The 72,089-nt window shown below is 39.2% G+C and overlaps 1 long non-coding RNA gene across 1 annotated transcript; it reads right to left on the reverse strand.

Annotated features, from left to right (window-relative positions):
- Positions 1–18,788: 18,788 nt before the first annotated feature.
- On the reverse strand, positions 18,789–55,696 carry LOC132435549 (uncharacterized). Its single transcript, XR_009521580.1, has 3 exons — positions 55,565–55,696; positions 24,362–24,459; positions 18,789–19,425 (listed from the first exon to the last, which is right to left on the reverse strand). It is a non-coding gene; the product is annotated as an uncharacterized lncRNA (long non-coding RNA).
- Between the last annotated feature and the right edge of the window lie 16,393 nt (positions 55,697–72,089).

Raw genomic sequence — 72,089 nt, forward strand, 5'->3', positions numbered from 1 at the left:
CAGCAATCCCAGTACTGTGCATATACCCTGAGAAAAACATAATTCAAAAAGAGTCATGTACCACAATGTTCATTGCAGCTCTATTTACAATAGCCAGGACATGGAAGCAACCTAAGTGTCCATCAACAGATGAATGGATAAAAAAGATGTGGCACATATATACAATGGAATATCATTCAGCCATAAAAAGGAACGAAACTGAGTTATTTGTGGTGAGGTGGAAGGACCTAGAGACTGTCATACAGAGTGAAGTAAGTCAGAAAGAGATAAACAAATACCATGTGCTAACACATACATGGAATCTTAAAAAAAAAAAGAAATGGTCAGAAGAACCTAGGGGCAAGATGGGAATAAAGAAGCAGACCTACTAGAGAATGGACTTAAGGACACGGGGAGGGGGAAGGGTAAGCTGGGACGAAGTGAGAGAGTGGCATGGACTTATATACACTACCACATGTAAAACAGATAGCTAGTGGGAAGCAGCCGCATAGCAGAGGGAGATCAGCTCTGTGTTTTTTGACCACCTAGAGGGGTGGGACAGGGAGGGTGGGAGGGAGGGAGATGCAAGAGGGAAGAGATATGGGGACATATGTATATGTATAACTGATTCACTTTGTTATAAAGCAGAAACTAACACACCATTGTAAAGCAGTTGTACTCCAATAAAGATGCTAAAGAAAAATTAAGAGATACTTCTTTGCAAAAGCTAAAAACTTAGAATACAGTTCTGTTTTGGCTGCAGGGAGCGTGTGGTTTTTGGTAAAGTGGAGGAAGATGGTTAGTGGTTCTCTGTATTCTCTCTCTCCCATTCCCACTTTGTAAAGTCTTTGGAATTTACAAAGACTCACTGCTTTGGATTGGAGTTTCCCAAGTTCTCATTTGAATCTTGCTTAAATAAGATAATCGGTGACTGTGAGAAGGTCCTAAAAGGACCTTGAATTCTCACACTGTTTTACGTTTTAAATATTAAGTATTCTAAATATTTTGATGTGGATTAATGTTCAGTTCTGTTTTATGTTTCCTCCTTTTTCCTCAAGTTTCTCTCTACCTCTTTCTAGAAGAATCACAGCAATCATTGGTGGGGGTGGGCTGTGTGGAGTTTGTCCCCTGGAGGTAAAGGGGGCGCCATCACCAGCCTGTGAAAACTATTCCTGTAACTGCAGGTACCCTGCGGACCACTGGCCGGACTCCCACTTCCCAAAGCCCAGGTGAATACGTTCCCTTTACCTCCACAGCCCTAGAGAGGGAGGAGAAAACCCAACACAACTTGTTTTCCGCACACCATTTTATTTCACATTGTCAATTTTGTATTACTACTAAGCCATGAAAGTGTCTTTGATCACGTGCTTTTTAAAAAGCCTTGCTACATCTGCAAAATATTTTTTCATACAACAATAATGACCTATTTGGTTAACAGCAATTAGATATAGTTTAATGGAGCTTCTCTTTTGTGTGATAATTATACATAGATTTTTAAAAGCATCTGTTCTTTTGGAGGAATAGGAAGAAATTTACTCTTGCCTTGAACAAAATGGGCAGTGCAAATATTTGTTGTGAAATAAGTAAATGTGATTCAAGTGACTTGAGTTTTGGGATTACTGAGAATTTCATATTTTTAAAATAAATCTTGAACTTCATAAAGGCCCGTGTGGGATATTTTAGGTGGTAAATATATATTTGTATTTTGACCTTGTGATCAATTCCCAAACTATTTTAGTATTTTATTTTTCCCGAGGCAGCCACCTGGGAGTAACCCTTTTTATATCTTTCAGACACTGCGGCGTCTATAAATAGCTTTGTAGCGTTACATTAGGTAAGAGACAGTCCAATATTCCATTGCATGAGCAATGTGGAATTTTGGATTTTGAATTAAAAGTAGTTTAAATGGCATTTTGGTTTCAGTAGTGAAATTAAAAACAAGAAACAAATCATGGATGAGGGACAAACAGATGTTTCTCTGATAGTTGGATTCCTTAGAAAATTGACTATAAATTCAGGAAGGTAATTATTAACACTGGATTATATAATCAGGATGATTTAGCTGGTTGTCTACAAAGTCATTAAAATGTGTCAGAAGAATCAAATGTATGTTGTCTACGAAGCAGGACCTGCGGCTGGTCTTCGCTGAGATCTCTTCTGCATTTCTTTTTGTGTAACTTAATTAGCAAAGTTAAAATGAGATTCCAGTGTGTTTAGATGAAACAATTTCTATGAGAGGACCCTTCATTAAGGCATTTAATAATGCATTAAACTCTTGGTTATCAAAGGAATCTCTTAAAACTATTTTTTTCCAATGAATATAATTATTCAACCTAAAATATTTGTGCTGTTCAAGAAAATTCCAAATACTGCTCCTGCCATGGGCACGTAGGCTGAGCACTTGTTAGATGTTCTGATTACAATCACTGCTTTCCCGTCTTCCAGTTTATTGCAATACTGTAACTAGAGTGTATCCAACATTGGTTATTGAATGTCTAGTATATACATGACAATATTCTAGGTTCTATGGGAATAGCAGTGAATGGGACAAAGTACCTACTCCCACTAAGCTCACATTCTGAGGAAGACAGGCAATAAACATAGAACCTAATGAGTAACATAGATATTTAGATATTCACAGAGTTGTGCAACCATCATTAAAATCGATTTTGGAAATTCTCACCACCCTCAAAAGAAACTCTATACCCTTTAGCTGTCAGCCCCAATTCTCCTAATCCCCTCAGTCCTTGGCAACCACTAATTTACCATCTGTCTTTATAGATTTCCCTATCCTGGACCATTCCATAAAAATGGAATTATACAATATGGGGTCTTTTGTGATTGGCTTTTTTCACTTAGCATGATGTTTTCAAGGTTTATCCGTGTTGTACCATGTATTGCTACTTCTTTTGGTTGTTGAATAATATTCCATTAAGTGGTTTTTATTTATCCACACATCAGCTGATGGACATTGGTGTTGTCTTCACTGTTTTGCAGTTATGAATAATGCTGCTATGAATATTCAAGCACAAGTTTTTATGTGGACATAGATTTTCTTTCTTTTTTGGGGGGCGTACATGCTTTGGAGTGGAGTGGGAAGGTTATATGGTAACTCTTTGTTTAATGTTTTCAGGAACTGCCAGACTGTTTTCCAAAGTTGCTGCTTCATTTTACATTTTCACCAGCAGTATATGAATGTTTCAATTTTTACACATCCTCCTCAACACTTGCTATTATCTGTTTTTTTTTCATTTTAGCCATGCTAGTGGGTGTGAAAATGCATCTCACTGTGGTTTTTATTTGCATTTTCCTAAGGAATAATGATGTTGAGCATCTTTCCATGTACTTTTTGTTCACTTACATAAATTCTCTTTGAAGAAATGTCTATTGAGATCCTTTGCCTATTTTAAAATAGGATTATTTACCTTTGTTATTGAGTTGTAAGAATTCTTTATTTTATACATATTCTAGATAGAAGTCTCTTATAAGATATCTAATTTGCAAATATTTTCTCCCATTCAGTATGTTGTCTTTTTACTATTTTTATGGTATCTTTTGACACACAACTAAAAAAATTTTTCATGAAGTTTGACTTACTTATTTTTTCTTTGGTTGCTTGGGCTTTTGGTGTCATGTATTAGAAACCATTGCCAAATCTCAGGTCACAAAGAATTTACCCCTATGTTTTCTTCTAAGAGTTTTATAGTTTTAGTTCTTCCATTTAGGTCTTTGATCCATTTTGACTAAATTTATATGTATGGTGTCAGATAGGAATAACGTCCTATTTTTGACAGTGCATTATCCCCCAGTAAGGAACAAGTTTTTAAAAATAAAAGTAGTGTCAGAAAAATAGTGTTAATTTATTAAAAACTGTTTATGCTTATGCCTGCACTTTGCTGTGAATAAAATAGAAAAATCTCTAGCTTTCAAGGGTTACATTGTACACTGACAGATGTAAACAAATAAATACATATAACAAAATTAAGTGGTGTAAGAAGTACAAAAACTACAGAAAGATAAAAGGAGATGGAGACTGCTGAAGGGGCTATTTTTATATCATGTTACCAGAGAGGACTTTTCAGGTAAGGTGATATTTGGGCAGAGACTTGAAGAAAATGAGGGAATAAACCCCTGAAGACATCTGGCAGGAAAGCATTCCAGGCAGAGGGAAGAACATGCACAAAATCCCTGGGGTGGGAGTGTGTCAGGCGTGTCTGAGGAACAGCAGGAGGACAGTGTAACAGAGCAGAAGAGTGTAGGCATGGAGAACGGGGAAGTACTCAGGAGCTGGAAGACTTGGGGCCCCATGTATCATGGGAGAATCTTTGGATGTAACGCTGACGAGTCTAGAAGACACTGGCGGCGGGGGAGGTTTGGGCAGAGGGATCAAGTGATCTGATTTACGTTTACGAAGGGTCACCTTGCTTGCTACAGATTAGAGAATAATCTGAAACTGATTAGAAAGCAATCATTCAGGCTAGAGAAGATGGAGGATGGAGTGTTGGAGGTCAGAGGTTAGGTATATTTGGAAGATACTAACGAGACACATGAGGTGTGATGGAAAGAGAGAAGGTCAGGATCATTCAGGGTTTGTGGCTGGGCAACTGGAAGCATGAGGTGCCCTTAACTAAGATGGGGGGAGATTACAGGTGTGCTTATCTTAGGGAAAAGATAGAAGTTCAACTTGGGGCATATTAGGATTGAGGTGAGTATTGAAACCCAAGTGAAAGTAAGAGGGTAGTTTGATACAATTGTGGCTTTGAGGGGAAAGGTCTGAGCTGGAGGTATATATTTGATGGTTTGTAGCACAGAGCTGGTGTTCTCAGCTTTGGGACTGGATGAGGTCACTTAAGGAGTGAGGAGGACAAGAGAGGGAGGAGGTATAAGCAATGATTCCTGTGGTCCCTTTCTAAGTGGAGAGAGGATAAAGAATTGGCAAAGGAGTCCAGGGAGATGTGACCGGTAAGTGAGGTTACTCCAGAGAGGGTGGTGGAGTGGCCTCGGGAGAAAATTGGAGGAAAAAAGGGTAGAGACAGTGAGTAAGATTACAGTAAGTTATTTAGGCTCGAAAAGCGTTTACTGAGCACTTCCTGTGTGCCAGCAGTTGTTTCAGAGATAAATTGGTGAAGAAAAGAGACCCAAATCTAGCCTTTGTGAGGATGGCATTCTAACAGGGGCAGACAGACAATAAATGATGCGTATGCAAATTACACAATACTAGAAGATGATTCCTGCATTGAAAAATAGAGTAAGCAAAGAGAGAGAGGAGTCCGAGGAGGGTGCACATTTTTGACCTGAAAAACTACGAGGATTGGGTCTCCACCTAAGATGGGGAGAACATGAAACAGATGCGGGGGGGCGGTTACTTAATAATTTTGTTTGCTCAGTCACTATTTATAAAATACTAAAGTAGTAAGTTTTCAGGGAATCACCATTTAGTCAAATATATTTAGCAATAATAGTCTACTAAACTTAACCTCGTTTTAATGTTTAAGGTCTTTCAAAATTTCCTGATTTTTAATGTTAATGTGGTATTGTCCTGATCCTATGACACACCATGAGGATTATAATTTTAATAATAAATCTTTGGCTTTAGCTAGTAAGAGTTTTGCATTAAAGAAATTATTGTAGAATATGTTTTTAATGACTCTTTTTTGAGCTCCTCAATTTGGATTCTGAATAAACAGGCATCTGTTATGTATCAGTGACCCATGTTTGTGAATGATTAATGCTCTTAAAAAGTAAACATCTTTGGTTTGGGAAAGTTAAATAAGCCTTTTAAATACTCAGGCTATATAGTTCTCTAAGAAATATAAAATTTAGATAACAGAGGAGGTCTTGTCTGTGACATTTTTCACCTATAACTTACGGCTCTGTAGTGTGTTAATAATATATATCATTATTAACCTCGGTTGTATATCCACGTGTTTACCAGCTGAAATAAAACCAATTTCCAATACCCTTCTTCTTTTCAACCAAAGTGATTCTCTGGATGAGAGACCTCCAGCTTGAATATCACACCCCATGAGATTCCTCAGGGCACTGGTGGCTCATTGAGGGGCTCTGTCATAGCGGTTGGTTTATATCTCAATTATAAGCATCATCACATTATATTTAATTATGTGCTCGCACGTCTGTCCCCTTGGTGCTATCAGGTGCTCCTGACAGCAGAAGGTCATGATCTGTCCATTTCGTAGCCCTCAGAGTCTACCTGGTTCCTGGAGTATGAAAGATGTCCAGTAGATGTTGAATGAATGAAGACATCCATGAATGAGTAAACGCTTCCATACACTGTAACATACCAAAAGGTTGTATTTGAACTCTCCCCTCGAGAAGTTAAAACAATGACAAGCCAAAGGCAGCTTCTCCCCTGTTCTTCACTGAAGCAGAATCACAGACTTGGGGGGTCACCTTCGGTATTCCCCCACGGCTTGCTAAGGAGCCCGAGAAACTCAAGAGGGAACAAGGCAAAGCCACCAGAGCCCAAGAGCAAAAATGAGCAAACCTCGTGGTCCCTTCTCAGAATCCCTTTGGCTACAGGAGTCAAAGTTTCCTTGCTTAGCTTCTAGATGTGCTAATTCTATGACATAACATGCTTAATTTTTCAGAGACTAGATCCAAACTAGTACACACACAAATGGGTTATATCCCTTTCTGGGTAGCAGACTAAGGCTATAATACCACTGCTCCCTGATGCCATAAAAGACAGCCAGTAGTGGGACAAGTAGGTCTTTCTAGACAGCATCTTGTCTTCATAGCCACACCGCCCACTTTGATGTCACTCACATCCTCAGTGTTTGGAAGAGTGCCTATTTAGGGCAAGAGAAAATGCAGCGACCTAAGTATTTGCACGGGGCATAGGACTAGTAAAAAAATCCCACTGGTCTAGGATTTCTCCATTGCTTTGAGGGAACCGGGGGATTCTCTAGCAGCCATAGTTAAGGGTCACTTTAGCAATTGGAAACAACGATCAAGCAGCAAATTGTTGGCAGGGGAAATCCAGACAGAAGGTAGCTTAAATTGATGGCTTCTGTGGAAGCCAAGGGAATTTGAAACAGAATTTGCCTGGGATTTTGTTTGCCCAAATCACCTTTATGAAAGAACTGTGATGCCCAAACAATGCCCAGACCCCAGATCAGATTCCCAAGCTGGAATCAAGGGTTTCTAAATAAATAAGAGTTATTCTAGAGGGACAAAATGACCATCTCCCCAAAAAAGGTTTCTCAGTTTATTGCCCCAATTTGCTCTAAATGCATCATTATTCTCCACCTATCCAGGGGCTTCAGTACTTGGTGTTATCAGGCGCCAATCAACTTCAAAGAATCTTTTATAAGATTTCCGTGAATTTAGGCTCTATTTGACTATAGTTGTTTGTGACCTCTTTCGCTGATACTCATTTGACATGGACAGCAACTTAACTCAGATCAAAGATGGATGAGTCCAGCTGGTTATACATCTCTGTCCTGAAAAGACTCAGATGACAGTGGAGACAACTGTCACCATCCTCTCTCACCATCTCTGTCAACCACAGACCCTACTTGTTCTCTCTTCCTCTAGCTTTTTCAAGTCAAAACCACAGCAGCCTGCATATGTGTACCCACTGCAATGGTTCCCCACTGCCTGAGGGCTAAAACCAAAGACGCTTGGCAAGCTATGCACGTAGGATTGGACTCATGCTCCCCTCTCCAGCCTCACTTTTTGCTGCTGCCCCGTTATTGGCTCTACTGATCTCTCCGGGTCTCCATGAGGCTCAGGGCTCTCTTGTTCTCCACGTGCTCCCTCTGTTTAGCCACTTCTGTTCCAGTGCCAGCCCTCAACTTCCCAGGCCCCGCCTCTTGGCTGAATCCTGCTCACTCTTCTACCAGCTAGGATGCCTTTGCTGAACTCCAGGAGCCCTCACAATACCCACACCTCTCTGCAGGTGCTTCTCTGTGCCATGCAAAGTCCTCACCCCTTCGCAGCACTCACTGTGCTTTGCTGTGTGGTAATTGTCAGGGACATCGCTTGTTCTCCAAGCTATTCCCAGGACCTAGTTTATTGTAAAGGCATGGTGCACATTTAATAATTAAATGAGACCACTGAAACAGCTCTCCCCCCAAAAAACCAAAAAAGTCTGAGGATTTTTGCCTTTGAAAGAAGGCAGTCTTGGTGTAAAAGAAAAACTAAAACCTGATTTTGTTCACAAAGACATGAGCTTCAACCAGCTCTGCTATCACTATGCTTGCATCCTCAGGAAATCACTTCCGTTCTAGAAGATCCAGTTTGTGTATCTGTAGAATAAGGGTAATGATGCTTTTCTTATAAGGCATCTGTGATAACCAAAGGTTTACTACTGTATGACAGAATGAGTACAGTATTTAAAACATTGCTGGTGACAGTAAAATCATTCATCGTGTCCAGGGATATACTGGATGAATGTTCATGGGCAGTGCAGCTGGGCAAAGCCTGTGCCTCTGTCTCCTCACGACCTCATCATGGCTTTGCTGAGTCGTCACAGCTGAGCTCCAGGCTTCCTTGGCAATCATCCCCGGAACCGCCCTACAGGCACACACCAGTGTCACTGCAGAGGAAGCAGCATGAATACCTCATATCCAAACCCACCAAATGAAAACTTCCAGTACACTCGCCAGAGGGGATTCTTTGTGGCCTGTTTATAGGCGATGTTAAGTTACTAAATGTAACAAAAGTGGTATGTGCTTATGGTCCAAGAAAACAATAGATCAAGGAGGAGAGGACTAGGGTAGAAGATGTAGGTTTCAGCACTGAGTCAGCGTTTGGTGCCTGTGTGCATCATTCTTCCTTGACATCATTTTTTCTTTAACAGGTCTTGTTAAAGGAATATTAGCCATGTCTCATAAATTTTGCATCATTTTCAAAGGGTCAAGTGCATTATTTTATTTTATTTGGAAAAGGATACTTTGTCTTTGGGATATGAACTTTTATGGGCGACAATAGTTATAACAACAATAAAAGTAACACCAAGTGAGATCTAATTGTGTGGCAGACACTGTAATAAGAATGGTCCATGTGAAGTGAGCTTTTGAGATTTGATTCCCCAGTGATATTTGAGAAGATTTCAGATGTTAAAGGGAAACTATCCAATCCTACTGTTTCCATAGAGAGAAGGAAATTTTTGTTTCACTTTCCAGGAAAGACAAATAAAGGTAGAAATGTCCCACTTTATCTCTGCCCCATCTTCCCTCCTCCCTGATGGGTAGGAGGGACTTTCTGTGAACAGTGAGTTTGGAAGATGAGCTAAGCACGGTGGGTTCCTTACATCCTGCTCTGCTTGGATGCACCTGTCCACTAGCAAGTACATTTTGGCCTGTCCTTGGCTTCAGTAAGCTCGCAGGAGCAGGCTTTGCCCACGTGGGACCCTGAGCAAATGGTAAACTTACCAAGTTGGAGGAGGTGCAAATCTAAAACATATTCTTAAATCAGCTTTAGTAGGGATAAAGCTGATATTTTCATATCTGTCTCCCGTGTCTTAATTCTTGACGGATTCCAAACCAGGAGGGAAGGTAGAATTTTTATTTGCCACTTCAAATTCCCAAACCAAAATGTTAACTGGAAAACCAAACACTGATGGAGTAACCAGCTTTGCATTACCAACTGATTCCATAAGTCTGTGAGGGGGGCACACAGCACTTGTTTGAGAATGAGACGCCTAATTCAGAGCAGCCTCAAGGAAATGGGATTTGTGAAGATCTGATCCCCAGAATATATATCCTTCTTTTGAAGAGAGAGAAGGGATTGATTTGAGTCATATGGGCGTTGCCAAAGCTTTGCCTAGGAATTTAAATGCACTTTGAGTACACACACACACACACACACACACACACACACACACACACACACACAAATCATTACTTCTAAAACAAACATCCTTTGGGACTTCCCTGGTGGTCCAGTGGTTAGGACTTTGCCTTCCAGTGCAGGGGGTGCAGGTCTGATCCCCGGTCAGAGAGCTAGGATCCCACATGCCTCCCAGCCAAGAGGCCAAAACATAAAACAGAAGCAACATTGTAACAAATTCAATAAAGACTTGAAAAAAAACGGTCCACATTAAAAAAAAAAATCTTAAAAAAAAAATCCTTCTTGTTGGGGAGCAAAATGTGAGTTTTTTAAACAGAATCCTACCATTCACCTTCTCACCTGAATGTCACTTCCATTTATCCTATCCTCACTTCCATCTCCTCCTGCATAACAATAACTTTTCTTACAATTTTAAAATTCAATTTTGAAGTATTAGTAAAATAAAAATATTCAGGTTGTCCACATAGCTCAACGAAGTGGAGGAAAACAAATCCTGTAAGAATTTTTTTTATTATACCTATTGTTAATCTTACCTGTGTCCTTTGGATACAAATGTTTGCTTTGTGCGAATGACACATGGAAACCCGCCCCCCCCCTTATGCATTTGGGAAGGTAAGCATGAATTAAATCGAATCCTACCCAATTAATTACTTAATTATTAAGATTAATTTTAATAATTCTAATAAAGAGAGACATGGTTTAATTTGTACAAACAAGTGTTTTTTTAGAACCCATGCATGCAAGACTATTTTACAGGTTATTTTCGCATCTACTCCTAGGAGGCAATGGTGCAGTGCCGTTGCTAAATCTGGGTGCTCCAGGGCTTTTATATTCCCCTGAGTTATAAAATGAGTTTTTCTGGGATAAGATCACAAGAGCTCAAGGTAGAGTGAGTCAACTAGAGCCATGCTTCCCGGCAATAAAACACTGTACAGAATTTTCCTTTTTTCTCTGATGCTATAAAAGGAAGGTTAGATTAGGTCTGAGATCACAAGGAAAATTCCTTGGGAAGTAAACTTTTCTATATGGTAGTGAAAAGTACCACTCATAGGAGTCAAAGAGATAGCCCTCTCACCTCAAAGCCAATAGGAAATTCAAGTCCATTTACATTGTGATTGGCAAATGGAGTTTTTGGGTGATTGACATAAATTGCTATCTTGGAAGACTGTAAAGAAATGTCATTTCCAAAGTTAAATAGCTCGAAGCTCCGTGATCAGGGCCTGGGTGGCAGGTGGATCCCCACCACACAGCAGGGAGTTCACCTGGCATTTAGCTCAGTTACACTGATGCACTGAACAGGAACATCTGAAAAGGGAAAAAAGACAAGGAAAGGGGCAGAGGGACTCCACTGCTTAGAAAACCAAAGCCTCACTACACTCAAACCAAGCAGAGAGACGGACAGGTCCCTTTCATACCTTGCCTTGCTTTGTATCATATTTTCGTCTTTAAAGAAAGGAAAGAAAAGAGGAAATTTTCTGATGAATCATCTGATGTGACAAGAGAGTGAAACAGGAGCTTTCTCTCGGAATCTCTGCTGAGGAGTGGAGATTACCTGTGTTTGCAGCTCTCTCTAGGAAGGAAGGAGGAGGGAACTCAGAAAGGTAAGTGATGAATAACACCTCAGCATACAAGTTGCCAACTTTCATCCCGTCATACAAGATAGCAGGAAGAAACACAGTACAGGCCGCTTTCCGAGGAGGAAGCTGGTGGCTGCAGAATCAGTGTTGTTCTACTTACAAGTGAATTTAGTGCTTTGTTCGCTTGCTAATTGCATTGTGTCAACAGAAGTGATTTCTGCTAGAAAAAACCGAAACGGTGATTTATCGATGATAGTCTGAATCGACGTGTCTTTGAAGAGTGAGAAATGCTATAACGAATTGCTAACATTTAAACTCATGGAAGGGCGCCCCTTTAGAAAAATGAGATGTGTACTTAAATCATCTTGAAGTGTCGATTGTTGAAAGGAACAAAAAATGCCATGAGAAGGAAGAATTTGGTGTCCTGCAATTTGTTTGGGGTTTTGCTTTCATTTCAGATCTTTGGAGGAGATTGGCAGATATTCCGGAGAGTCAAATAACCATCCACTTAGATCGGTGTCGTCCTGCCCTTTTGGTTAGTACTGTGCTGCTGGAGAATGCTGTCCCCGCTAGCCAGCACTTTCAAAGTCCTGATTTCGACATCCTATCATCTTCCCTAGATTGACGCCCTTCAGAACTGTTAGGTGAAATTTCCAGTTATCTATGGCTCTATAGCAAATGATTCCCAAACCCAGTCCTTAAAAATAACCATTCTATGATGCTCAGAGTTTCTGGCGGTCAGAAATTCAGAATGGATACAAGGTGGCGGGGTAGGGCTTGCCTTGCCTTCATTTGTCTGGGCCTCAGCTGGGAGGTTTTAAACTTGTTTTTTTTTGGTTGTAATTCCCTGTAGTTTTAAAGGATATTTCACATTTTATTTTATGGAAAAGAGAGTAAGATGTATTCTGGCTCTTTTGTTTTAAAGTTTAAAAATGCAACCATTGAACAATGGTAAAATTGAAAGATTATAAAATGTTAAGGGTGATGGTGGAAGATTTGCCATTTTTGTCCGAGACTTTAGAAGGGAATTTTTAAAACATTAAATAAATGGGCATTACATTGGGAATACACACTGGCATTACATGTGAGGAGCCTGAGGCAGGGCTCCCACCTAGAAACGTGGATCTGGAACCATCGGCGGTAGGATCTGGGAAGACACCTGCAGTTTTCTGTATTTAAGCCTATTTCCCATTGCCCTAGCTATTGACAATACTATGGAGGGCATTTGCTTTTGAGACTCAAAAAGAATCATCTGAAAAGGTTACATATCATATGACCCCAACTGTATGACATTCTGGAAAAGATAAGACTCATTTTAGATCAGTGGTTGCCAGGAAGTAGAGTAGAGAGAGGGATAAACAGGCAGAACACAGAGGATTTTTAGGGCAGTGAAACTATTCTGTATGATGTTATAATGGTGATACGTGTCATTATACGTCTGTCAAAACCCATAGCATGTACACCAAAAGTGAAGCCTAATCTAAATGATGGACTTGGGGTGATACTACTGCATCACTGTAGGTCCAGTGATTATAACAATGTCCCGGTCTGGGGGGGCGGTGCTGTTTGTGGAGACAGAGGTAAATGGGAACTCTCTGCGCTTTGTGTTCAATTTTGCTGTGAACCTAAAACCACTCGAAAAAATAAAGTTTATTTTTTTTTAAAAGGTACATCAGGTGAATTTGCTTTCATATAATTTGGAAAAATTAGGTGTTTGGGACGAACATAGACACACTACTCTATATAAAACAGATAATCAACAAGGACCTACTACTGTACAGCACAGGGGACTCTGCTCAATATTCTGTAATAACCTGTATGGGAAAAGAATCTGAAAAGAATGGATACATGTATCTGTATAATGGAATCACTTTGCTGTACACCTGAAACCAACACAACACTGTAAATCAAGTATAATCTAATATAGAATACAAATTAAGTTAAAAAAATAAAAAGGCACATCAGGTGAATTTGCTTTCATATAATTTGGAAAACAAAAGTCTGGTACTCAGCACAAAAACTTTATGTGAAGAAACAGGCTAGCAAAATAAGGGTCCAGTGAGTGACAAGATTCCAACAAGTACATCCTTATTTCGAAGACTGAAGATTCATCAGAGAAAAGGCAACCAATCCCCCTCTCCAGGTGAACTGTTTGGAGAACTTCATAAAGAGCCAGCAGATATGACCGTCTGCCAAGGAATGTCGGACGGTGGCGGTTTACGTGAAGAGGTGCTCACGTGCAAAGCAAGCTAGCAATTATTCCTTTGACTTGAGCAGGATGGGCTCCATTTGGAGCCTGGGTTTGGGGCATCCCACCTTTCACAGACAGAACAAATTAGAGGGAGTTCTGAAGGGAGCATCTGAAATGATAAAAGATTTAGAAAATGTGACCCAGGAGACAAGGTTAAGAGAACTGGACACATTCAATCTACAGAAAAGAAGACCTGAGGGAGACATAATAACTATTTTACTCCTACATAAAAGGATATTATAAAGAAGATGGGGCCAATTATTCTCATTAGTCAAGGGGACAAAATAAGAAGTAATAAGCTTACACTGCAGCAGGGCAGACTGAGGTGAAAAATCAGGACGAGTTTTAACGTTATCAGAAGTTAGGGAAGATGAAGGAGGGTTTGTGTAGGCTTGTCTTTCTTCGAGAAGGCTGGGGTTGAATTTAAAGTGTGATTAACTGGGATGGGTTTGAATTTTTTTAAAATCAAGTTCTCTCTGATAGATGTAGCTTGGTGTGTCATTTAATCCTCTCCCTCCATTTAAACAATAGATTTTGGTATCGATGTGAATGGGGATGGATATATATGTCTAAGGGTTTCCCATCCTACATCTTTACGTTATAGTGTCAAGAGAGGGAATGCTATTCTTAAATGAGCGTCAAAATACATTTATTACATCTGTTATTAGAGAGTGCACAGTGTACTATTTTCTAATTCGGGAAATGTACAACTTCCATCAACCTTTGAAATGTTTTACAGAAACATAACACTCAATAATGTCTAAACAAGTGTGTGACAAGAACATTGAGACGTGCTTTTTCTATAAGGAATAAAATCGTATTACCGGTAGCTTCTCTCTCTCTCTACCCCTCTCAGTCATTACCTGGTTTCAATCAGGCTTTAGAAAACCCTTGGCACCTGAACCAAGGAACGTAGGGCTCCAAACACTCACCCCCTACTGTGGCTTATTGGAATTTTATCTGCCTAAAGATTGGGCAAGTTTACCTCATTATTTCTCCACTCTCTTATTGGTCACAAAGTTTGTAGCCCTTGATACATCTTTTCATGGAGCCATTAAGTGAAACAGCCAGTAATGAGTGTCTCCATAATGACTCATTTAGTTCCTTCCACTGGAAGTGATGCATATTACTTCTGCAACAGCTCACCTATTCCATTCAAGAAACCAGCAGCCTTGGTTAGTTGCCATTATAAAGTTAACTTCTCTTGAAATCATTAGGGCTACAAAATGTTCCTTTAACTTCCCATCCTCTTGATTTTTAAAACATATCTCATTTATTGTGAGAGCGGTGAAACAATTTTAGAGATTCCCATGGTTTTCATATATTTATATATGTCCCAAACTCTTTCAGCTGCCAATTGTTCATTAAAATCAAGTAAACTGGAGTCATTTATAAGAAAACAAAGTAGTTTAATACTATACTATGTCGACCTTCCCAGGATATCTTTGTGAAAATAGCATACTTCAAAATAATTCTGAATTTCTAAATGGATTGTTTAGAGACAAGCTTTCATTCATTCATAGCTATTGATACTACAGGTGCCATGCCTACATTTCCTGGTAAATAGAGCCTAAATTAACACCCAGGCCCTGAAGATGGCCAAGATCATCTCACCAACACTGAGCACCAGTTTATCATGTAAAGAACTGTACCCAGGAGACACACTTGAAACAATTCAATGCTGTATTTCTTGGCTTTGAATATGTTTTCAATATACATTAATGAATAATGGGCTTTGTATTCTTAAAGGAAATAAGTCCTTAAGAAAAATTGGAATCAGATTTTGCTAGATAATACTTACTCCACACTAAAATGTAATAATTCAACATCCTAACTGTATTTGAAATTCTGAGACCAAAATCAGCAGATATTTGAATTTGAAAAAAATTTTTAGGCAGTCTTACGGAAGTTACATTGGGCATTAAAACATAAATAAAACGTGTCTAAATTTCTGATTCATAAAATTAGCCAATTCCAAGTCCTTTATACCTTCTTGGAATTGTAACCACCGCCGACCTCTTGTTCTCAATGATGCCAGGTTCACCTTCTAAATTGCAAACTGACCATCCAAGGTCTCTGTTTAAAAACTCTTAATGCAAACTATTACATTTAGAATGGATCATGAACAAGGTCCTACTGTAGAGCATAGGGAACTGTATCCAATCTCCCAGGATAAACCCTAATGGAAAAGAATATTAAAAAAAGAACGTATATATGTGTAAAACTGAGTCACTCTGCTGTACAGCAGAGATTGGCACAAAACTGTAAATCAACTGTACTTCAATAAACAAACAGACAGACGTCTTATTGACTCCGAATTGCCTACAGAGAAAAGCCCAGAGTGTGCAGGATCTCTTGCTCTTGTCAACATTTCTTTGATTTTTTTGAGCATTAACTTTTTTTGCTTTTGATTATACAAGCAATAAAAGCTTACCATATCCTATTTGGAAAATATGAAAAGCTTAGAGATTAAAATAAAAACCAACCATCACCTCACACTTAAGCAACTTGAAATCCACCGGATGAGTCTGAAATCCACCAAATGAGTCTGAAATCTACCAAATGAGTGAGTCTGAAATTCCACCAAATGAGTCTAAAATCCCCCAAATGAGTCTGTCTCCATGCTTTACCTGTAATGATGTCTGCCGGATCACCTTCCTCCTACTCAGCCATCTTCAGACTGACTTTTTAACCTGAAGATTCAGGTAACATCTTGGTAATGCTCTCTATGGCCCCTGACCCCAGGAGGTCAGATTTCTTCATGCTGTGGTCATTTGGTTTAAACACTCGTTACTCTTCTCCATCGGATGGTGAGCTGCTTCAAGGCCGGGGCTGTATTATGCATTTTTATATTTTTAGCCCTTAGCAACCCGCCTGCATCAAGTGTGTTCAGTACATTTTCCATAAGTGAATAAATGAATCATTGCCTTTCAGTCACTGCAGTGTCACCTCACTGCCATCCGTGCCCTGCCCACCCTCATGGGGAACAGGAAAACCATCCAATACGTAGGTCTGGGTAGAAAACCTACATGGTGGAGCCAATTCTCCTCAAACTGGTTCATCTCTTGATCTTGCTACTTAAGTCAGCCTTCTCCGACAAAGTTTGTGCCTATAGTACTCATCTAGTTACTGCGTTATTCGTTTCAAAGAAAATCATTTCTATTGGTGAACACTCTTTCTGCCACTGATGTGGATTAAAAATAGCTGTACTTAATGAAACCATTCTGCCTGCCTTAAAATTTTACTAGGCACTGATTCTAGTTTTCACTAAGTTTATGAGCTTATCTGTTGCAAACTCCAGAAGGAATGCTGTTGTATTCAGTCCCTACAGTGCCAGGCATGGCCAGCACCCACTTATTTGCCAGCAATAGATCCTCACACTGAAAAGTTTGAAGCTGGCATTTCTCATTTGTGATGCTACACTTGTGTTCCACGACAAGACTGATTCCCTGAATTCAAAGGATTCTAGCAAATGAATGATTAGAAATACATACTTTTAGGTGACAACCGTAGGTCTGCAGGAGAATGCTTTGATATTTGAAGAGAACACTTATCCTGAGAAATATCATTGTGATATGATTTGAACCACAGTAGGTTCAAAAAGAAAGGAAGGGGGGGTATCCTTTGGGAATCTTGAAAAACCACTTTTTTGCAGTAGATTGGTTGCTTTAACTCTGTCTTGAAATATTACTATGGGTGAAGCTTAGAATGAAAAGAAGTTTTAGGTAATGTGTCGTCATTTATGTGTCTTTCCATTGTAGGTAGTCAAGTTAACATACAGTTTAATTGATGAGGTCTCTTTTCGGGACCTCATCTTTCTATTTCTGGAAAGGCCTTATGCATACACGTGTGGTGGAGTGGTGCACAGAGAACGCAGTGCTGTGGGTCAGGAGACCCGGGCCCTGGCACTGTCTCTGGGCCATGACCTACACAATTTTTTTTTTTTTTTTTTGCGGTACGCGGGCCTCTCACTGTTGTGGCCTCTCTCGTTGTGGAGCACAGGCTCCGGACGCGCAGGCTCAGCGGCCATGGCTCACGGACCCAGCCGCTCCGTGGCATGTGGGATCTTCCCAGACCGGGGCACGAACCCGTGTCTCCTGCATCGGCAGGCGGACTCTCAACCACTGCGCCACCAGGGAAGCCCTCTACACGATTTTGTACAAATGACTCAGCCGCTCTGGGCTTCCCAGTCCCTATTTATTGTCCCTGAGGTCTCTTCCATCTTTACAATTGCATGAGTCTATTTCCCATATGGTTTTTACGGTCCTCCCCCTAGGGATGGTTATTGTTCTTAAGATAATTTCCCATCTTTCTATGCATTGGGTTCCTGTTCTGAGCGTTTGAAGAGGGTCATCCTCACGGATACCTACAACTGTGATGGAAGCGTTTGGACCACCTTGAAGCTTTTTGAGCCATTAGGGTCCAGCGAACCTGTTCGCTGAAATGCGTGATATGCCTCCAGAGAGGCCTGAGAGTACACGTTTGTGGACTCAACAGGGGATGTTCATTCTCAAGGCCCTTGATGCCGAGGTCTCGTGTGCTCTGCGTTCCCCTCACCCCCCAGGGGCCCAGCACGGAGCTTTCTGCGGCCCCCGTCTGCTGATTGCGGGGCACCCGGGGAGTGTGGAGGAAACACAGGGAACGTGGGTTAGAGCTTTAGGTGCAGAAGCCAGGGTACCTTCAATCCAGATGTGCAAAGGCCTTGTGTTATCCAGCCTTTGAAAGAGACAAAGGCTATTGTGTGCTTATGGCTTATTTTCCTCTAAGAGAAAAACTTAGTAAGCGTTTTTGACACATGGACTCAGTATGTCTGCGTAGCAGCTGGAATGATACAATGGACCCTAATAGCTGTTTCAGGTTTTTTCATACTAGTGCACACTCAATCTCTTCTCTTCCCTCAGAATATCTGCTTACAAACCACTTTACCCTGGGCAGTGTTCAGATTTAGATGTTTATTACGTGAAATACAAGAGCCAAGCAGCTCCGAAGACCCACCCCTCGAAGGAGGCACGGTGCTCCTCACACACGTTTATTCCTTGGCAAGTCCGAACGCTGCCTACGCGTGAGATTATTTTCCATTTTGGATGGTGACACGGCTCACGGTGCAAAGATATCAGGTCTCTGAAGTCCGTTTTTGTCCCACCAGTTCTGTTCACTGCCAGGTGTGTATCCCTAAGAGGCTGTAAATGTGCGGTTTTGGTAGCAAGAGCGGCTGCATGGCTGTGATTACGTCTGAATTAACACAGCGATGTCATGAAGCTCAGAGAAAAACACATTTCTCAGACGTGTATTTGTGGCTTGTAAGTTTTGTAAATGGAACAGATGAAACAATGACACACTCTGTCCCTTGTTTCTCCTTGCATATTTGTTGGTTCGTTTGCAGTGTTTTGGATACAGGAAAATGAAAGACAGGTAGGGATGTGTGTATAGATGTTTATCGTTTATAAATAGAGTGTAAATTGAGCACGTCGCCTCTCCATCAGCTGTGATATCAATGCTTGATGTTAGAATGCATTTCTCCACAAGTGCTTGTCTCTGTGGCTTTGTTTATACCATCTTTTTGCTTCCAGTTCTGGTAAGAGGAGTGTGTGTGTGGGGGTGAATGTGAGATGAGAGAGCCACAGCTTTCTGATGGCCACTTTCTTTTCCAGCAAATTCTTGTCACAAGCCACAGGCACATGACTTTAAATAGATCCATGAGAAAGAGTTAAAAAAGCATTAGGTCTTTTTGTTCTTCTGTGGGCAAAATAACAACTTCCGCTTGTATTTCAAGATGCATATTTGCTGTGTTGGTCCTAAGGACTTAAAAGTGAAGTTGAAATCAATCTCAGATGGATTATCTGTGTGATATAAACATGTGGGCATGAAATGTATGGAGTGTACATATGGCAGCCCCATCTGATATAAACAAGTGGGGCTGAGGAACATACATACATGCCTTGATTGATTTGTTAACTGTGCCTGTAAATGGAGCTGAAAGCCCATTTTCAAGCATGACCTGCGATAAGCAAACGCATATAAACACACAATAAACCAAGATAACACAAGAATAACATCAATTAAAACAATTATGACAACTTCCAGTCATCACGAGGCATTGTTTCAGCTCCATCTTAAAACAGGAAAAGCTTCCAATTGTTCTTAAATCGACTGGTAACTGATTCCACATTTGTGGAGCCTTGACACAAAAGGGTCTTTGTCCTGCGTTTGTATTCACCGAGGACATGTGAGTTCCAGAGCCTCAGAAGGGAAGTTCTGTGTGGCTCTCTGTTTGCCAGGTTAAAGAGATGCCTACCAGGAAGACGCTCCCTTTATTTCATTGTTGGAAATATGCATTTTCTCTTTTCCTACCAAGCTGAAAGGATGTGAGTCTGAGCATTCACATGTTTAATGGTTTCCTTAGAGTCTACAGGCTAACGAATCTAAAACTCACAATTTATACTTTGGTAAATCAATTTGCCTTATTTGGTGATGTAATCAAATTGAATAGTGTGCACAGCAACATACCTAAATTCGTAAGGCAGAGAGTTACGAGGGATCCGTGCTCCCACGACACGAAATTATTTTGTTCATGTGCACGGGTGCACGTCTAGCGTCAAGAAGCAAGTTTTACAAAATATTACAATATTTTGTAATAACCTATAAAGGAAAAAATGTGAAAAAGAAAAAAATATATATAACTGAACCCCTGTGCTGTATACCTGAAACTAACATGACATTGTAAATCGGTTATACTTCAACTAAAAAAGAAAAAAGAAGCAAGTTGTATTGTCACACAGCCAGGGTACCAGCACTGGCTGTTTTATGTATTTGCATCTGGGTCTTGGTGTGGACTCTGCTTCTGAATCAGCTTTTTCTCCACAGTTGCTGAAGAGGTGGTTAAAACACCTGCTCTCTGAAGCCCGGCTGATTCCCCAGGCAGAGGGTCTGCTTCTTCTCACAGCTTCTCCCCTCTTCTCCTCTGCAGCAGAGTCCCCTGCCCTGACCCTCACCACTTGCCCCTGTGGATCCCAGTTGCACAGGGTTGTTCATGGACCTGTTTCCCTGCGAGGCTGCTGTCTTGGGCGGAGAAAAACATCTCATGTGTCTTACTGTCCACTCTGTCTCAGCATCAAGGTGGTGTCCACCTAGAAGATTCTCAGCAAGTGGATGCTGAATGGCTTACACCATTCTAGGATCTACAAATCTTTGCCTAGACTCAGAATTTCAGATATTTCCTAGATATCCACAGATTATCATCATAGGAAAATCAGAAGTATCTCCACCCGGCATCTACAACTATATTTTATGAGAGACCAGGGCCAAATAACCCTGATTTAGAATCTGCATATCATCTCTGCCTTGGCCTCTCCAGTGACATCTTGAACCCCCATGAGGAAGGTCTGATCATACTGACCCAGCAATTCCTTTCTCCTCGGAGCCCTCCCAGCTCTGAGGCTCCACTGGTCACCTCCTACTCAACCAGTACATTCTAGGGTCGCTATTTGCAGTTGGCTGTCATCTTTCCCCAGGAGAAAATATATTTATGGATTTTTAGCTCCACTTCTGAGCGGTGGCCTTCAATTCTCTATTTAATTTCTTTGGGAAGTACTCATTGAATTACAAAGCCATCTTGGGCGTAAATTCTGTTATTCATAGTTTGAATAAAATTTGTGAAATCAGGAGAATTGGTATTTAATTTGAGCTTCTATATGAGATGTGATTCAGTAATTTCTTTTGAAACTCATAGGCACACAGCACAGCCATGCAGGGAGACATTCTGTCTTCTGACTCAGAATCAGACCAATTAGCCCTTTGACACAGATGTACTGATCCCCTGGTGTAGACTGACCACCAGGGTGATTTGCAGAAAAGCTACGGAAGTCTCTTCTCCACTGTGTAGGCTTCTTTTCTCAGTGTCTCAATACGAAGTGTTATAATAAGATGAAAGTGGCTGTTGCTGGGGCCGAGGGGGGGGTCTTTTCACTTCTCTGAGTCTGTTTCGTCCTCCACAGAGCCAGGGGCTGGACCAGGTGATGATTGTGTAAGTTCCTTTCTGACAATAGCAGTGCGTCTCTACAGCCATGAAGGTTACCAACACACACAGCTTTTAATTGTGAATGTAATTCTCCTGTTGGGGTGACACATGTCCTCCGTAGAAGGTCACCTGAAGTCACCGGTCAAAGATGTTTATTTTAAAAGGCAACATCCACCCAGGTTTTCTCAATTGTGACCAAACAGACTGACCAATTTTAAATGATGCTTAGCTACGCGGCTATGTCAAGTGGGAGGATTCCTGCCTCAATTCTGTCAGGAGGGGAGATGTATTTCCTGTGGAATTCGGGGAAAGGACTCAGTTAACCTCTGTGATGATAGCTGTGGCTCAGCTCACCTGGAAGTGAGGGTGGTGCCACGTTGAGCTGGAGGAGTGATGGGCAGATTGACCACAAGGCAGAGGGTGTAGGAGATGAGGGTGGACACACAGGGACAGGGCTAAAGGGAGCATAACTCACTGAGTTAAGGACACATGCTCTTCCCCTAGAGGTGAGGGGCTGTTGAAGCCTGGTGAGCAGGCTGTGGTCAGCTTCCTCAGCCCGTGACAATCCGTGGGATGGACAGAGGTAGACACACACTGCCGGGTGCCTGGTCACCAGTCTGGGCTTCAGAAAAACCTACACTAGGCAGGGCTTTGCCCACTGGGCAGGGCCAGCCTGAGCAAAACGTGAAAGAGGGATGCCTACTGGTTTTACAGATCTCCAGTGGATCTGGACAGAACTTTCATTTGTGCTGAGAATCACTATGGAAAATCAAAGGACTGAATGTTTTAGTGAGAAAGCTGTAAAGGGAAAATACGTCATCATTTCTGTGGAAACTTTTGCCCGAACAAGGCCCCTTGTCTGGAGCTCTGAGAAGAGTATCAGTTCCTCACAAACCATCCCTTTATGATACAAAAGCTTCTCTGATAGTCAAGAGAAGAGCGAGATGCACAGCTTCAGACAAAGTTAAGTTGGGATTTGGTTGTGATGCTCCTGCCAGAGTCCACATCTGCAGATCTTCTGGGATAAAATGAAGAGCGTCTTTGGGCGGGGTCTCCAGAAGCAGGTGGGAGGCGAGGAGTGGTTTGCAAAGGATGTACAAGGTAGGGATCCCAGGAGGAAGCCAGCCAGGGAGTCTTCTTAGGCAGTGGTAGCCCCAGTCTGAGCCCCAGGGGAAGCTCTGGGGTATGAATTAAACCTGAGAGGCATCCTGATGGAGGTAAGGGAGTTGTGGGTGCTACACTCCTGCCCTTGTTAGGCTTAGGCCAGGGGAGGCCAGGAGCCCAGGGGCAGTCCTCTGTAGAGACGGCCCCATGCAGGCATGAGGAGCAATAACACAGAGGAAGGGGTGGGGACCAGACCAACAGCCCCATAAAGGGAAGCAAGGGAGTCTTCCCAGAACAGGAAAAGTATCCCCACAAACCTTTTACCAGCCGAGGTTTGCATAGAGCCTAGTGGGTACCACTTGGAGTCAGATGTGTGTTCTTTTTCTTGCATGTCTAAGTTTCATACTGGATGTAGAAACTTGAGCAAGGTCCTTAGATTTTTTTCACACATAAGAGCTCAGTTTTTACTTTTCAAAACAGGAATAATGTTATTGCTTCCCTTATGGGATGGTTGTGACACAGAATACATGTAATGCTCTGCTCTGAGTCTGACCCCAACATAATAAATGGTTAATAGATGGGGAATACCACGAGAATTGAATGTCTTATGCTTAAATAATCATCACTGGCTAAATGTTTAATCAGAAAACACACACATAGTGTGGATAAGGGAAACTACAAATAAAATTTGTCCTGATACTTGAGGGCAAACATATCATCTGGCTTTTGAATTCAGATACCTCAGCTTCTTTTGATCTGAATTATTCGGGGAACAAATTCAACTTTCTGCCTTAGTCCTGTTTTGCTTGGAAAACACAAATGCTACTGACATTATGACTCTTTCATTACACAAATCATAGAACTTCTCTGGGCCAAACTTTCCCCTCTATAAATAAGATAGTTTGACAAATGATCTCTAAGTTTCTTTCCAAAGTTTACTATGATTCTATTATTTTGTGCATGCCATTTTAGAGTGAATTAATCATAGGAAAATAAACTTTTCAATTGTACTGAAGGTTTCAAACAAACTCCTAACCTTTACAATTCAAGAACATTATACGAACACTGTAAATAAGACTTCAATTAGAGGGATGAAGATGGGAACATAAACTGTTTTGTTCTGGTGCTGTTTTGATGTTTTGTTATTTTGGATTTGAAAACAGTGCAAGGTAAGAGAAGAGGTGAGGGTTGACTTAAAAAAAGCTCCCACAACTTTAATTATTTCTGCAGAAAATTTGCAGACCAGAGAAAAAGTCGTATGCTGCATTTTGACCTACATGAAAGAAACTGTCAGAATGATAAAGCTCTTTATGACAGAGCTATTATGTTGAAGGCGTTTACTCTAGCAGTGTTTTTTGGAGGTACAAAACACATGGCCTTCGTAAAATACACAGATTCTAAGTTAGGAGAGTTCTCAGTCTAAGATATGCTTATCCTCTTTAAAAGAAACCTAAAAGCAATTAACAAACAGGGTAATGAGATTTGATCATTTAAATTATTCTAGAGAAACTCAAGAGAATATGGAAAGTTACATATATTAAATTATAATTGTGATGATTTAAGAATATGATTCTCGATCCTACTATGAAGCAATATTTTTATGGTAGTTTATTTTACCTTTGAAAGATCCTCCCATGGAGACTTCCCCGGTGGTCCAGTGGTTGAGACTTGCGCTTCCACTGCAGGGGGCGTTGGTTCCATCGCTGGTTGGGGAACTAAAATCCCACATGCCGTGTGTTGAGGCCAAAAAACAAACAAAAACAAAAAATCCTCCCGTGGAGGGATATGAAGTAAATAAGAATTTCTTCATGGATTTAAATATTAGTCTTGGAGACGTGAAGATTAAACAATGCTATCTACATTTGGGATACTACATTTATATTCTTAGGTTGTCCTTATATTAATTATATATGTGGAGATACGTTTTATTTTTTTATTTAATTTAAAAAATGTTATTGGAGTATAGTTGATTTACAATGTTGAGTTAGTTTCTGCTGTACAGCAAAGTGAGTCAGTTATACATATACATATCCACTTTTTTTTAGATTCTGTTCCCATATAGGTCGTTACAGAGTATTGACTAGAGTTCCCTGTGCTATTCAATAGGTTCTTATTAATTATTTATTTTATATATAGTAGTGGGTATACGTCAATCCCAATCTCCCAGTTTATCCCTTCCCCTTCTGCTTTCCCCCCTGGTAAGCACAAGTTTGTTTTCTACATCTGTGACTCAACTTCTGTTTTATAAATAGGTTCATTTGTACCATTTCTTTAAATTCCACATATCGGAGATATCATATATTTGTCTTTCTCTGAGTTACTTCACTCAGTATAAGGAGTTTCAGAATATGAGAAATTAAAATTTTTTGAAAGCTCAAAATGGGATAGTTTGCCTTCTTCCACAATATATCCTGCAGCAGCCACAAGCATCAGTCTTAGCTAAGAAAGGAGCCCCCTTAGCACAAACATGAACCTTCCCTCTGCAGATTCCAGTTAAGATGAGCAAAGGAATATAAAAACAGGAGGTGCAGTGGGGAGGAAATCAGTGCTGAAAATTAAGGTGATGTTACAAAAATATTTAGAAATTCAAGTCAGATATTATGCAGCCAGACTAGATTTAACAAAGACACCAAGAGAAAACTCTTGCTTTTCCTTCCTAGAAAGAAGTGCGCTTCAACAAGATATAAACAGAGATTCTGTGAGAAAACCAATTGCACCAGTTTGGAGGGGCAAGAGCAGGTCACAAACAAGAAGGGGAGTAGCACTCAGAATCTGTTTTTCTAGCTTCTAATGACAGCATCAAAAATGGAGATCAGGCATGGCTACACCAAGCAGCAGAGCATGGTTTGATGGGCATTCCCTGATGCTCGATGCAGCCAAAAGAGGACTTTAAGGCTTGCGTTTTAAAGGCATCAGGTAGTAAAATTAAAATAGGGTATATAACTTCATAATTACTAGAGAAACTTGATCAAATAGACTATAATTCACACTGCCAAAAAGAGAAAAAGAAAATAAAATAGAAGAAAGAAGTAAAAAGAAAAAAATCATAATGACAAAAAGGGACTAAACATATCACTTAATGACAATAAATGAAAATGAGATAATGTTCCCTATTAATATCTGGCAAAGCATATTTGAAGGCAAATAAAAGCATATGACAAGACCAAGAGGGACACTTTCTTTCTTTTAAAAATTAAGAATATAATCACCAAAGAAGATAATGCTCATGAAAGTTTATGTACAGAATTACCTAGTAGCAAACTATATAAATAAATGTGGTTGAAAACACAAAAGGCGATTGACAGAAAATCAATAGAAGTGAGAGATTTTGATGTATTTTTATGAATGCTTACCAGATAATAGGCAAAAACTTAATGGATATTTAAGATCTAAGTCACGAAGCCAATTTGATGTGATGAAATAAATATGTAGTTATGCTATACATTTCAAATGTCCATGACTAACTTAAATACGATTATATTGTTTACAAAGCCAACCTCAATACAGTCCACAAAATAGAAATTCTCTCACACAATGTCTGACATCAGTGCAAAAAACTAGAAGTTAATATCAAAAAATATAAAAGATACTCATAAAATCATCTCTTTTTAACAAATAAAAAAACATAAATAATGCTTAACAAAGGAACAGGAGAAACGGTGGTTATGGAATATTTAATAGACAAAATAAAAACTCACATATATAAAAATTTATGGGATGCTGTCACAGTTCTAATTAGACATAAATTTACAGTATAAAATACTTTTGATATTAAACAAGAAAGAGTAGAATGACACAAGTTAATTATTCATATTAAGGTTAGAAAAATAAGGGTGAAACAAAAACAAACCAGGAGTAAAAGAGAAAGGATCTATTACTATAAAAGTAGATTACATAAATAAATCTGAGGCTTTCTTTTTAAGAAAATGTTATTTTCAACCCCTAGCTAGTCTTTTTAAGAAAAAAGATCAGAAAACTCATATATTCCTACATTCAAAGGAAATTAAATTTATGAAAATTACAATGCACTATTTTATACTGTTTTGAAAAAACACTAATTAAATGGTCAGTTCTCCCCTGTTTTAAAATACAACTTTTGTGATATACCAAATACTTATATGTTTTATGTTTTATTTCTGGAGTTTTATCCCATACCTTTAATCTGCCTGGCTATTCTAGGAATAACATCACACTGTTTTAATTATTGCAAGTCTTTTAAGACACTTAAATGGTAGGTAGGTCAAGCCTTTCATTATTTTGTTGTTTCTAAATTTTCTTCGCTATTCTTATTCATTTTTTACTCTAGAATAATTTTGTCTGGTTACAAATTTCATTGAAATTACAGAAAGTATGTTATTTGATTTTGGAAGTATTAAGTTATTTGCAAATATTTAGTTTTTTAACCAAAATCATAGTATGTCCTGCCGCTCTTTTGGATTTTATTTTAGGTCATTAGAGTTCTGAGGATTTAAAAAGATAAACATATTTATAAGTCAATTCTTAGGATTTTTTTTCTATTGTGAATTTTATATTTTCTACTCGATTTTTCACTGTAGAAATCTGTTTATTTCCATATATTTATTTTATAGCTAGTCACATAATTGAAATATCTTACCAATACACAAATTTGAATTTCTTTCCTTGGTTTTCTAGGAAGTCAATCAGAATATAAGAAGAAAAAGATAAATCTGACTCTTCTATTCCAGGTATGACCTCTCTTGTTTATTTTCTTATCTTATTGCACTAGGTAGAAGTTTCATAAAAAGTTCATTATTAATGATAAAAACATACATTTTTGTTTAAGAGGACACTTTGTGTTTTGCTCTGATGTCTGATTTTTAATTATTTTAAGATATTTTTATTATGTTAGGAGAGTAATCTTTCAATTTTACTTTACTGTGACATTTTTAAAAATTCAACTTTAATAGAATAACCACTAAGAAAGCTATACAAAAGGATATACTCAAAAACACTATAAATAAATCAAGATGGAATCCTGAAAAGATGTACAAGTATCCCACAAGAAGTCAAGAAAAGAGAAACCGAGGAATAAAAAACTGAGAAAACAAACAGTACAACTTCAGACTTATGGCCTGTCATATCAATAATTACCTTAAAAGTGAATGATCTAAGTACATCAACTAAAAGATAGAAATTTGTAAAATGGATTTAAAAAAGAAAGATCCAACTATATGCTGTCTATAAGAAACTCAATTCAAATACAACCTATGTGGGTGGAAAGTAAAAGAATGGAAAAAGACATGCCACACAAACATTATTTTTTAAAAAAAGGATGACCTCATTACTATAATAAAGTAGACTTCAGAACAAAGATAATTACCAGAGACAAAGAGGGGCATTACATAAACATAAAAGGATCAACACACAAAGAAGATGTAATGATCCTAAAAATAGGTATGTACCAATTGTGTGAAGCCTCAGTATACATGAAGCAAAACTGATAGAGCTGAAAGGGGAAATAGAGAAATCAACAACTACAGTTACAGACTTCAACACCCTACTCTCAGTAATTTATCAAACTACTAGGCAGAAAGCCAACAAGGATATAGAAAAACTGAACAACAAAATCAACCAAAAGAAAAATATATCAAAAACCCATAAAATATTCAACAAAGTAGACCACATCTTGGGCCATAAAACAACCTTAGCAAATTTGTTTTAATAAAATCATGAAGAGTTTGTTTTCTGACCGTTATGTACTCAAACCAAGAAGGACAACAGGAAAATCTCCAAACATTTGGTAATTAAACAATATACTTCTAAATAAACCATTGGGTAAAAGAGAAAGTGTGAAAGGAAATTTAAAAATATACATAATTCAATGAAATGAAAATACAACATATCAAGATATGTGGGAAACAACTAAAGCAGCCCTGAGAGAAAAATGTATTGCACTAAAATCCTTACATTCCAAAAGAGGAAATTTCTCAAATTAATAATGCAAGTTCCTATATCAAGAAATGAGAAAATGAAGAGCAAAATGAACACAAAACAAGCAGAAAGAAGGACATAATAAAGGTAAGGGCAAAATCAATGAAATTATCACAAAAATAGCAGATATAAACAATGAAACAAAAGTGGGTTCTTTAACAAATAATAAAATTATAAAAGTCCAGCAAGACTTACAAAGATAAAACGACAGAATACAAACATCACCAATATCAGGAATGAAACAAGATATTACTACAGAATCTTCAGCCGTTAAAAGGAAAATAACAGAATACCACATAGTACTTTATGCTCATGATTTAAACAACTTAGAAGATTGAACTAATTCCTCAAAACCACAAACTACCAAAACTCACCAAGTTGAAATAGACAATTTGAATAGGCATAAACCATTAAAGAAATTGAATCCATTGATTAAAATGGATTCCCTGGTGGTGCAGTGGTTGAGAGTCCGCCTGCCGATGCAGGGGATATGGGTTTGTGCCCCAGTCCGGGAAGATTCCCACATGCCGTGGAGTGGCTGGGCCCGTGAGCCATGGCCGCTGAGCCTGCGCGTCCGGAGCCTGTGCTCCGCAACGGGAGAGGCCACAACAGTGAGAGGCCCACATACCGCAAAAAAAAAAAAAAAAATTCCCCCCCAAAGAAATCTCAGGCCCAGATGGTTTCACAGGAGAATTCTGAGCATTTAAAGAGGAAGTAACACCACTTCTACACAATCTGTTCAGCAACAGAAGAGGAAGGAACATTCACAACTCATCGTATGAAACTACTATCAATACTAGATAAAAAGAGGACAGAAAAAGAAAAATACAGACCCATATTTCTCATGAACTTAGTCAAAAAACTCCTCAACAATATATTAACAAATTGAACCCAAAAATATATAAACATAATTATACACCATGTACAACTGAAATTTCTTCCAGAAGTGCAAGGCTGGTTCAACACTTGAAAATCAATGTAATCCACCATTTCAAGCTAAAACGAAAAATGATATGATTATATCAATTTATGCAGAGAAATCACTTGAAAATTCCAATACTCATTCATAATGAGAACTCAGAAAAATAGGAACAGAGGGAAATTAATTTGATGAAGAGCATCTACAAATGATGTATATCTATCATAATATTTAATGCTGAAAGCATGAATTCTTCTCCCTAAGATCAGAAACAAGAAAGAATGTCTGCCTTCATCACTCTCATTCAACATAGTGCTGGAAGTTTTACTGAGCAATAAGAAATAAAGAACATGCATGCTTAAAAGGAAAGCTATTTGTAGTTCACCTTATCACTTTATTGTCTACATGGAAAACCCCAAGACATCACAAAACTGTCTCCTAGAACTGATAAATGATTTCAGTAAAGTTTCAAGGTACAAGATCAACACAGAAAAATCAACTGTATTTCTATGAACTAGCAACAGACCAGTAGAAACCAAAACTAAAACCAAAATATAATCTATAATTATGCCAAAGCAAATGCAGTAGTTATAAATCTAATGTTTTTATATATATGTTATATATATAATATTATAGATGTATAATCTCTATGCTGGAAATTACACACTGCTAATGAACGAAATCAAAGCAGATCTAACTAAATGAAGAGACATACCTCCTTCATGGACTGGAAGACTCAACATAGTAAAGATATCAATTCTCCCCAAATTGATCTATGGGTTTAATGCAATTACTATCAAATTCCCAGCAACATTTTTTGTAGACTTAGACAAGTTAAATTTATAGGGAAGAGCACAGGCTTTAAAATAGCTAAAAACGAATTTGAAGAAGAATAAAGTGAAAGGTCTCACTCTATAATAAAAAGGCCACTACATAGTAATTCAAGACAGTGTGATATGGGTGGAGGGACAGACACATAAGGGTGAGAACCCCAAAATAGTCCTACACAAATATGCCCAATTTATTTTTGACAAAGGTATAAAAATAATTTGATAGAGGAAGGATAGCTTTTTCAATAAATGGTGCTGGAGAAATTGGGCATCAATATGAGAAAAAGACAAACCTTTACCTAAGTCTCCTACATTATACAAAAATTAACTTAATGGATCACAAATTTAAATATACTAAAAGTGTAAAACTTTAAGAAAAAATACTTTAGGAGAAAACCTTCAGGATCTAGGGCTTGCCCAGGAGTTCCTGGACATGACACCAAAAGCACAAGTCATAAAAGGACAAATAAAAGGATAGATTGGACTTCATCAAAAATACAACTTTTGCTCTGCCCAAACTCCGTTAAGAAAATGAGAAGACAGGCTACAGACTGGTAGAAAATATTTGCAAACAAACAAACCAATTAGAAAATGGGCAAAAGACAAGAATAGACATGTTACTGAAGTAGATACGCGGATGGCAAATAAGCACATGAAAAGATGTGCAATATCATTAGCCATTAGGGAAATGCAAATTAAAGCCACAAGGAGATATTACTACACACCTAGAAGAACGGCTAAAATAAAAAATAGTGATATAACCTAATGCCAGCGAGGATTCAGAGAAACTGGAAAACTCATATATTGCTAGTGGGAATGTAAAATGGAAATGAGTATGGCAGTTACAAAACTAAACAGATGCATACCATATGACCCAGCAACTGCACTTAAAAAAAAATTGAAGATGAATTTATTTATTTATTCACGAGAAACAAAAACTGATGCTCACAGAAAAACCTGCACATAAATTTTCATAGGAGCTTTATACATAATAACCAAACTACACTAAACAACTCGTAAGTCCTTCAATGGGTGAATGGTTAAACAAACAAACAAACAACTGTGGTACATTCATACCATGAAATAAAGCTCAGCAATGAATGGAATAAACTATTGATACATGCAACAACTTGGATGAATCCCTACGGCATTATGCTGAGTGAAGAAAATCAGAAAGGTTACGTGATTATATTGATACATATATAACATTAATGATTCATGTATGCAACATTCTTGAAAATAAAATGACAAATCGTAGAAATAGTGAACAGATCAGTGTTCAACATGGGAAGTGTCTGTGGCTATGAAAGTCAGCATAAGGGGTCCTTAGGATGGAAGGGCTCTGCATCTCGACTGTGGTGGTGGTCACACTGGTGACAAAATTGCATAGAACTAAACACATGTAAATGAGTGCATGTAAAACTGGCGGAATTCGAATAAGGTTGATAGATTTCATCAGTACAAATTTCTCAGCTGTGATATTGTACTATAGCTATGCAAGATGTTACACTGGGGAAACTGGGTATATTATTCCCATGTTATTATTCTACATCATTTTTACAACTGTGTGTGAACGTACAATTTGCTCAAAATGAAAAATGTTTAAAAAATAGATCTTTGGTAATGTTTTATGGTAATCATATAGTTTCTCTATTGATTTAATACTAATAGGTTTCCCATAATGAACCATTCATGAAAGCCCAGATTAAAGCCCAACTGGGTATGGCATGTTAAGATTAAAGCCCAACTGGGTGTGGCATGTTAATTTTTCTCTCTATATCTAGATTTGATTGATTTGGTCTTCTAATATGGTTTAGGTATTTTAACATCCATGTGCACAATTGAGATTAGACTGCAGTTTTGTTTTTCAGTGCTGTGCAACCTTTGCAAACGTAACCAGGAAACTTTCCATCTTTTTGTATGCTCTGATTCAGTTTATATAGCATGGAACTTCTTTGAATTTTTTGAAAGAATTCACCCACAGCACTATTTGGATCTACATTTCATGGAGACAATTCTTTGAAGACAATTCCAGTTTCTTCCAGTGTTTATTGTTATATTAAGTTTGTTAACTTTTCCAGCCAATGTTGTCATTTTATATTTTCTTAGATTCTTTAATGTTTCCAAATCTATTAGTACTGAGTATATATTTGATATTATATTACAATTTTAACATCTTGTTTATGTAGTAATAGCTAATATTTCAGTTCCAACTCACCCTAACCAAAATTTATGTGTTCTTGTTCTTTCAGTTTTAGTTTTTCCATGCAACCTTTAAAACCAGTGGGAACCATTTTGGTGTAAGGAATCTTATAGGGTTCTAATTAATTAAATAATTTATATTTATATAAAAGTCCCTGGGGAAAATAGAATTTATTTGATCTCCAGTTGAAGAAGCCTTTTCTAGGCATAAAAGCAAAAGGGAAACATAAAAAGATTGATATGTTTAACTAAACCAAAAAGTTACGAGAAAAACTGTATATATCAAAACATTGTAGATATTTCAACACATGGTGCAAGAACAATTAGGTATCTATAACCAACAAATGAAGCTTGACCCATATAATCTCATCATATGAAAAAATTAACTTAAAATGTATCATCGACCTAAATGTGAAACCTAAAACTGTATAACTTCTAGAAGAAAACACAAGAGAAAAATCTGTGACTTTGCCAGCGTACAGATTTCTTAGCTACAACAGCAAAATCACTATCCATAGAAGAAAAAAAAAGTGATAAATTTAAATTGGACTTCATCAAAATTGAAAATTTCCTCTCTCCAAAAGACACTATTAATAAGAAGCAAAGCCAAGCCACACACTGAAGAAAATATTTTCAAAGCAAACATTTGAAAAAAGACTTCTTTCTGGAAAGTAAAGAACTCTCAAAATTCAATAATAAGAAAAGAAAAAAAACAATTATAAAAGGGTAAAATATTTGAGTAGACACTTCACCACAGAAGATACACAGATGACAAATAAGCACATGAAAAGATGCTCAACAACATTAATGATCAGGGAATGCAAATTAAAATCACAATGAGATACTACTGCATACATATTAGAAAGGCAAATGGCTAGAATTAAAAACACTAGTCCTCACATATGCTGATGAGGATGTGGATGAATTAGAGCACTGACACCCTCCTGACGGAAATGTAAAATGGTGCCACTCTTTGAAAAATTGTTTAATTGTTATATTTCTTAAAATAGTAGATAAACTCCTGCCATATGATCCAGCCATCTCACTGCTATGTATTTATGAAATACAATGACAATGGAAGTATAAGCCCATACAAAAACATGTACAAAAATGTTCATCTAGATTTGTTGATAATATTCAAAAACTGAAAATAACCCAAATATCCATGAAGTGTTGCATGGATAAACAAAATGTAATATATTCATAGAGTGAACTAGTGTTTAGCAATAAAAAAATTATAAACTCTTGATATATGCCACAATATGGATGGTTCTCAAATAATGTGTATTGCTATTGTATGTGTAATATTTAAATCATTCCATAGTTGTTATGCTGATGATACATCTCAGTTTCAAATTCCAAAGTGAATCAAATCAGAATTCCTAAGTAGGAATCTGTTTTGTGATCCTCTACAGTTTGGAAATGCTGTGCTTCTTAACCAAGCTCTTTTTTTCTGATACTGATCCTTCTCTCTGAACTAGACTCTCCTTTCTGCTGCAGGTCACTCCCCAAATGTATTTCTCTGTCCATGGGCATTTCTACATTTTCTTTCTTTACAAAACAAGTATCTTAGTTTCAATATCCTTTCCCCCCAAAATATATGTTTAAACTCAAGCAGTTAAAGTTTCCCCACCTGAAGTAACATTTTCAATATAATTATAAGTGCAGTGCTTTTAAAATCTTGCTTGATTTGTGTTGGTTTCTCTCTGTTGTTTCTACCTGCCTTTCTATATTATTCCTTTATTCAGCAGGCATTCAAAATATCCTTCTTAAAAACAGTACAGATGAACCAGTTTGCAAGGCAGAAATAGAGACACAGATGTAGGGAACAAACGTATGGACACCAAGGGAGGAAAGGGGCGGATGTGATGAATTGGGAGATTGGGATTGACATATATTCACCAATATGTATAAAATAGATAACTAATGAGAACGTGCTGCATAGCACAGGGAACTCCACTTCGCTGTACAGTCGAAACTATCACATTGTAAAACAACTATACCCCAATTAAAAAAAAAATTCTTCTTATATGCCAGTCATTATTCTGGGTTGTAGAGATACAAAGTGGGGTAAAACATGATCCTATTTCTGAAGATAAAATGGTCTGCTTGGAACAAGAGACAAGAAACAAGGATAACACCAATGCCCAGAGAGCTACAAAGAGGATGTGCACAGAGAGTCCAGGGCAGGGGTGGTGGGGTTCTTGTCCTGAAGTGTTCTACTTTCTAAACTTCGAATTTTGTGGACAGTCAACAAATGCCATTGACCAAATATTCAGATATTGTTTCATAAGTGGAATATAATCCACATGGAAATAAAAACACACATCTGAAATGTATCATTGAATATAGAAATGTGATTGAAAGATAGGATTAAGAAGACTACTTTAGTCTTTGAAAATCTTAATATTGTTTTCATTGTGCACCCTTGCGACAGGGCACCTGGCTAAGATCTGATAAGGGGATTCTAAGGTTTCTGGCTCTAGTAGTACGGTAGATTAGATACCATGAATGTCCTCTGGGTACAAACACCAAAAAGGCAAGATATAATTTAATGAAGATTCTTTTAATGTTCTAAAGTGGAAACTCCTCAGGTGGCAGAATAAAGAGTGGTATCCGTTTTTGTGCCAGTACCATACTGTCTTGATTACTGTAGCTTTGTAGCATAGTCAAGGGAACCCTCTTGCACTGTTGGTGGGAATGTAAATTGATACAGCCACTATGGAGAACAGTATGGAGGTTCCTTATAAAACTAAAAATAGGGCTTCCCTGGTGGCGCAGTGGTAGAGAGTCCGCCTGCCGATGCAGGGGACGTGGGTTTGTGCCCCGGTCCGGGAAGATCCCACATGCCGCGGAGTGGCTGGGCCCATGAGCCATGGCTGCTGAGCCTGCGCGTCCGGAGCCTGTGCTCCACAACAGGAGAGGCCACAACAGTGAGCGGCCCGTGTACCGCAAAAAAAAACACAAAAAACTAAGAATAGAACTACCATACGACCCAGCAATCCCACTACTGGGCATATACCCTGAGAAAAACATAATTCAAAAAGAGACATGTACCACAATATTCATTGCAGCAGTATTTATAATAACCAGGACATGGAAGCAACCTAAGTGTCCATCGACAGATGAATGGATAAAGAAGATGTGGTGCATATATACAATGGAATATTTTTCAGCCATAAAAAGAAACAAAATTGAGTTATTTGTAGTGAGGTTGATGGACCTAGAGTCTGTCATACAGAGTGAAGTATGTCAGAAAGAGAAAAACAAATACCATATGCTAACATATATATATGGAATCTCAAAAAAAAGGTCCTCATGAACCTAGAGGCAGGACAGGAATAAAGACGCAGATGTAGAGAATGGACTTGAGGACATGGGGAGGGGGAAGGGTAAGCTGGAACAAAGTGAGAGGGTAACATTGACACATATAGACTACCAAATGTAAAATAGACAGCTAGTGGGAAGCAGCTGCATAGCACAGGGAGATCAGCTCGGTGCTTTGTGACCACTTAGAGGGGTGGGATAGGGAGGGTGGGAGGGAGATGCAAGAGGGAAGAGATATGGGGGTATATGTATATGTATAGCTGATTCATTTTGTTATACAGCAGAAACTAACACAACATTGTAAAGCAATTATACTTCAATAAAGATGTTAAAAAAAAAAAGAGTGGTATTTGAAGTGGACTGGAAGAACATAACCAAACTGTCAGCATAGACTGCAGAATACAGATAAATAACCATTTGAGACTAGAGTTGAAATTCAAACATTTTCAGACAGAGATTCAGAGTCTACCATTCACAGGCATTATTGAAAAAGGCTACTTCAGGAATTAAAAATTTATACAATGGAATATTACTCAGACATGGAAAAGAATGAAATAATGCCATTTGCAGCAACATGGATGGACCTAGAGATTATCACACTAAGTGAAGTAAGCCAGACAAAGAGAGACAACTATCATGATATCATTTATATGTGGAATCTAATAAAATGATACAACGAACTTATATACAAAACAGAAATAGACCCACAGACATAGAAAGCAAACTTATAGTTACCAAAAGGGAAGTGGGGGGAGGGATAAATTCGAAGTTTGGGATTAATATATATACACTACTATATATAAAATAGATAAACAACAAGGATCTACTTTATAGCACAGAGAAATGTACTCAGTATTTTGTAATTACCTATAAGGGAAAGGAATCTGAAAAAAATTAGATATATATGTATGTATAACTGAATCACTTTGCTGTACACCTGAAACTAACACAACATTGTATACCAACTATATTTCAATTAAAAAAAAGAGTAATGACAATGGCTACTTCTTTTGGAATATATACTCTGGGTTTTGCTAACAAAAAATGAATCTCTAATGATAAAATAAATATTTTAAATAATTAAAAACATGAACCCTAAAGTCAGCAGAAAAGTGAAAGAGGAAATTAAAAATCATGTAGACAAAAGAAATACATTCATAAAAGAATATTAATGGAAAGGAGGAAGACAGGTACTAAGGTTTATTATAAAGCCATAGTGACTAAATCATTGCGTTGCTTGTGGAAGGGTAAACAAATTGACCACTAGAAGAGAATCGGGAGATTGGGAACAGACATCTACACACGTGTGTGTGAGTGTACACACAGGAGCTCAGCATGGTGCCCCTATATTGTGCCGGGATGACAAATAAGGAGAGACATTATGGGCTTGTCAATAAATGGTGCAGAAAAAAACTGGAAGGAGAAGAAATTGAAAAGATAAAATTAGATTGAAAAGATAAAATCAGATAAAGATAATATTGAGTATAGTTCCCTGTGCTATACTACCTCACACTCTTTTCATGAAAACTATATTCCAGATGGACAAGTGCTTTGAATATGAAAAATAAAACTAAAAATTTTAGAAGGAAATATAAGAGAATGTACTTTTGATACAGAGTTTAAGTATTTCTTAAATGACAACCAGAAAGAACACACTACAAGATTTATTTGCATAGCATAAAGATGCCATAAAATAGAAGTTCAAAATACAAATTTAAACAACTAGCTATATAATCATTAAAGAATTAGCATCCATAATATATAAAGAATAAGTTCAAGTAAGAAAATATAAGCCTTAAAATAAGTAGGTATAGAAAGAAAATTTATTGACAAGAGTAAATTAGGAAAAGATGGTGATGTACTTTAGTGGGTTTTAGGGTCAGGCTGACTTGCAATTCAATGCCATATTAACTGTGTCACCTCACTGGGATAGAATAAGCTTGAATTATGATAGTGGTGTCCAGAGGAGAATTATCATCGTAATGATATTTTATTCATTCAACAAACAGTTCCATAGGGCTTACCATGTAACAGGGACAGAGGTACTGTTACTTCTCTCTACCTGGAACATGAAGAAATGCAGGCACAAGGAGCATAAGAAACTAGGACTCAAACCCAGACTGTCCTTGGGGTTCAGAGCTTGTACTCCTTACATACCCTCTCTCAATTCAAAGGATGTATATGTGTATGTATATGTGTATCTGTATGTATATTGTGTATATGTACGTGCATATATGGGTCTGTGTATGTGTATGCACATATATGTGTGCGTGTATATGTGTATGTATGCATGTACATGTTTAAGTGTGTGTACATTACATATGTATGTGTATGCATGTGTGTATGTATATTGTATATGTGTATATGTGCACGTATACTGTATATATGTGTGTATGTGTGTGTATCTGTATATGTGCATGTGTTTTGTGTATGTATGTGTGTATGTATATTGTATATATGTATACGTGTATGTATATTATATGTATCTGTGTATATGTGTATGTATATGTGTCTGTGTCTGTCTGTATGTGTGTGTAACATATACCATCAAATATATACTAGCAAGATTAGTACAAATTTATAGAATAATGAGGATTTTTTAAGTTGGGAGATTTTGGATATTTACACTCTGAAAAGGCTACGAATTTTTAATTTGGAGGATGACTCAGGGTAATTCTGGGGTTTTGCTCTAGCGGTCTAAAATGATTCTATCAAAAAATATATAGAAAATCTCTCAAAAATAGTGTGATCTAATGGGAATCAATGAGAGTTCAGCCCTTAAAAGAAGACTTTTGTTACTGAAGAAAAAGAATTTGGCAATTTACTTCAGTAATTAAGTCGGAAGAAACCCTCTTGCTTCAGTAACAAGCAGAGAGCATACTTCTGAGGTTTTTCCTTTTCATCTTTCTAAATGAACTAGTGTAGACAAAAACGCTCGTGTACACTGAATAGTACGTGTAAAAGCCAATTTTGCATTGGGCAGGGCTGATTTCCCAGCTCTGCCCTCCTCCCACCCAAGGGCAGCTCCATCTCTCTGGCTTTCCCCTCTGGATCACAAATGTCTTAGTGACACCTGAGTGCCCCTCCACCTTCTTACACCTGGGAAATAATTTTGGGTCTTCATTTATACTTTAAATACAACAGGTACATCAATTGTCAGAGCTCACAGATATTTGAATCTTTATGGCAGTAACTCTGATTTTTAGGATGAATGTCTTTTTCTTCCCCCATCAAAGAAAGATGGGCAATTTTGATCTGATGGAGCCTAAGTCCGGGGCCTACTCCTAACTCTGAATCTATATGTAAACATGGTTTGTGCAAGGTGTGTGTGTGGAGGTAGGTGAGAATTGTGTCCTTGGAAAATTGAGTAAATGTCTGGACCAGCCCCTCCCACCGATGTAAGCACAGTCTCTCTTCTTTGTGTCCAAGATGCCCGGATGCCAGGGATTTGGTGCACGTGTCTCCAAAATCATGTGTCTCCTGCATTTCTCCATCCCCTCAGCTTCAAGATGGGTCTCTGGGTTCAGGCAGATTTGGGAAAGGGCCGTGGTGACTGGAACCACTTCCTTCTAGGTGCTCAAGGCAGGAGCTCAGGGAAACTGCTGACACTGAGGCTGGCTGGAGATGCTGGGAGATTCCAAGTGAGGAGACAAACCAAACCTCCATTTATAGCTCTTTCTATGAACAGCTTTCCTTCTTCCTAATTACCCTGCAGCACCATCATGGGTATCTGTACCGTGCCCTCCAATGTGTCAGCTTAACAGTTTGGGGGCTTCTGTTTGTCTACACCGGCAAGCAGTACGTGGGCAATCATTGTATGGCATGTCCCACCCTCCCCTCTCCCGTGTGAGCAAGCAGAGGTTAAAACTGTGATGCAGCACAAGTTGTCAAGAATATGTGTTCTGAGTCAGAGAGGCCTGGGTTTGCTTATGGTTCCAGCTCTTACTCTTTCCCGTTGGAAAGTTATTTCAGCTAGCCCTCACTTTCTCATCTGTGAAATAAGGATAATAGTAGCTACTTCAAAGTGTTTCTGGGAGAATTAATTGGGACAATGCAAGCTAAGTGCCTGGTACATAGTAAGTACACAATAATAATAGATGCTATCATAGCATAATCAGAAGACCTCCCTTTCATGATAACATAAGGCACTCAAAAAAAACCCCATTCCTTTCTTGAATTATATATTCTGAGGTCTTAGAATGTTATTAAACTATGAACTCATTTAAGGCATCATGTGATTGAATTGGTCAGAATTGGGGGATCAAAAATTGGTTAAAAATATTGAATTTGTAAAATTTAAATTCTGTTAAATCGCTAGAGAATACTGAAGAACAGCTAGTAATAGAGGACAGGATAAGTTTAGATCGCAAAGACAATCTAATTCTTAATTTGATTTGTAACAATGTATGCTTCTTGAGCAACTATCTATCGTACCTCCTGCCTTTTTTTGTCTCACCCCGTAAAAGGTGAGATTTACAAATGAAGAAATGTTCATTGGGGAGGGAACAACAGAGAAAACCAGGGGTCTGAATAAATCTCCAATTGGATAAACCAGTTACATTCACAGATACGGTGCCCCGTGGTTAGAGAGAATCCATTATTCATGGGTTGTTTATTGGAACAAAGTTTTGGCCGCGCAAGTTTCCCTCATAACTGCCCAAATGAACTATTGTGCATTTTTTTCCTCCCTAAATATCACAATGCAAAAGGAAAGCATAGACAGGACAGGTAAAGGTGAAGTCGGTGTTCAACTAACATTTTTGTTTTAAAAGTAAAAAGAGCAGAGATTTCTGTAGCTTGTTTGAAAAGCCCAACAACCACAGCTGAAACTGACAAGGTCTGACATCTCCCCCTGCTTTTCCTGCTCCCATTTTCTATGAAAATACTGTAGACACTGGATCAGGAAAGACAGCGGAGCCTTAAAATAATCACTCTTTCAATTTGCCCCGTGTTAGTTTCCATAAGAGACAAAAGTGGGAACTGTAGCCGGCAGCGAGCAACTGTCTTGTTAGAACCTCCCTTGTCGATTCAGCTGTTGGCTGAAATCTGAAAGTGGCATTTTTCAAAAGGCCCTTTGGCTTCTGAGTCGATGGAGTTTTCACTTTGGAAAGCAATAAAAACGAATGGAAAAAAAGTGAAAATTACTTCCAAGTTTTCTTATACCTTAGGATACTATTTCTTATGCAAAGAACTTTTTATTTCTCTGCCCGGTAGTTTATGTATGAGAACCCGAAACCCACTTTATAAAAGCGAAAAGATACATCAAAAAATGAAACTGTGCATCTTTGGAAGGTTAAATCCTAGATCTTGGATGTGGGCTACCTTAACTGTAAACCTTATAGTGTGAAATTGCTTACATAAACATTCCATTTCGGGAGGTAGCTGAGTTTCCATCGAATACCATTCTTTGTTCCTTCATATTTTACCAACAAATTGTAAAGTTACAAAAGCTGGACAGACTTCCACAGAAGAAAGGTAGAGAGGATTTATAGAAAACACAGCCAGCCATGGAATTTAAATTGTTTTAAAAATATATTCACTTGGGAAAGAATATTATTCAAAACGTTACCATTGAACAGAGTTTCAAGCACTAATTCTTATAAAACTTTAAAATACAGAAGCCTCAAATAATCCTCAATACATGATTTTATTGGAGGGGGGGAAGCACTTTACAAATGTTCACTGCTATGAATGTACAATACAGTGTAGTAGTAATTCTTAGATAAAAGTTTTATCAAAAATCTGTGAGGTTTGAAAAATATCCCACAAAAGTAACTCTAAATGATGTGTTCTGGCTTCTCTGCTGCAGTCATCAAATCTCTAATATGTTTCTTTAAGTTGGGGAAAACCCCACTCTATTGTGAGAGAGAAAAGAATGAAAACAATATAAAGAGGAAACATTTATTATACATATTTACACAATTTAAGTGGAAAGTAATCTGTCAGATACACACTTATACCAGAGAGTAATCCATCCAATACATTAAAATACGTGATCTAAATCACGTAAAACCTAAATCTGTGAAACCTTCCACACTTTCACTTTCTCTTTGATTTTTACCTGCAACACCACAAACGACAAGGACCACAAAGAAAGGATGCTGGCTCTGACTTTTTTTTTTAAGTTTAACAGAAAAGCACATTGCAATTTTCACTTTTGACCTTTTTTTTTAACATTCGAATATTTATATCTAAAAAAATCATGTTCTTCAACTTATTTCTCATTTCCCACTCCCATCACCTGGGGGCATTAGTGTTCACATATCTTGCTTTTTTTTTTTTTTTTTAAATCAAAGAAGACACCAGGTTTGTAGATACATTTATATATTTCTCCATTAGATTTAAGTTTTTCACAAAATTTTTTTTTTTGATATTCGAGGCTCGATGTTGGAGCAAAGCTAAGTATTAGGATTGGGGTGTGAGAAAGATGCTGCAGACTGGAAGTTACAGATTTAAAAAGAACAGATAATTCTGGAGGAAAATCGCTCTGCTTAAATACATCAGGGGTCTGGTGTGCCCTTCGAGTGGTTACTAAACAATTTGTGTGTAAGTAGGATCTCAGTAATGGAAACACTGTTCAGCTTGCCTACTCTTCCTTCATCACTCATTATTGCCTTTGCCATGGGTTCTTTATGGGGCATCCATTAGGAGTGTACGCTAATAACAGTTTAATCCCACTACACCCAATTATATATCCCCCTTAACCAGTGTCTGCTTTCCTTTGCCCCTCTCCCTCGGAATTATGTCTAATAAAATAGAATACGCTAACAGAGAGTACTGAAGAGACAACAAACCTCTCCCTTCCCAACATTAAGAATTACAAATAGTAACTGTAACGCAACAGAAATAGCCAGAGAGTGGGCTGAAGTGCATAATGATGTACAGATGGCCTCTCACCCCATCTTCTATCATTAATAACACCACACCTGACAAAAGACACTGCCCGCTAGAACCAAACTCCATAAACACCCAAGATTTTATTAAACAACCCATTTTAGAACTTAAATCATTAAACCACATCTCCACGGGCTCTTCAGAAGGGCTGTCTGAGAGAAATAATGGATTGTCTGCAAACTTTTATCTTAGCTATTGCCTCTAGAGTTGTGCTGTTTAATTATTAAAATGTGGTATTAATGAAACATGCAATCCTGGAAAGGAAACTACTTTTATCATGGCACATGAAAGGCAAGTTTAATATACTGCATATACTGTATACACATTACAAATGTATTTGCATCCACCTTCTAAAGAGCCAGCATCCCCAACTCCCCCCTCCTCTCCTTTACAGCTGCTCAATCTGCAAGAATGTGCAGAAGTAATTTATCTGAAATGGCCACTATTGTTCTTGATTCTGATTTGATTCCAAAAAAGCCAAATAATAGAAACCATTTTGAACATCTATTTTGTGCACCTGTTGTGCTGCATTATGATACTCTGCGATTTCCATTTACGTCACATCTCTTGACGTGCCTTTGATACACCATGCTGCTTTGCTCAACAAAAATCCAGGATGCTAGAAACCAATGCCATACTTATGTGATTAACAAAATGGCAATGGCAAACGCTCCTGAATGGGAGCTCTGGAAGGAAACAGGAACAAGTCCATCTGACTACCAGCCAGACTACATCGAACCAACGTTAAGTAGACTTAAAGTAGTTGAACAGCCTGGAGGGACTGAATAAAAATAGAAGATAAATAAAAATATAAGATATTAATATCGTTAATGATTCTGTTACTCAGGTAAAACAATAAGACCTTGGTAGTTCCCTTTTTTTCCCCTTGTTGTTTTGGTCCTTGAATGTAATGGAGCTGGGAATCTGAACAGTTTTTCTGCTGGACTCTCTGTGTGGGCTGGTTTCTTGGTTGATCAACTCAGGGAGGCATGGGATTCCGCATTTGCTGCTTTTTAACTTGGCAGCATCATCTTAATTTGCATTTCAGTATTATGGCTTCTTCGACATTTCAAATACTTCCTTAGTAGCTTCTCACCTTAGCTTCTCCGTATAATGACACCACAATTATATGAAGATTTACAGTGACCAGAAAGAGTTGGTTGTGATAGCTGTGGGTGAAAGGACCATCAGATTTGTGTAGCACTGGTGGACACATGGATTTTGAAGTCTTGAAATACCCAAGTTGCCTTGGCTGTCTTTCATGTTTGTTAACAAGCTTCTTCCATGCTGAGTGGAGTCATGTAAATGCTCATGGAACCCAGATATCTTTGGCTACCTTTACTTATGTCAAATGATCATAATGCCAAGATTTTATGGCATGGAGATTATCCCTTAACAGTGAAAGCGTCAAGAACTTTGGTGTGCCTCCTAGGTGGTATTAATGAATCATATGAAATGGTTCCTTTCAAAAATTTGAAGAAGATGAAAATTGTCAGACTCGTAGCACGAAACGGGACATCTAAAGTCAAGTCTGGCTCTGTCCTAATGTAGGAATCAATCTCTCCTTCAACATCTTTGACAGATGGTCTTCCAGGTTCTGTTTGAACTTTCCACTGAAGGGCAAAGCCTGTTTAACAAAGCCGTGTGCTCTATTTGTAAACAGCCTAATTGTTAGATAGTTTCCCTTCACACTGAGCCGAAATCTGGGCCTTTTGAAGCAGAACCAGATAACACGCAGAAATTCAGTGCCCACCAAGGCCCCCTTCACGGGTCCGTGGGACCTGTGCCTTCACACCTGCCTGGTTTAAGCCTCTGTGGTCATCCTCTTCAAATTCTTAACCATTGTTAACAAGGGCTCCCACAGGTTCATATTTACGTGACCCCACAAATGACCAGTTAATACTGATGCCAGTTGTGATTTAAGATGAGAGACCTATAAGATCTCTTACACAACATGCCCTTTTTTGGGGCTTCTGGTATTATATATGGCAAAATAAAATAAGATCTATATGTGTATCTTATCAGTGGAATTACATAATATTTTTTGGACTTATTTGCAAACCAGTTTTAATTCACAGATCTTTCCCACTGCCATGTGCTCCCTCCCTCACACCTGCCCTCATGCCTCTTAATTTAGTGGGGTTCCAGGATGGGGTCGGAATATAAAATTGATGAAGTCACAGTCTCTGAGCTTCAGTATGATTAAACTGCTCTCTCCTTTGCTTTTGAAGTATTTACTCAAACCTTCCCTGTCAGTCAAAGTAGGAGTACATGTTTTGGCTAAGTTAAGCAGGGTCTAAGATGAGGAACAGCATGAAGTCGGAACACGTGGTTTGAATGCTGATTCGTGCTTGACCTTGGAAGTGACCCTCAACCCGGATGCGTTCCCTTCCTCATCCGGTCTGCCTGTACGTCCCACGGCTGCAGCCAAGCTTGACTCAGAGTGCTGGAATGTTGACTAACCCCAGGGCTTTGCCGAGCTGGACACAGGGTTTCACAGGCCCCAGCATCGAGCTCTATCCTTCCCACCCCACCCAGATTCAGAGCCCACAGAGAAATGTCTTAGAACCCCCCGCCAGACAGACCTGTGCACAGTGAACGCAGACCTTGTGTTTTTTCTCTTGGTTTTGCCTGATGCTCTTCAGGGATCATGTGTTATCTCACAGTTGTGGAAGGAATTCTGCAAAATGTTTTCAAGGAAGAGCAAAGCTACTGGAACCTTCTTAGATCGTGGGCCTTGAGCATGAATGCATGAGGGAGTCGTTTACAGCACTAGCTGTTAAAGTTTGGGAAATGATCTCATCGAGAGAGAGAGAGATAAAGCACAAACCCAGTCCTGCTTCAGCCAGGACTGTCTGACTAGTGTGGAAGTGGGGCTCCCAGATGAATAACTAGAAGCCAGGACTCCAAGAGATTGACTGCAACAGAAATTATCGCCTGAAAAAACCAGAATCTCAACACTGCTGATAAACAAAGCAAAGAGTACTACTGGGATATCTCTAATTTCTATTCCCAATAAAAAAAATCATCCTTTCTTTCTTTCTTTTTTTTTTTTTTGCGGTACACGGGCCTCTCACTGCTGTGGCCTCTCCCGTTGCGGAGCACAGGCTCCGGACGCGCAAGCTCAGCGGCCATGGCTCATGGGGCCCAGCCGCTCCGCGGTATGTGGGATCTTCCCGGACCGGGGCACGAACCTGTGTCCCCTGCGTCGGCAGGCGGACTCTCAACCACTGCGCCATCAGGGAAGCCCATAATGGAACATTTCTTAAAAGATAAAATGAAATAATGTGCATGAAAGTGTTTTGAAATTATATTTACATATAAAGTATTATTATCTTAAAAGTAAATTGCAATGTTTGGGTCTAGGAAAAAAAAAAAAGCATCCTGTAATTGAACCTAAGAAGTGAGCGTGTGGATATTTGAATATGGTACACGCTCAGTTTTCAAGGTAGATGTGAGTGACTTTGAACATTTCCCAGAAGTAGTTTTCTGTTGTGAAAACGTTTTGGTATTTATTTCAGATGAATAACATCGCTCGGGTTCCATATTTTGACTTTAAGATACCCTAACTGGCAATTTGGTGATTTCTCAGGACACACACACACGCGTTCCTTACCAGGCTAGACTCTTGACCGGAAACAATCACTTTCATGAAATCACATCACTTATTTCCTTAACTAGAAAGTTTAGCTTTTCACCTATCAACCTCTCTTGTCAGCTTGGCCAAAAGAGAGAAAAGAAAATGGACATGGTGTTTTTGTACCTCCCCTCTAAGTTGGTATCACCTTTCTTTGGCTGGTGAGATAAAAATTGTGCTGCCAGCATCGGCTCTCCAGAGGGGACCACAGTCAGCGGCCCCGCTCTCTGGGCCGCGGCTGTAGCCCAGGGCTCAGGACACATCTGCCAATTGCCCAGACTCTTGAGGATCCAGGTTCTCTCCAAAAAGCATTGTTGTTAAATAAGCAGCACATGGATCTATTTCAAGCAACAAGTCACAGTAATGGATTGCCTGGAAGTGTCTGAATTTGGAAGCATATATTTCCTCCTGTACAGTCACGAGTTTCTGAAGAAGTTTTCCCCACCGGAGGAAAAATGTCATAATCATTTTTTTTTTTCTGGGAAATGTTCATTTCATGTGTGAAACCAGTTGGTAGGAGTGAGATATTTCTATTGACTGACTTCGACTATAGTGATTTTGTAATCAAGTAAAACATTTAACTCATAAACACGGAAGGAATTTACCATGAGGAAGGGATGGGAAACTAGGACAGGGCACGCAATGTGGAAGGTACCCTTTTGATCTTTTTCTCTGAACTCTCTCACTTCTTGCAGGCATCATTTTTGGAAGAGAAATTGAAACCCTGCATTATATTTATCTTCCCTCGCCCCAAATTCTCTTTGCTGAAGACCAAGGATAACTTTTTAACTGTTAGTCACTAGAAAGTTAAAGAGTGAAGATGAAGGAAGAGTGGGGTGTGTTGACCTTCTACTCTGTTGGAGAGACTGCCTGTTTTTTAAAAATTTATTTATTTATTTATTTTTGGCCGTGTTGGGTCTTCGTTTCTGTGTGAGGGCTTTTTCTAGTTGCGGCAAGCAGGGGCCACTCTTCATCACGGTGCGCGGGCCTCTCACTGTCGCGGCATCTCTTGTTGCAGAGCACAGGCTCTAGGCGTGTGGGCTCAGTAGTTGTGGCATGCAGGCTTCAGTAGTTGTGGCTCGTGGGCTCTAGAGCACAGGCTCAGTAGTTGTGTCACATGGGCTTAGTTGCTCTGCGGCATGTGGGATCTTCCCAGACCAGGGCTCGAACCTGTGTCCCCTGCATTGGCAGGCAGATTCTCAACCACTGCGCCACCAGGGAAACCCAGACTGCCTGGTTTTGCCCAATACGGACTTTCAGGGCAAAAGCTCTCTCTGCTCTCACCTTCCCATGACAGTTAGCCTCCTGTGTTCCACCTCCAGCACTGAGGAATATTAGGCTTTGGATGTCTGATTTTCATCGTTCTGATGGAACACTCTTAACTCCCGCTGTCCACTCGGTTCAGCAGCTTATAGAGAGATGCTTATTATCTTGTGCCTCTCTTCTTTCTGGCATTTGTGAGGCTGGGCATGTTCTTTTTAAGCCAGAATAGAAAGAGATTCTGAGGAGACTAATCCCATGTGGATATAGTCTTCTTTCTTATTTTATTATGATTGACAGAATGCCTATCAAAGAGTATGAAGTACTATTTCATTAAAATTGGAAGCTATAACTGTATCTTCTCTAACACATTAATTTCCAGAAATGACCCTTTTTCTGAAATGGACTTCCAGGTACCATGATGGGTTCCCAGGGAACAGAAGGAAATAACCATTATTTTCATGTAATCGGTGCTATCGACTTTCATAGGACCGTGGAACACAGTGCAATGCTCATCAATTGCTGTCCTCTCTCAATCTCTAGCTCCCTTTCTCATTCCCTCCATCTCTTTGTCTTTCAAGAATGAGGAAACATATACACCCACCAATGTCGTGATAGCCATATTATTAAAGTATTATTTGCCTGGTTGCTCCAAGTTTTATTTTACTGAAAAGTGGAGCACCACATGACACAAGATACTGGCTTTTCTGAGTCTCAGAAAGAAGTCAGCTTCCTACATGGAAAACACATCTTGGGAATGTTTTTGTTGCCAAAAGAGCTGTTTCTATCGAAGTGTCAGGAAGACTGTTGTAGATGAAAAGCAGAAGAAATATTTAAAAATTGTTTCCCCAGTCACTTGGGCATGGTAGATCTGTGTGGGACAGGCTGGAGTTGTTTTTCTTCCCTTCTCTCCCCAGGTCATGTGGAAGCTTGAGCCTATAGAGGCAACCAAGGTGAACTGGCTCATTCCACACAATGGGGTGGATCATTCACCACGGGGTGTCCTTGATGGTGTGCTGTCCACTCTAATTTTAAACTTCTAAGCAATGGGAGTTCCACCACTTCCCTTGGAAGATTACCCTACAGTCTAATAGACCTCAACATTAAGAAGATTTTCAATTGGTAATTGGTAATCAACCTAAATTTCCCTTTTCTTAATTTCATCCCATTACTCCAAACCCTATCCCCTTGTTCCACAGAGCACTTCGCCCTCATTAATGTTTACGCTCTCCAAATACTAATAGACTGCTGGAAAATAAAAACAAAAACAAAAGCACAAACCAAAACCAAAACCCTCTCAGTTACCACTTAGCTAGACCACAGATAGTCACTTCTTCTTTGAAAAATATGTCAGTTTCCATATACACCGTTCTCCTTAAAAGCATTCTTTAATGGTAAAAGATTTAAGTATTTTTTTAATAAGCAAAAAAAAAAAAAGTCTATAAGTGAAAAACACAGCAGTCTGTAATAGACTAAAGGGGAATACATGCATTCTTAAGGTGGGCGGGTGGTAATAGTATAGCTAACTTCACCTTCTTTTGCCCTTTACACAGACACAGAACAAACCATTAAGACAATTGGATGAAGACTTTTCCCCCCAAAGTTATCTACTTCTATTCTAGTTCTTTTGTAATAGTATCCTTGCATGTTATGAACTAACAGAGTGTTTTCCTGTTTGACAAAAACACTGATTGATAATGTATTGTCTATCAATAATCATTAATTTAATAAAACCATCAATATTAGTGCAAATAATTTGGGTTACTGCATGGTTATATAAAATATTACAGCAGAGTAATTCTGCACGTGAAAACTAAGCCTTAATTTATGTCTCATTCATACCACTCACTGTTCTTTTCTATATCTAGACCACTTCACCAACTTGATTTACTGGTAAAGTCAAAGACCGTGTTTTAGTAGAAAACCTTCAAAATAATATATGTTTAAAAAAATTGAGATTTCCATTTATTTTCCTCCAGTGTTTGAAAACTCCAGCCCCCTGGTCTCTGTTTAGAGAAATAATTAGATCCCTACTGTATCTAGATCCCTGTAGTAGCAACTTGGTTCTGACTCTATCCTTGAATGCTGTGAGACTTCTTGATTCTTTTGACTTTTATCTTGAATTTTAAGCTAGTTTTCTGCTTACATTTGTGGTCCCTGTTACATGTTTTACCTGAATATACAAGTCAATGGAGCAGAAGGAATATTGCATAACTTTTGGAAAGTTATTCTATACCCTGTACCCTGAAACACTTAATCCTCTAAGATGGCATCCTCGTAATGTAAACTATTGCCATTCCCGAAGATATTTATGTGCCTTTCTAGAAAACTTCTGGTTGACATCATGAACATTTGTAACATTTGTAACTGTTACCAGATTCAACAACATTTCAGTTTCACTACATGGATACAAGTCCAAGACTGAGTGTTCTTCGTTATACTTCTTCCCTTAGGCCACATGGTTGAATATCTAGGACGTTGCATTGATTTCTAAGAATTTCCTGTTCACATATTTGCTAGCAGCACATAAGATCTCCTTAAGTTGGAAACAAGAGAAATAAACTCTAGAAAACGTAAGCAGAAGAGGGGGATTGGCTAAGATAACACTGTGGCCTTTCAAGGCATCAAACGTGAGGAGTTGATGAATCGTGTCTGCAGAAGGAGCACAAAGGTGGCTGAATCTAGGTCTTCTGGAACAATGCATAAAATTCATCTGTCTTCTGCTGTGTCGGTATTGATGTCACCAAGTTCCAACAATTCTCAGCAAGTGGGCATTTCTTTTTCCAACGTTAAATTCCTGGGAGAGAGAACCCGGCTCTATGTGAGCTCCTGTGGAGACTGGCCCATGAACTAAGTCAGGGATTTGGACTCAGGAAACTTGCAGGGCACCTGGGGCCCAACCCTTCTGCATCAGGGATTCCTCCCAGAGATGGAGAAATCTCTCTGAGAAATCCATGCATAAAAGAGGTCTAACCCTCTGGAGTTGAAGCTATATTGCATGGCAGGTCCGGAAGAAGATTAATTTGACATATTGCAGCCAACACTTCTTCAATGTTACTTCCCCCCTTTTTCTGAGATTGGCATATCGAATTTGTAACATTTCCTTGGGTCATTGAGGGTAGATCTTTATGTGAAAATCTAGGATCTTTCCAGTGTAAGTGGTTGCAAAATTTCAGTGAGAATGCAACTTGTATATGAAGTGAAAATATAATTTATTTTCTTTATTTTGGTTGCAGCTCATCTCGGCTTCTTCCTGAGGCCTCATTTGGTAGTGAGCGAGGGTATGGGAGAGAAATTAATCAAATGTCCAATCAAGTTTGGAGCTGTCAGTCCTGATAATTTAAGCCATCTTTCTCAGTTGGTGTTCATTCTTCCATTTGGATAGAAAGACCAATCTCAGGTATTTACCCCTTCCCTGCTTCTTCTCCTAAGATGACATCCTAGTGATGGGAAAGGTGGGTGCAATTTATGCATCCTGCTGGCCTTGGGGATAAAGTACGAATTGTATCATAATCTGGTCCTCTCCTGGCTGAGTCCACTCTCTCTCTGGTCTCTAGATGTCTGCTTGCATTCCTGGAAGGATCCAGAGCTGGTGAACTCATGATTCTTCATTTTGTCTTGGGCAGAATGATAGGGCAGGGCACAGGACTCCTCTTGTGGATATGACCTCAGTTCACCTCTCCATCTGGAGAACCCCATGTCCCTGCCCTGAGATCAATCCAGCTCAGTGACCAGTGGTTTGTCCCCAGTCTTCGCCGTGTGGCTGTCTTGCCCTGTGACAGCAGCACCCACTCATTAAATAACCAGGAGCAGCTAGGGAAGCTCAACCACAGGGCTTCCCTCTGCCTAATCACTTGACAAGGCAATGGCCACTGTGATGTGGGATTTGTAAGAAACATTATAGCAATTCTTCAGTTGTTTTCAGGACGAGCTTTGTATGGAGAATATCTATTGCTCTACCTTTAACACTCAGGTCCTTTATTCTGGTCGTTAAAATTTGCCGGACATTTTCGTGAGATAAAAATATTGAAGTCTAAGATTATTTCCATGTGCATGAAATCACAGTTTACAGAGCTTCTCTGACCATACAACTTTTGATTTCATAGGACAAGTTGAAGTCTTCTTCCAACAGTAGATTTAGATGTCAAATTGTCCAAGGACTAACCTTGCTTGAATCTCTTCCCCAATCTGTTGTACTGTGGGGATTTTCCAAGGTTACCTAAGTCTTCACAGAAAATCTAAATGTTCACAGCTCTTCATGTAGTTTCTGGATCAGGGATGTCCTTTATTATTATCACATACATTGAAATAGCAGAGAATTTTTTCCATATTAAGATTGATACAGTAAAATGGCCTTTCTGTTAAATATAATTAGTTTTATTAAAACAACATAAGTGGTTTTATTCCAGGTCTGGAGTGATTCTTTGAAAAATAAGTCCAAAGGTGTTATTTTCAGTGGTACCTCACCAGAGCCCAGTGTCTGGATTCTGACTTGCATTCTCTTTATTGTTTTGGTTTTCCATCCCCAAGCCTACAGAAATGTAAAATGAACTTTCCACATAGCTGTTTTTTTTTAAAATTACTGCTCTTTTTTAGTCTCTGTATGTTGTATGCTTTCTTTGTAACCAGGGAGTAGTTACGGAGTGTAAATAAATTGAACTTCTTTTCTTATTTTCATACTGACCTTTTCAGAGAATGTTATGATTTTCCCTCTCCTGCCACTTGTGACTGTTCTCTGGCTATATCTTCTTACACTCTTAGATCCTTAACATTTGGGGGTTCTATTTAGACCTGTGTGAGCATGTCATGTAATTTATTTTTTTTGGAAAAATGTATTTTCAGTGGATTTGCATGCCTAGGAAGCCCATGGGCCCCAGGTGGAGAATAGGTGGCTTTCAAATCTCCTCCCTCCATGTGTGATGACCTCTAGGTAGTACGGAGACGGGCTCCAAGGAGTGAAAAAGCTCTCCTGTTTCTCTCCTCCTGTGCTCAACCTGGGTCATCCATTCGCTCATTTATCCTCTCAGGAAAGATTTCTAGGGTACCCACTGTTTCCCAAGAGTTAGGAGGGGTCAGCAGAAAACAGAAAACTCTGTCTTTGGCCACAATTTACATTTAACTCCAGTCGGTATTCTATCTTTCTCTTACCTGTAGAGGGATCCAGAGAGTGAACTAAAGGAAGGTCAGATTATGGCTATCACAAATATTACCAAATAAAATACCTATCAACTAAACTCACATGCCAAGAACCACCATTTCGGTCATTATCTCCAATATTTCTACCAATTATAGTCAGGGCTTGCAGACATGTTGAGTTATCATGTTTATGGAAAACATGAGCTGAAACATGAAGACCAACAGGCATGGCAGTCACCAGAAGACTGGGATAAAGAGACTGATGCTGAGGCAGCATCCATTCTCCATTGAGGTCATCTCCCCAAGCCACCTGAGAGGTTAAATCTTACTATAATAATGTGCCTTCCGCAGACAGAGGTCAAGATGAAGACATGAACAAATAAAAACATCCTATGTCTTAACGCTAACCTTTGGTGATTATTACATGTATATGATAAGTCAAACCATAGTGTAGAATTTTGTCTGCTAGATATATTTATTGTTTTTATCCTCAAGATAAGCTTTGTGACTCTCTTTAATAGCATAATTGGTTCAATCTCCCTCTCTCTCTCATCCTCTGCATATATATATATATTTTTATATATATGCAAATGCATGGTATAAACATATATTCCCATATGATAGAAACATTTATTTTTATGGAGAAATAAAACCTCCATGAGTAACTTGTTATTCAAAACTAGTGTTCACATTATAGTTTTTTGTTTTGTTTTGTTTCTTTTTTTAAATTTTTACTGGAGTACAGTTGCTTTACAATATTGTGTTAGTTTCTACTGTACAGCAAAGTGAATCAGCTGTATGTATACCTATATCCCCTCTTTTCTGGACACATGATAGTTTCTTTAAAAGTATTTTATCCTTGCTAAATAACTATTTTTTAAAAAGCTGACGAGGCAACATAGTGGATTTTACTTATTAAAGCGTTCACTTAGTTATCAGAAAAGTCCCTATAACGTCAATAAGTGGCCCTGTGAAAACATTTACAAATTAGACAAAAAGCAAATTTGGGCTTTTTAATCTCATCAACTAATAGCTCTAAAATAACCAAGCGACTCTGATAGTGAGGCTAGAGCAAAAAGACAAGCTCTCCGGTGATACTAGAAATTATACCCCTGTCTAACCAAACACTGCCCATCCCACTGGACACCGCCATCTTCCTTTTTCTAAGGAGGATGGTGCCATCTTTATCAGACAACACTTTGTGCTGAGTTCAGGCTACTGTTTCTTCAATGTCTTCTTTAACTTTTACTTTGTTCTTCAACCTGTTGTACATGACAAGAGGGGGCTCTCAACAACTTATGAAAGCTTTTGATGAATCTCCTTTCCCAAGGCTCTTGGCCAACAGGTGCAAAATAGTGAACTTAGAGATGTAGTGATAAAAGGACAACTTATTGTAATGGCAAAGACCTCACCCATTGAATTTCAGAAATGGCATCAAGAACGACTCTTAGAGGACACAGCACACTGGGGTGGCTGCAACAGGATGGGGTTAAAAAGTTAATTTCTGACCCTCTACAAAGTTACTGACGTTTTGTTTCTACTTCTGGGGGAGTGGGTGGATGAGACCCCTAAGAAGCGAATTAGCATGTGTTTCTACTTCTCTCTCCTCTGTGGAATTACTCGTGCTGAGCCCAGAGTCAGAGAGCAGTCCCTCCCTGCTCTTCTCTTAAGCAATTTATTTTTTCATTTATTTTATACCCATCTTTACCAACTTGCTATAATTTAGTTTATATTACTACTATGCCAATACATGAACCAGGGAAGATCTTCTTTCGCTCATGGTACCATATGAATTGGTCAAGGGCAACGACAATTCCAAGGAGAAATTTGGGCTTGAAAACTGAGTTCCTCCCACCGGCAGCCTCCCTGGCACATCGCCATTTGTATCTAAAGCTTCTTCTGAGGAAATCACAGCAGGCTGTTCCCTGATTGCCAATACATTCTCCAAAAGGGGGGGATGAGAGGCTCTGACAAAATCCAGCCTCTCGTGAGATGACTCCACATGAAGGTCATCTTTAAAATAGAGTCATATTTTGCAGCTCTTCAGGCAGACACCACAACGCATTTTACAGAAACATACCAAGATGGCAAAACAGTTCAGTCCTGTTGGAAGAGTCTTTATTTTCTATTTTCCCCTTTCCCTAAAATGGGCGATCGCTTTTCTGCCAAGGAGGCTCAAAAGGGCCATGAAAACTAAAGTCTTTCAAAGCTGTTCAACGCAGCTTCCAATTTACAATAAAATTCAGCATGATAAAATCTTCCAGGAAAATCTCTGGAGCATCCTAGCCACATTACACAATTTTCCTTTACGTTCAGATTTTGGCATTCAACACCTTGAGACACAGGGAGAACAAATGTGTGCAGGGAAAGCAAAACAAAACAAAAACCAAAATAGAAAAAAAAAAAAACCCAACAACAAAGACAGTGAGAAAAACGCAAACAACCACGCGAGCTATTCAGCATATGCCAGAGTAAACCATCGGTGTGGGTTTGCCACGACTCTGCCCTGCAGGTAGAGGCAGGCAGCACGGGAGCCATGGAAGGGGAAAGAGAAAGACAGCAGAGTCTAGGAGCTGGGAGCCCGCCCGAGCAGGATGCAGGATGCAGGACGGCCTGCCCGGGAGCCGCAAGACACACCGTCAGCCATGCAAAACAGGACATACCTTTCTGGCTCGCTCGTTCTGTCGGCTGAGACAAAGCAGTCCCATTCGCAGCGGGAGGCCAAATCAAAATGAAATTTTATTTAGTCTGCACTGTCCCCAGATTGGGTTTCAGAATGACTGCTTTAGGAGATAGCATGGATGGGGCTCGGCATGCTTTGCATATGAAACTGCGGTAGGAAAAGAAATCTACATAATCAAAAAAATCTGTGCTCTGCCTGTGTGACAAAAAACCCGGACTCCAGTGATTTTACTGCAGTGTATGTTTTCAGGCAGGCCCTTCTGGGGTGAAGTACGGTTTTTTTTTTAAAATGTCTTATACAATATTATCCACAAATAGTAGTAAATCTGAAATACTCTGGTTTATGAAAATATACAGGTGCCTCATTACAACTCTGCCACGTTGAAAAATGGTGATTTTTCTGTATATTTTTGAATGCATCAAAAATTTGTGTGAGAAAACAAATGGAATTTTAAAACATGTGCAGATTATTTCTGGGGGGGTTGTTCTGACAATGACTCTACCTCTGAACCTCGAAAAAATAAATGAAAAGCTTAAGCCTGATGCAAGATGGAAATAAAGACCCTTTGACTTTTCTCTGGGAAGATACTTAACTCATTCATATTTAGAAGCTATTTTTAAAAATGGGGGGAGAGCCTCACAAAATGCTCTTTAGATGTTGGAAATATTTTTCAAATCAAGAAAAGGGACTGGAAAATAGATCTAGAATGTGCATCAGGGAATCTTTGAAAAAAATATATGTATACATACAGACACAGTGACTATGTTCTTAATACAGGGTTATCACTGGCCTGACCAGGGAGGGAAGACGTGTGCCAGGTATAGGGAAACAAGGGGGCAGAATAGAGCCTGTTGGTAAATATATATTATTTCTCAAAGAAATACTTATGCCAGCTTGATTTTGATAGATCAGTTCCTTGAGGTTGAGTGCTGCCAATCATTTTCTTTAAAGAGGAAAAAAAAAAAAAAAGGAAAAGAAAAAAGAAATCGAAAGCAAGAAAACCTACCTGTGTAAAATGATAGCAAAAAGGCCAGGCAGGCTCTCCCCCCAACCCCGCACAGGGCTCTGAAAAACATGGAGAGTCCTGATTCTGTTTTGCGAAGTATTCCTAAGGACGGCAGGAATATGAAATCTGCCCATTGAAGCTCTGAAGAAGGAGTCTCCAAGCCACAGCCCAGAGCACCAGAAGACTTCTCCCAATAATGAGATACAAACAATGTGCTTCCACACAGCCCCAGCAGAAATCACCAAGGATGGAACCCATGGCCCTCAGAGAGATAGGCAAGACTAATTCTGTGATTCGGGTTTGGACATCATTTTCTCAGCAAAACTCTCCCCTGCTCCAGCTTGGATTGGCGACCAGTCAATAACAATATTTACAAATGTAAAGGTCTCCTTCAATTGATAATTTTGCATTCGGGATGATGGCATCGTGTTCCGCTGTGCACGCTACCAGCATAATTAAGGCCCCCATTCCAAACAGAGCAAAGCATTCGCTTCATCTTATGCTCTGGGACCACCGCATCCGGGTCTCCCCGCAATGAGGGCAGCCCGGTGGGTTCTCTGCTGCTTTCAGGGAAGGCCCTCCTTTGCCTTGGCTTTCTATTCTAGTGTAATTATTCAGAGTTATTAAGCAGGAGTTTTGCCTGCATCTTATTTTTAGTGACAAAACACCCCTTTTCTAAGGAGCGGAAAGATGTTAATTCTTAACAAATCCTATATCCTCCAAATTCAGTGCACCTGGCATTCACCGTCTACCTAATAAGCATCTGTGGATATGCAAATGTTCAGTGTCTCGGTAACCTCATTAATTTACCCCTCAGGCAATCAGAGAAGGTGAACCAGTCCTGGGCCACTAGTGCTGGAAATGGTGCCGATCAGGCCACGAGGACGAGAGGAAAGCTCAGGCTGCTGTAGAAATACTGTTTCGTCTTCCTGCCGTCCTTTGGCACTCAGATTCAAACAAAGACTCTTCCTGTACTTGGCTGACAGCAGAAAGCAAAAGTAATAAAAAGAAAAAAAAATTGCCGAGGCGTAATAACCAAGATCTCCCCTTTGCCACCCAAGACAAACCAGAGTTGATTCACGGTTTGAACAAAATCTCCGCAACAAGGCTGTTTCCCAACTGCCCAAGTTGTCTGACGTTGTGATTTATTGGGGGCTGGGTGGAGGGTGGGCAGAGGGCAACCTGCTTTCCATACTGCAATGCAATCGAATCATCTTTCTCTTTGCCCACATTAAAAGCCCTGAATAATGTTTATGAAATGTTAGGGAATCCCGGTAGGTTTCCTCTTTAACAAGCCATGTATGACAAATCACAGTGTAATGTACTGCGTTCTTAATCTTTAATTAGAATGTGAATATCTGCTAGAGAACGCAGTTAACTTTGACACGTTAAATCTTCTGGTTAAAGTGCCTTACAGGAAGAGCAAAGATGAAACACTGGCACAGTTTCCTGCTTCTCTCCATTCACCCAGACAGTTGGGGAAGGATGATAACATCTTGTAATACCTGCTCTGTAGTAATTAATCGCTGTGGTATTTAGGACCATTCAAGTAGACAAATATGACAGAGACAGGGACAATTAGGAACCTTGTTCAAGCTACATTAACTTTTCCAGCTATTACAGCACAGCAGCTCAAGTTTGCTTGTAAAAGCTGCAGAGGGATTGCTATGCATTAGCCGTGCGATTATTAATGAAAGAAAAGGAGAATTGTGTTTATTGTAGTTTGAAAATTGCAAATAAATTTCAATTATCTGCTATGTCATTTTGTTAAACATGCATTCTGGAAATGCCTTTGTACTCTAAATCATGAGCTACTTATAGCAAACTAATACCAGAAACCCTTGGGGAGATAGGAAGTCAATATTTTTGTGAAACTGCCTTTTTTTTTTTTTTTTTTTTTTTTTGGTAAGTGAAACCGGAGATGGGCAAAACCACCTGAATGGGTTTCAGGTAGCAAGCTCCCTGGCACCCTGGCATTCATCGGGGCCTGCCATTTATAACAGACCCTGAGCAGGTGTCCCAGGCAGACATCAGGGCAATCAGAACCACACTGTTAAAAGAAACCAGAGAAGCTCTCCTTCCTTTGGGAACAGCCTCAAAATAATTATAAGAAATCAGTTATTACACCTAAATAATGTCTGCCGTCTTGCCATCTAGGCTCCTTCCGATAACGTCCTCAAGTTTTGGGGGGAGAAAACCTCAGAGGGGTTCTCTCAGCTGTAGAGGTGATGGAAAGTCAACATTTCTGGAGGATGACTCAGGCCTACTCTCCTTCACCAGGATAACAGCCAATCACTTTGAAAGGCAAACTTGATCTTGAAAAAAAAAACAACCACCACAACAACGGACCGCACTTGGGAAACAGGAATAAACACCCCCGTGTCTCTGCTGCCTTTTGTGAAACTGTACGTACAGACATCTTTACCCAGCACCAAACCTCCACTCCGTGTTTCCAACCCAAACCAGTGCCATTGGCCCACTTTCAAGGAGCTGATGAGAGGTGTGTCCCGTGGCCCAGAAAACGTCCCAAGTCCAAACTTCTGTGCACCCTGCTCTCTTCCTTCTCATGACCAGCCCGTGGCACACGGCCACCCAGTTTATTATCCGATTTTACTAGCCATCAGGACCTGCAGATGAAAAAATAATTCTGGTGTGTCCCGGAGCTGGGAACCTGATCCAATTGTCTTCTGTAAATCAAAGAAAGACCAGCTTAGCATGGTACAAATCTGCATCCCCACCCCAGAATCTGTTGTCACGCTCACAAAAACAAGCCGTTCAGAGCTCGGGCACAATCTCGCCTCTCCGCCGCGCGGCGATGATGTCAGCCTTCTGATTACAAACTGCTTATTTATGCTTCGACAGCTGCCAAGAGCAGCAAATAAGTGGCTAAAAGAGTGTCTAGACCAGGCTTTCAGGCCTCTATTGTCTGGGGGTTGTTACCTGGTTGACAGCGATGGGTCCAGCTGCCTGGTGTGAAAGGGAGCAGAGCTGGGGAGGAGATGATTGACAGCAGGGCCCTCGGGTCAGCCCGGACGGCCCCATGTCTTTATATTCCCGGCTCCGAAGGGAAAGCCAGGGCCCTGCCTTGAGGTTGGAGGGTAATGAAAAAAATCTTTTGGCCAAATTTGCCATCATGGACACTTCCCCGGGGGAATCGAAGCCAGTCCAAGTGGCCACAGAGAGTGGTAGCCGGAAGTGGGTTCCCGGAGCCAAGAGAGCAGGCGTTTCTGAGGAACGTCAGAGGCCCCTGCAGTCTTACATGCATCCACTTTCTTCCCTTTTCTTTTCTTTTCTCATTTTGTCCTCCGGTATGGGCTAGTTCATCTCAAGCAAATGCATTTGCGGCCACCTTTTAAATTCAGCATCCTGATGGTTCCAGAAGCCTTCCCTGTTAAGACTTTTCAATTGAAGACTGACAGAACCCGAAACACGCCAACATTTGGGCAAACAAGGAGCTTTGCAAGCTGATGTAAATGTCTAATTAGAATTTTCCACCATCACTTGCAACCTTAGAATCTTCCTTCCCGTTTGTTTCCAGCCACGCTCTCCATTTTAACACTTCTCAGGGGAGATTTTCACAATTCACTGCTGTGATTGGCACCAAACATTTGTGGCTTTATTTCTGCTCCCCCTGTCACCCCCATTTTAGAGTTTGGGGTTCTTGCGGAGAAAAGAACGCTGCTAAATATGGATCACTGAGAAGCACTCATTTGAATATAGTAATAGTAATACAATAACTTCCTCCACATTGCCCACCCCCTAGTTATTGCTACTCAACTACTCTGTGCCTTCTCGGGAACTGTAGCGTTATTATTTAGACACCCTTGTTCCTGCAGGGACAATTAAGAAGTACAGCTCCCAGGGAGCAGCAACTAAGGCTGATCCTTTCACATTTTTCTTCTGATTTATTTTTTCCCAAGCATTAAAAAAAAATATTTTTTCCAACAGTTGGCCATGATCAGTGATGCAAATTGTACAAACCTGATAGTTCTGTAGCCTTAAAAATTGTTGCATTACAAAAAGAAGAAAATGAAGAGGAAGCTTTTTTCCACTCTGTGAAAAACAACATCCATTTAAAACCATGGGAATCCCCAGAAGCTTCCAGATTTGAATGAAATGCAAGGGGGCACCTGAGGAGTCAGAGCTTAATTTGTGTATACAGTTGGCTTTCTCCATAATATCTGATTCAGACTCTGTAACGAAAATGAAATCATGTTAAATTAACTGTAAAAAATAAGTTGATTTAATTAAGCACAGAAAGACTTAATAGATATAATAAAATGTTAAAAAGTCAAATGATGTGCAGTTACATTTCAGTTAACACTGCTCAACAAATGTACTAAATTTATTCCTTTCAATAATGATGTGTTTTGAACATTTAATTAGATAAATAATGTCTAATCACTTCAGCAAATCTGAACTGGAAGAATCCTTGTCATCAGAGGTGACTCAAGCTCATTACATCTACCTTTGAAGGGAAGGTAAAGCAGGCAAACCAGCTCTTTTCAAGGAGATGAGCAGAAACTATGGTAAAGTCTGCCTTTGGAGCCTCATTAAAATTCAGGGTTTGCTAAACAAACTAGTATTTACAGTAAGATGAGTGTTCTTCGGAATAGACTTCTGCTTGTTTGTCTTTTTTTTTTTTTAAGCATCAGAAACTATAAGCAGCTGATAAGAAAAGGTATTCAGTGTTAGATGTCCTATAATTCATCATAATACTGTTTCCTTTAATAACTACTTTGCTCAAGTGATTGGCATGATTACAAGAAAATTACTTCAAATTATTCATCTCTTATCTTTCCTCAAAGATGTCCTAAGTTGGATGATAGTTAGCATAATGGGGCCCTATTAATTACTAATGTGGAAAGTCCTTCACAATTTGGATAGAGTTTGTAGCCCAAATAAAGAAAATAGTGCCAAGTGCAACCTTACATCATCGTCTCCTCAAGATGGTGCCACCCACTGTCTATTAAATGGAATGTCAAGGACATTTATTTCTTCATTTGGAATTTGCTACGATGAACCCAGCCTGCATACAAAAAGCAGACTCACCATTAACATCTAGAGATGCAGACACACACCTATGCCTGTGCACACATACACACACACACATGCACACACTAGAGCACACTAGTGCATTGCACAGAAGTATCCATGCACTCTGAAACACAGAAGATGATTAACATAAAATTACCATTTCAAGCTTATGGTGTTGATTCATCCACATCTTTCTGGGGAAGAAAAATTCTTGGTACAGAATCTTTCCATTTATGATATTGCCTCAAATGATTTATTTTGGGAAATTTACCTATAAATCTATTTAGTTCATTCCAAGCCATAACATAGTACGGAATTCTGTTAAACCCTGAGACTATTTTGAATATATATAGAGAGATCATTGTTAAAAATATCTTCCATTTCTTCCCTTACTTTGAGAGTGGCTGCATAAATAGAACCCAAGCTAAACATACAAACTCAGAATTTTCATTCATATTCTAAATAGTCAACCTGTTTTAAGTTACATTTCTATCTACATGATGCTTTGTGGAATATTTCTCTTTTAGCATTGCTTATTTTCTATTTTCAAAATCTTTTTTTTTTTTCTCCGATTATATGAGTTTTGTAAACCAAGGCTGAGAATGCAGGCTCATGTAAGGTCAAGCCTAGCAAAGTCAGCAATGGAAATTCAAAGGTTATTTTTGTACTTAAATAACAACACTGGCTATTTGGGACTAATTTTATCTGCCTTAAAGTTTTCACCTTTTTACCGTGTACTTAAACATTTAAAGTTGCATTTGTTTTATATATATATATACACACACACATATATATATACATATATATATATACACACACATACACATGCAAGCATAGTTCAACATAAAAATCAAGAAATCATGATCAATATCCATGGAAAACTAGAAAGAAAAATTAATATCACTGGTCCTATTTACTGGATGTAAATGTTTTACTAAAAACCTCACTTCTCTGGGTTTGGTTTCACCTGCAGCTGTAGTTAGATGTCTGTCCATCTTCAAGCCCTGTGCACAGCTAGGGGGCCAGGACATTCCACTGCAATCCCTGACCCTTCCCTACTAGGGAACAGAGGAGGAGACCACAGGGGGATAGCATTTGGCCTAAGGTCAGACTTGTTTTGTGTCAAAGGCCGTCCTCTTTCATCCTGTGTTCCTCGTCACTGAGCTTGTGGCTTTATAGAGACTTTTATTTCTGAGCACAACTTCTTGCTTTTTGCCTGCATTGGCTTTGTAATCATCACTGGGGTTTTAACCCTGGGGGCTACTTCTTGGGGTCTCCTCTAGGAGTCTTGTCTTGCAGCAGGGTTGACCATAGTTTGGCCTGGACACGGAAAATTGTGGAATGGAAAATGTACTCCAGGGTATACATCATGATCAAACATACCATACGGCAAAACGTTTGGAAAGCTAACGTGAGATGCAAACGTAACCTTAACCTCCTGTTATGATGGTTTGTTCAGAAATATGCTTAGGTAACATATTTCTAAGAGTCAAGGGTGAGTCCCCTCAGAATCTTAAGTTCTTAATTGAATGTGAAACACATAAAAGGGAAATATTCATACTTTATTATTTCTTGATTGTGTTGGTGATGAAGACCACAAAACCATACAAGTAAAAATATTTTATCTCCCAACAAGCGAAATGCATCCTACAATATAATTTTAATATTGTAAAGAAGGTGTTTTTTTCATTCTACTCATCATTTTCCTGCGTATTTGTCCAGCTGTGTGCTTATACTATAGGATTTGCACAGTAAAACTTGGAATTTTATGCTTACTTGCAAGCAATTTGAGACTTCTATTTAAAATTCAGGAAAGTAGTCTTGTTTGGGTTGCCTTTTCATGTGTAAGTTGCATAGTCTGGAACTTGGCCCTTCTCTGGAATAAATTAAGTTTCCAAAGTCCACGGGAGCCTGGGCTTAGTCATGAGTGGCCCCGTGTAAATGGCCTCATCACTCCCTACCTCCATCTCTCCATTTACAAATGGTTGTCTCTGACCCATCTTTCTTAGCAAAACTGTTTTTAAAAACTCACACTTATGAAAGAGGAATGTGTCTTGGAAAAAAGACAGTATGTATTGCTAAAGCTTGCTATTTTAGAACATAAGGATCTGGAAAAAAATATAGAAGGAAAGAAGGAACTGGATTTTATCTGTTCTTTGAATGGGCTGATTTAAACTTCTTAGAGCTTCTGACATGCCCTCCGTGAATTGAAAGAAAGAAGGAAAGAAAGAGAGAGAGAGAGGAAGGGAGGGAGGGAGGGAGGAAGTGAGGGGAAGAAAGAAAACAAATAGAGTTTGAATTGGACATGATATAGACATGATATGATTTATAGGAGCAGAATACTGGGCTGACAGTCAGAAGCCCAAACCTTCTGCTCTGATACCACACAGTTGGCGTTGCCCGTGGAAAGTCACTGTCCTTCAGGGAAGCCGAATTCCTCCACCTCTACACTCTGCTCCAGGAAGGATATTCATGGTGTCTAAGCTTGAATGAGAAGCAAAACCTAAGGTAACAAAGAGGCATGAATGATGGACTTTTTTTTTCCAAAATTCAATTGTTTAAAATATTATTCTTATTGCACAAGCTTTACCAAGCAAGACCACGGTAGGAATATTTTTGCTGCCCAAATCAAGAATATGGAATGTTGAATAAACACAGAATAGCTATGATTCTTACAGACTCTACCAAGAGTACTTTGAAATATCCACTTCAAGTTTGTGGCACGAAGAGGACAATGCTAAGAAAGGCAGAATTTCTCCTCAGAACCTCTTTCAGCCACCTCACCTGGAAAACTTCAGACCATGGCTACAACCTAAAGCCATGATTCTACCAGTATCTATCTAGGTATCCAGGGAGACACTGAGCTTCCGCAAAACAAGAATTCAGGGCACATTCCTCCTGGTGGGGATCCCACAGTAAGACTGTCACCTGTCAATGGCACCACTAGTGTGGTAACAGGGATGCATAAAAGACATGGAAACATTTTCAATTATTAAGCCCAAAGGGGTTATAAATTGGTGAAAAATTTTATCTCAATGTTCTTTCTTCAACTGTGAAAACAAGTTTCCTCAAGTCCTCCCTAGGAAATTAATAGCACCCTCAAGCTTTAGAAGGAGTCCATTAGTTTCATTTCCAAGAATTAAAAAAAAAACTTATGGAGATCAAATATTATACTGATATAAAAATTTAATGGGGGGGAGGGAAGCTGGGACAAAGTGAGAGTAGTATGGACATATATACACAACCAAATGTAAAATAGATAGATAATGGGAAGCAGCAGCATAGCACAGGGAGATCAGCTCGGTGCTTTGTGACCACCTAGAGGGGTGGGATAGGGAGGGTGGGAGGGAGGGGGACGCAAGAGGGAGGGGATATGGGAATATATATATATGTATAGCTGATTCACTTCATTATACAGCAGAAACTAACACACCATTGTAAAGCAATTATACTCCAAAAAAGATGTAAACAAAATTTAAATCTGTGCATTTTACTATCAAACTTATGTCTTCCATTAATTTATTAATTAACTCATTTGGAGACCCATCTTTTTTAAGATTGATGTATAGTTGATTTACAAAATTGTGTTAGTTTCAGGTGTACAGAAAAGTGATTCAGTTATACATATATATTTATATATATATATTTATATATATAAATTTATATTTATAAATATATTTTAAATATTTATATGTATATATATTTATATATTCTTTTCCCTTATAGGTTATTATAAAATATTGAGTATAGTTCCCTGTGCTATACGGTAAGACCTTGTTGTTTATCTATTTTATATATAGTAGTGTGTATATGTTAATCCCAAACTCCTAATTTATCCCTTCTCCCCTGCCCTTTCCCCTTTGGCAACCATAAGTTTTTTTTTTCTATGTCTGTGGGTCTATTTTTGTTTTGTAAATAAGTTCATTTGTATAATTTTTTTATATTCTACATATACACAATATCTGGATTACCATCTTATAAGTGGTAAATAAGTAATAGGATTTCCACATATTCAAAATGCACATGATGACTAGGGTTCCACCTAACATTGGTAGTAAGCTGATGTTATAGAATTTATATCTGCAACACACTCATGTGTCTGATTTAAACAGTATTATCTAAAATCAGCCAAAATGATAGATCCAGTTTAAACAAATTTTTATCTGTGTGTTTGGCCAATTAAAGAGATATGAAAATTTTAGGGGAGCTGGTTACATAAGGTCCATAAATCAAGCAGGCTCATTTTCATTTATTCACTCAACAAACATATACTGAACATCTATAATTAATAGCCTCTTGTATATTTTTGAGACTAGAAGTGGCACTTTTGAATTTTCCTATTTTCCTGTTGCTCATGGCTTGTGAGATGGACTTTAACAAGTCTTTACAATATAATGCAATAAGAGTCAAAATAGAGGTATATTTCTATTGCTATGAGAACAGAGAGAAGGGTTCTGAGCTTTGAGGTCAGAAAAGACAGTCTCCTGGTAGGCAAGGAGAAAAGGGCATTTAGGGCTAAAGTCAAGTACAGAGAGGCTGGCCATCAAAGGGAGAAACAGCTGGGTATCTTAGACCTAGGAAAGCCACCCCAGAGTCCAGGATGTCTGTAAATCATGATCCTGGCGAGGAAACTGGCATCCAAAAGCCTGGGCCCGGTGAAAGATCTGGCTTCAAAGAATTAACTCAGGAAGGTCCAGGCAAGAAGGAGATAAAATCTGGGTAATAAAACAGGACTGTGGCTGCCGAGGCACTAACAGGGAGCATGCAGCTTGATAATAACGTACTGGAGAACTTCCTGGGCCGTTCCATCCTCTCAGAAGCTTTCCTCCTGGAAGCCCTGCCTGAACATGTTTGATGGAGATTGTCTACCTAGGGAACCCCCTCTTCTAGAGCAGTGGCAGGAACCTAGCCCAGAGCAATGCTGCTGCTGAAGTGGGTCTTACTTCAACACAAATGTAACCCCAGGAACTGAGTGCTTGCTGGTCTCTCCTTCCCAACCCCACTGCAAGTGGCATTATTGCCCAGAGACAACCCCTCAAAGTCAGACCAAAGTTCTTGAAGCCTCCCTGATATTAAAATTTGGTTCCTCACCCATCCACATTGCTAAGGATGATCTACATCCTTTGGGGGCCCATCAAATCTGCTTCTTGTCCTCTCCCTAAAAGTTCATAGAGGAAACAAGGAAGGAAGATTCCCTGAAGATCAAGAGACTTAGGGATTATGTAAGAAGCATACAGGCAAATGGGGGAGGCAGGTGCAGAAGACTGGGATGGAGAAAGATGACAGTGATTGTTACTTCCAGACAGTGATGATTGTGGGAAAAACTCTGGCCCCTAAGATGCTATTCTGGGTAAAAATCTGAAAAAATCAGGCAAACATCTGATAAGGCCAAGCAGAGCACACTGCTCTGTGTTGAACTTGGCTAAGGTCCTTTATGACCCAATTTAGCAAGCGCTGCTGGCAGGCTTTGTCTGCATAAGGGTGATACTTGCTTTCTTCCTACACCACCTACTGTCTTAAGAGTGTCAAAAGATTGGGAATAGGACGGAAAAGACATTTTTGACAGCATAATGATTTTAAGGTAATAATACAGCACAAAAGAGAACAGGGAAGGCAGATAATAAGGTGGATTTTCCAAGGAGCTATGCTTTCATTTCCTTTAGGTAATTTGGTGGCATCAAAGCTATGGTTTTTCCCATACAAGTCACAGAGGTAGGTGCCAGCCCCATGTCCCTGCATATCCAATGCAGAGTAAGTCTCTTGTGCTATTGATAATTATCTTCAGCTGGTGATGGAACCAAGTCACGTCATCAGAAAGGCATGCTACATGTGAAGACTATAAAAAATGAGTTCAGTTATCCTGCCAATTCCTTGAAATTGTAAGACATTTCCAAATATTCACCATTTTTAAAGAACAATACTTGAGTATTGTTCTTTAAAACAATTAAATGGCTGAGTATAGAAATACCTGAGTTTTAAAAGCAGCTATTAATTAAAACATACAAGGTCAAAAGGAAGAAACTTCCGGTTACATAATAAATAAGTTCTAAGGGGGTTGATGTCCAGCATGCAGACTGTTTTAACAATACTGTTTCGTATATTTGAAAGTTGCTAAGAGAATAGCAGTAAAATTCTCATCACAAAGGAAAAAAAAATGTAACTGTGTGTGGAGAAGGACATTCACTACACTTATTGTGGTGATCATTTCATGATATATTCACATATCAAATCATTATGGGGTGTACCTTAAACTTATACAATGTTATGTCAATTGCATCTCAATAGAACTGGAAAAAATTAGCTATTAAAAAAAAAACAAGTGGAGAAAAAGGACTAATGAATTACTGTAGTACATTATGGACTTACCAAATGTTTTGGAATAAAATATTTTTCTTCCTGTTCAAATTCAACGCTTTACTATAAAAATGGTCACCTCTGTGGAGGGTGTGTGTGTGTGTGTGTGTGTGTGTGTGTGTGTGTATGTTTGTATGTTAGGGAGGAAGAGATAGTAGGAAAATACTTGATTCTTTTTATTTTGCTCTATCTGCCCGTGTTACATTAATGAAAACAATTTAGTGTGTATGTTACCTAGCAGAGGTCAAGGTCATAGCGAATATTGGGTTAAATAGAAAACATGCACCTAAAAAGACAGATTCTGAATGTTGAAAGGACCTGCTTGGTTTTCAGTTATCTTTCTTTGTTTCTGTGTCTTGGTCATTCCAAATGGTTAACTTTGGTATGAACTTGAAGAAGAATAAACTTAATTTTAATCTTGTTAGTCTAGTAGAGTCTGGTATCTTTCCAGGCCCATAATAGGATAGATTGAGCAATGAATTTCCTAGTCAGAAGAACTTCGGGGGAGCTCGGAAATGCTCTGATGTCACCTTTTGCCTATCACACCTGTCCAATGACAGGAATGAGGGCAACGGACTTGGAGGCCCCTAGGAGGAGAAACGTCTGGAGATCTTCTCCCAACTTCCATACCTGCAATTTATTATGGAGGTGCATGTTTGCGGGTGGATCAAGATGGTTTTAAGAATTTGCAGCGGAGTCAGAAATAACAACGTTCCTCAAGACATCATCCTAAATTCGAAGAACTACATAATGGACACAAAGGCAAGTGTTTGATAAATCTTACTCCACTGTTCTCTTCCTTGCTTCCCATTTAGTTTCTCACAATGCCTTAGAATTAGCAAAAAGCATGTCCATCTGTGTCACCTCTCCTTTCTAGACCACCCTTGCATTGCGGGCTGCATCTGACCGGCCATAGGTATGCCATAGGTATGCCACACTGTTCGTGTTACCCCCAACTCGATTTCAGAGTCTTGCATAATGCTTTTTCATACTTTGTTCAATTACCCTTCCCTAACCCCAATACCGACCAAGTTTCAGTGCAGGGCTGTATGTGCAGAGCTCACAACCGAGGCTTGCAGCTGGGGGGCAGGTAGGGCTTGCAATTCAGCCCTACTCCGCTCTCCAGGCTGTAGGCTCTGGTTCTGGAGGAAGGGCTGCCTCTTACTGATTCACATGAAGGGTCCATATAGGCCTATGGTGGCTCCAACTTAAATTAACATGGTGCTCTGCAGCCATACTTTTCAAAGTCCAGCCGAGGACCATTTTGAGGTATGAAAACTTTCTATCTATGGAATAGAAAGTATCAGACTGCTTCCACATAGTAAAACTGTATTGTTTGGGGGAAACATTTGTATCAGCTATGATTACACAGCTGTAATTCTGATTTACTAGATACAATGTATTTCTGTCTTGAGGTCATGGTCCAAAACATTTGAAAGCCATGGTGTATATCATCACAGTAATTGATAGATTAATAAAAATGAATGACGATGCTAATATATCAACATAGTACATTCCAGGATATTTAAAATTATGCACACGTTATTGTACTTGACTCTCGGGATCTTGAGAATTTGGTTGGGATTATCGCCCCTTCTCAATAGGCAGTTGAGGAAACAGAGTTTCAGATGGGAACAAGGGTTTGCTGCTAAGTTGTTTTACCAGATAGGTCTAGGACCCAGATAGATAAGAAAGGCAGGTGGAATTGTACCTTGTAAAATTCAGTGGTTCATATGTGAGTAGCCATGGATTATTTTGAAAGTTTTACTGAACGTCAAGTTAATTGTCCTCAGATATACAGATCAGATGGTTTTCTAAGAGGAGGTGAGGCTGCATGGCAGTAGGATGCTGCAGGTGACACTATTCAGAGATATATTCAGGGCCAGTGAAGGTGGTTAGATCCACCTGCTTAGACCCCTGAAATAGGAGCCTGGTGGTACCCAGAAGCCAAGGGGTTAGGAATGGGCCAGGAGATGATTTGGAGAGGAAAGGTCTACCTAAAAGGAAAGGGATTAGGCCAGAGAGGAAAAAATTAAATTAAAAATCAAATAAATAATATAATAAAATAAAATACAACAGAACTTCTTTCCTTACATTGTTTTCGTCTTATCCTAGCATCAAAGATGCAGTTTCAGAAAATATAGCGATGGCTGCTACACGCAGTTCTTTCCCAGTTTTCTGTGGATTATAAATCAAAACCTTGAGTTTCTGGATTTTCTGCATCAACACACTACCTTGTGCTGTGTTCTGAGGCTGTTTCCTAAATGGTGCAGTCATGACCTCAAGAGTGAAGGCAGACCCCAGATCATGCCTGAGCTCTGTACCTAACCTTGAACTGCAAGAAGAGAAGTTTTAGGTTAGGCTAGTTTTTGCCTGTGTTTAATGGAATCACAGCTAGATCATGGAACACTAGAAAGGACCTTAAGGGTAACACAGCACACTCTCCTTGTTTTACAGAGGAGGAAGCTGAGGGCAAGTCAGGGTCCCTCCTTGGCCTGGCTTTCTCTCTAACACCTTCCTGAAATCCTGAATAAAAGATAAAACTCTACAGCCTCTCTCAGAGCTGAGCACCGTCTGGAAGGTAGCCTGTGGAACACTCAGTGATGTTTCAAAGTAAGTCAGGATGTGGCTCCAGAGCTGACTTGCCCTCAGCGAGCCCATGCAGGTCGAGCATCGCACACCTGCCACCTCTGGGGCGCTCGTCGCCAAGGTCAGAGACGGGAGGAGGTGCCATGAAGGGGAATGTGCCCCTGCGGACACACCAGCCACAGCCCAAACCCAGGAGCTGAAAGATGCCAGGGAAGCCATAGTTGTGCCCCTGCAGACGCACCAACCACAGCCCAAACCCAGGAGCTGAAGGATGCCAGGGAAGCCATAGTTTATATTTTTGAAAGTTACAACGTAAAATAGAAGATTAAAAAAAAAAACCCACGATTCTGAGACAGAATTCTATTTCAACTCAGCTAAAGATCACTTTGTCAACTTTTTAAAAAGGGTTCCAGATTATCACCTACTATATCCTCATTGTTATTTCCCAGCAATATGTTACAAATAGGTTACAAGTTTTTTTTTTTTTAATGATTTGACCATAGTTCTCTATTATGTTATCATAGGATTAATTTCTTTTTCAGATTAGGGAAAATTTCAGTGACTTCATTAAAATATTAATTTTTGCTGTTGAAAATATGTATTTTTCTCTCTTCTCCACGTTCTTTAAGAACAATGAATTTAAGAATAATTAAGAGAAGAAGAAATAATTAAGTGAAAAAATTACAAGGCAAACACTGGCCATCAAATGCCCATCTTACAAAGCACTGAAGCTTCCTCCTGCCGGTTTTTTGATGAGAACTGAGGAGGCCTGTGTCCCGGCTCCGTTAGCTCTTGAACACCGATGAGCGTACTTTCTGATATTGCCTTACTCAAATTAAGGTCACTTTTTATTTAACATTCCAGCATCAAATGCATCCTGGCCTCGAGAGACCCAAAACTCATTTTTAAAAATTAATAAACCATCAGTGAAACAGATACTGCTTTTATTTAAAAAAATATAAGTTTTCTATTATGTCTCCTCTAATGATACCTCGGTCCCCCCCGACCCGCTCCCCCTCGTTGGAAATAAAAGCCCGGGGCCCACCCGTCATGGCGCTGAGCAGGCTGGGGGATGCGGGATGCAGCCTGGAGCCTTCACCAAGGATGATAAGCCTGCATGAATTTTACGAGTCTCAGTATCAAGGTTGCCCTCGCCCAGGGGATTTAAGAATAAGGGGGGGAGAAAAGAGAAGGCAGATGTATGAATAACTGGCATTGTAAATCTTCACCGTGGCAACCCACTGCTAGAAAAAGTCTGTGATGGGTTCATGACTTGGGAAGAAAGCGACGCAGCAGAATGTGAATGGATTTTCTTCAGCTACTTAATACACTGCTTAGAGCAGCTTAAGGGGATGCCTGTGAGGGTGTGTGCATGTGTGTGCGTGCGTGTGTCTGTGTGTGAAGGAGAGAGGAAGCGTGTGTAAGAGGAGGTGCTCTCTGGAAATTCGTTAGAAGGAATTACTAGTGTCATACAGCTCGCCAGCTTTGGGGGCAAAAAGAGGACCGTTGAGCCTCGGAA

Source organism: Delphinus delphis, chromosome 12, assembly GCF_949987515.2.
Source record: "Delphinus delphis chromosome 12, mDelDel1.2, whole genome shotgun sequence".
In the NCBI taxonomy this organism is placed as follows: domain Eukaryota; kingdom Metazoa; phylum Chordata; class Mammalia; order Artiodactyla; family Delphinidae; genus Delphinus; species Delphinus delphis.